The 71,223-nt window shown below is 47.0% G+C and overlaps 2 protein-coding genes and 3 long non-coding RNA genes across 14 annotated transcripts; 2 read left to right on the plus strand and 3 right to left on the minus strand.

Moving 5' to 3' along the window:
* The first annotated feature begins 1,379 nt into the window (after nucleotides 1-1,379).
* Nucleotides 1,380-4,383, plus strand: LOC124646621. Of its 3 annotated transcripts, XR_006986399.1 has the most exons (5): nucleotides 1,380-1,499; nucleotides 1,562-1,710; nucleotides 2,332-2,586; nucleotides 3,515-3,692; nucleotides 4,118-4,383. It is a non-coding gene; the product is annotated as an uncharacterized LOC124646621 (long non-coding RNA). The 3 variants fall into 3 exon arrangements; XR_006986398.1 differs by having other exon boundaries at nucleotides 1,562-2,586; nucleotides 4,113-4,383; XR_006986397.1 differs by having other exon boundaries at nucleotides 1,562-2,586.
* Nucleotides 4,384-7,550: 3,167 nt separating this feature from the next.
* On the minus strand, nucleotides 7,551-8,782 carry LOC124647244. The gene is made up of 5 exons (XM_047187211.1): nucleotides 8,695-8,782; nucleotides 8,367-8,604; nucleotides 7,982-8,142; nucleotides 7,677-7,752; nucleotides 7,551-7,590 (listed from the first exon to the last, which is right to left on the minus strand). The coding sequence occupies exons 1-5, from the start codon at nucleotides 8,780-8,782 to the stop codon at nucleotides 7,551-7,553; spliced, it is 603 nt and encodes a 200-aa protein (XP_047043167.1).
* Nucleotides 8,783-17,054: 8,272 nt separating this feature from the next.
* LOC124646622 lies at nucleotides 17,055-22,112 on the minus strand. Of its 7 annotated transcripts, none has more exons than XR_006986401.1 (10): nucleotides 21,856-22,112; nucleotides 21,538-21,684; nucleotides 20,937-20,995; nucleotides 20,473-20,707; nucleotides 20,319-20,370; nucleotides 20,155-20,232; nucleotides 18,051-18,580; nucleotides 17,796-17,852; nucleotides 17,613-17,703; nucleotides 17,055-17,185 (listed from the first exon to the last, which is right to left on the minus strand). XR_006986401.1 is itself a non-coding variant. In XM_047186717.1 (4 exons), the coding sequence occupies exons 1-4, from the start codon at nucleotides 18,246-18,248 to the stop codon at nucleotides 17,179-17,181; spliced, it is 348 nt and encodes a 115-aa protein (XP_047042673.1). In that variant the 5' UTR covers nucleotides 18,249-20,148; the 3' UTR covers nucleotides 17,055-17,178. The 7 variants fall into 7 exon arrangements, 1 of the variants encoding a protein (XP_047042673.1); XR_006986404.1 differs by having other exon boundaries at nucleotides 20,473-20,614; nucleotides 21,538-21,689; XR_006986403.1 differs by having other exon boundaries at nucleotides 18,055-18,580; nucleotides 21,538-21,689.
* A 12,146-nt stretch (nucleotides 22,113-34,258) lies between these two features.
* LOC124646624 lies at nucleotides 34,259-36,716 on the minus strand. The gene is made up of 3 exons (XR_006986408.1): nucleotides 36,631-36,716; nucleotides 35,455-36,416; nucleotides 34,259-34,762 (listed from the first exon to the last, which is right to left on the minus strand). It is a non-coding gene; the product is annotated as an uncharacterized LOC124646624 (long non-coding RNA).
* A 16,005-nt stretch (nucleotides 36,717-52,721) lies between these two features.
* On the plus strand, nucleotides 52,722-54,685 carry LOC124646623. Of its 2 annotated transcripts, none has more exons than XR_006986407.1 (3): nucleotides 52,722-53,098; nucleotides 54,027-54,204; nucleotides 54,630-54,685. It is a non-coding gene; the product is annotated as an uncharacterized LOC124646623 (long non-coding RNA). The 2 variants fall into 2 exon arrangements; XR_006986406.1 differs by having other exon boundaries at nucleotides 54,625-54,676.
* The last annotated feature ends 16,538 nt before the right edge of the window (nucleotides 54,686-71,223 follow it).

Consider the following 71,223-nt stretch of genomic DNA (forward strand, 5'->3'; position numbering starts at 1 on the left):
CCGGATGGACGAAAACGGCCCAGTCGCGCCCCGGATCCTCGTTTTCGCCCGGATTTGGGCTTTCATCCATCCGGTGAGCCCAGGTCATCCCCGCTCCTCGGGGAGCGCTCGGGGAGTCCGGAGGAAATGAAAGCGCGGGAAACATTGAGAAAACTTCCCGCGCGGCTGGTGGCCCTGACTTGTCAGCGAGAAAGGCCGATCGTTGTCCTCATCGCATCGTCTTCCGCGCGCTACCAAAGCTTCGACGCGGCAAGTAATGTCGTCGCCTCGAATTCGCGCTTTTTGAGATCCAAACCCATGACGCGTCCTTTCATGTTATTTTATGTCTGCGCGCAGCGGTTGCTTCGTCCAGGACGGGTCTCGAGGCGTGATATTCGTGGTCCGCAGTTCCGCATCAAAAAAATAACCGCATCCTCCCACCTGAGCAAGATCAGCCGAATTAGTAGTAGGATGGAAAATCGAACATGTTTTTTTAAATGCATGCGTGAAGAATGTACTTGACCGGCCACACAACTTAGCAACGGGAATACCACAACAATTTTTTGTACCCATGTACACCTTTAGCAAACAGTAAGTTGGACTTTGAGGGGACCAAAATAGTCCACATATACAAGTTTCTTTAGATCTTATGCTTTACATCATCTTTAAGTTTTGTTTCTAAAATGTATTAAGTTCATTAAGTGCATCATTTCACATTAGTGTTTCGTGAATTAATTACCACCGGTTTCAATGCAGCTTGGTCGATCTTGGATCAACTTTAGGCTTGGAATAACTGAATGGTTTTAATTTTGCACAGTGTTGTTTGCTTACATATCATAGTAAGATGTCTTTTGTTGCGTGTTTGCTTTTCATGGAGAATTCAGACTACAAAGACAAAGTCGACAGAGAAAAGGAAATGAGAAGCAAGGTTTCTTTTCGGAATCTATCCTTGCGGGGTGCGGTCTTACTCTCGATAGACGGATCCGGCGTGAAACTTATGAAAATTTAGAATGAGCGGGAGCATAACGAAAAATTTCCAAATTGCGAGGCGAAAATTTGGAAAGAGCGGGAGCTTTGGCGCAAAAGTTTGGAATGAAACGAAACGCGTGACCAAAAAGAAATCCCTACCCAAAATTCCCCGCATCCTCTCCTTTCCCAAATTCCCAGCCACGAATCCTCGGGTCTGTCCCCGCGCCGCCGCCTCCTTCCCGCCGGCCACCTCGCCGTCCTTGCCGCCCCAGGCCCTAGCCTCCTACCACACCACCTTCCCCTTCTTCCCCAGTCCCCGCGCCTCCCTTGCCTCTCCGCGCCACCGCGAAACCCTAGAGGAGCGGCTGCTGGTTCGGCGTCGAGGAACTCCGCCCGGTGCTGGCACTCGCCGACGCCGCCGACCGGAGCAAGGAGAGGCCCTCGTCCAGACGGAGCTGTACCTGCCTTGGGCGGCCATGACGACGTCAGGGCCCAAGCAGAAGCAGCAGCAGGACTCCTCCACGGCTTTCGCGTCGAGCTCGCCAGCCATTGTAAGCTCACGATCTCCTCCACTCTCCCCGATTCCATCTTGCTGAAGCTCGTTCCCGTGCAGAAATGGAAGTGATGGCCGGCCTACAAAGATCCTGCTAGTGTGTGGTCGCCGGCACGGCAAGGACAGGCCACGCGCTTCAGCTGCTGCAGCTGGGCGTCTGCGGCTCGCCAAGATCGATCCCGACCACCACGACACCCACCAACCTGAAGGTCCTCTCTTTCCCCCCCTCTTCCTGCCGTGCTATAGCCTAGGTTGTTTCCCCAGGATTGATTTACTCGTAGGCTCAGTAGCTTGCCTGGATCTATCTATCTAGCATGCCGTTACTTCTACTTCTGTGTTATGCTACCCCATTACTGAATCTCGATGAAGATGGCAACATGTTTGTGTGCATGACCATATGACACACGAGGATATAGCTGTACATTTTCAGTTGAAATTGTACTGAAAAATCGTGTAGCCATGTTTCAGGCTGTAAAGGGCATGCAATACTTTATCAGTTGACGGCTTTACAATCTTGCTAAGGCGGCTTTATGCTAATTGTTGTTGCTGTAGCAGCAGCTAGGTTGATATCCTCGTGTCGTGGATAAAATATGCACTCTTTTGTCTTTGTTTGTTTATTACATGAATTGTATAAACAAATAATCCAGGAGTACCTGGATGTTTTTAGGTTGATGACATGCTATTTAAATCTGTGCTATTTCCTAGTGTAGCTTCTCTCTCTCTCTCTCTTGCCTTCCATTGTTAATTTGCCTACAATTATGCTTGTTATACAACTCATCATAGATATATTGTCGTTGTAAATACTAGCACACTTTGCTTTTCATTTGCAGATGCTTGCCCACCGCGTCCACCTAGGCCCAAAATCCAGGACCTCGCCGTTACGCCGCGCCGGCCTCCCTGAGTTCCTGTTGCTCGGAAATGTGCTGCCGGTGCCTTCCCTGACCTGCTGTTGCTGGCCACCATGACGCCGCACCATCCGTCCAATGAGTTCACCAGCTGCCGATGTCGCCATAGGGGAGGACCTGCAGCTTGACCTGGGGCTGCCTCAAGCACCAGGAGGGACACTCAACTATCGTCGCATTGAGGTAATCTCGCTTTTATTCTCCAGCCCTACCAAGGGGTTCAATATGCATGTATGGTTGTTGCACATGCTCGATATCTGCTCAATGGTGTTGTTTATTGCTAAAGAGAGGAGTATTTAAGCTGCTGCAAGTTAGTGATATCTCAGCTAATTGATATCTGTTTACTTTTCATACTAATCTCTCTGTACGTTACATGAAAAATTATTTTGAGCTAGCAGAGGATTTTTTGGTGCTTGCCGATTGTGCAGCTGTGCGTGTTTCTGTTGACTTACATAGCCTTGTGGCTGGGCTGGTTGTGCAAATTCGAGTTTTGTACCATTTTGGGCATCATACAGGTTTAGTTAGATTCCAACTTGAAAACTAAACCTGAAAGGTTCTCTTGTTGTAATCTGGAGTTTAGTTTTAATTTTCACGGGTCAATGCCTGCTTACTTGCTGTATTGGGTTCGGTTCACTTCTGCACTTCAGTTCACACATGTGCTTCGGTTCAGTTATGCACACAGCTTTCCTATTCTGAATATGAATATGGTTCGTCTCTCTTTGTAATGATGAAAATAGCCACACATGGCTTGGCTAGAACCTGTTTCCTTTTTGTCTTTCCTTTATAGGCTGGGGGTAAATGAGCCTTAAATCCTTGCTACTTTTGTACCAAATTTGCAATCATGTGAATTATACCGTTGTATATTTGTTTTGCTGCTGTCTAAATCCTTGCTATGTGTAAGATGCTTGCGTACCATGTTTGTGAGATCAATTTAATTTAATTTCGCAAAGCACCTAATGGATAATTTGTTATGTCGTGATGGATCATTGTATGTGTTGTGCATACTGATCATTGTGCATTCCGTTGATCTGGTTACTGTTTTATGCCAGTTTTTGATCTATCCATATTTGTTAAATCTTCACTAAAGCTGAACGTCATGTTTCTTTTGAAGAGGATGACTAGATGACACAACCAGGGGAAGCTAGTTGGAGGGGATGCGGCTCACCACGACGACGATCATGGCGTAGCAGGGTGAGCTCTCCTCCTCTGGTTTGCAAGTCCCCGCCCTCTCCTGGGCGTGTTGGCCTCACTGCTCCACCGACCACAAGCTCCTCCCCTTTCCAAAAAAGGTAGCAGTTTTCTTTCTATTTCCTCCTCTTAAACCTGGATTAAGTAACGTATACGCCAACAGGTTCTCCCCTACGGCGACATCAGCAGCTAGTAAACTCATTGGATGGATTTTGGTTCTCTAGATGTAGGCATGTGTTGTTCTATGATGTGTCCAGTAATGTATACGCCAACAGGCCCTCCCCTACGGCGACATCAACAGCCAGTGAACTCATTGAACTGTCCAGTATTTATTCTGTGAACTATGATATGATGTCCATGTACTTTGGCTTGACACTCATTGTGCACTCTCACTGTTTTGTTTCTCGAATTGTGGTCGGGATGTGTGTCGGTTCATTAGCTGCAGCAAATGCTTTCGTTTCTTAAATAAATCTACTGATCTAGAGCTGACCAACACCATGTGTTTGTTCTTGTTGTTGAAGGATAGCCAGGAAGAGGACATCCAGGTTAGCAGAGAAGCTGGTACACATGTAGCAGCAGCAGCCTGCTGCATCATTGTCACCTCTTGGAAGCTGGAAGAAGAAAACCCATCTGTATGCATGATGCAGCCTTGGTCGCGCCTGCCGGCTGAGATATCAGATCCGGCGGAATTTTTGTAATTCATGTTGTGTTGTTATTGGTTAACCATCAGAGTTTGTCCCAGAACTGAAACTTATTTGATGCCGTCCATGGATCTGCTGGATTTGCCTTTGATGTGCTGGTTATGCTGATCTAGTTTAGTCTTAAAATGCTTAGATATGAAAAGTTGTTTCTCAATTTTTGTTATGTGCTGTGGATGTCCTCGAAACAGGGGAGGTCTGGCCAATTTTTTCTGATGCTTGGCTTGACTGTCTTGTCTACCTTTTGTATTTTCTTAGCAGATAAAATTCTCAGTTTTTCCAAGAGAAACTTATCCTGGTCAACCTTAATTGGCAAAGTGATCTAAGCTTGCTTTACTTTTTTGATCTAGCGAGAATCATCTCGTGATGTACATTGTCATGCCAAGCATTTTTACTTGTTGAATGAAAATCTTAAACGTCCTTTTCTTTCCTTGATATGATCATTCATGATCTGGCTTGAATCCCTGTTTTTCTAGCTATCTAGATTGGGACTTGAGCCAGCCTTTGGTATGGAATAATGCGCTAGTTTTGTGATGAGATTGAGAATGGATCACGTTTGAGGCGTGTACATGGGTTGTAGTTTGCCTATTCGAACTGCTCACTGAGTTTGTTTTTGGTGGCGTCGGAGGCTGTAGTCGATGAAGACTATACTAGGGTGTCACCACCACCGGCAGCCTCCCCCTGGGATGCTAGAGGCCCACATGACTGGAGAATTCGATAGAAAAGGTTGGCAACAGAACTGAACATGGATGTGCTAGGCAAGACATGAGGTAGAGGGTGAAAGCGGATGTGCTCGAACAAGACATGAGATAGAGGTGAGAGTTGGCACTTAACGGAAAAGGCTAACAAGGAGAAATTAAGTCCACAAAAACCGAGGGGAAAAAGAAATATCAGCCCACTTGTGAGAGAGAGATGAGACTTTCATCTTCCTCAAACCGAGGGGAAAAAGAAATATCAACCCACTTGTGTGAGAGAGATGAGAATTTCATCTTCCTGGAAACATAATGGCGCCACTAGACCTGCTTGAGAGAGGAGACCTCCCTGAGAGAGAAAGATAGAGAGGGAGAGAGAGACCCAAACCCACCCCACGCCAAAGTCCAAAGTCACAAGTCACACGCGAAATTCGCACGCGGCTCTAGTGAGAAGAGACTCATATATATGAGAAAGTGGGAGGGTGGAGGAAACTTGGTTCTGATGAGTGGCAATGGGGCAATTAGTGGGCTGTTGGATGTGAAAGGAATGGACGGTTCAGATCAGTGGTGATGGGGTAATCCGTGGGTGCTCGACTTCTGTGATCTGATTGGCGTGGGCAGCCCCTTCATTGGTTTCTGAAAAGACTATGTGACATAGCCAAAAAGATACAGCTACCAGAGCCTGCATGACTGCAACCTGAGCTTCAATGCAGCACTTTGTTTTCACCAAATAACCAAGTGATGTGTCCTTGAAATCTTCTAGCGTTTTGAACCTGCGGAATCCCCATGTGGGATTATTCTTTGAGAATTCGCATTGACCTATAGTTCCCAAAAAAAAAGTGTCAACAAGTGTGATGATAATAATTTAGCATCTGAACACTGGTTCATTGGGTGCCGAGTGCAAGCTCTTGATAAAGGCATACAAGGCACAGTTGCTTCAGGCACTGAAATCCGATGATGAGCTAAACAAAATTGTGCAGGATATCTCAGCGAACTGCTGCAGGATGTCCGACGGCGGCACCACCCCGGGAGAAGGCCGGCGGCCCAGCACTGCGTCCGCGTCCAGGACTAGGACTCGCCGGTGCCGAAGGTGGTGCCCTATATACTTGGGGTCTTGGAACTGGCGACGGAGGCGGCCGCTGTCCGCACCGGCGAAGGCCAGGATGGAGGAGCGCGACGGCTTGCAGACTTGGCGAACGACGCGAGAAGGCCCGCCTGCGGCCGACGGCATGATGGACTGGATCGGATCAAAGCGGCCAACAACGAGTGCTCAGTAAAACTGCACGCGTTTGTGGCGAGAGGAACGCGTCGGTTCCCCGGCCTCGACAAGACCTGAAACTGAAACCGCTTCGGCTCGCGGTTACTGGGAAAATATCGCTTCGGCTTTGGAGGCTGATCGAGATTTTTACCTGTTATATTTGTTTAACTTAGGATCATGCCATGAACTTAGGTCTAAAACTTTATGCACTACATTCAAAAAGGCGCATTAGATTGTGTCGTCTGCTGATCAAACTGAAAGACAACCCTGTCCCCTGGAATTTGGTACATCTCAGATTCCCCTCTGTCGGCACTAGACGAGCAAGAAAGCTCGCCCAGAACCTTATCCCCCGAAGATACGCCATCTGTCATGTGAACAATCACCATCGGAGGGGCACCTTCTTGGGGGGGCTCCTCGGTGCTGATGATGACGCAGGTCACCCGGCACATTACAAACAAACCGAAATAGATATGGTACAATCCATGCGTGTTCTCATCTGCTAATTTTGCGTATCCATTCATTCATCATTGCACTACACCAAAAAGACATGACCAGCAACCTGAGAAAACACACATTTCCGAATGTTCCTTTGGGATTAATTTGCAGTTTTATAGACTTGTAACGACACGAGAAGATACGGAGCCAGCATAACAATTCAAGCTAAGTGCATAAGCACACATTAGCACAAGCATCCGCCTAGGCTACGAGTAATCTAGCTACTTCGTCTTGGAGGAACCAATGACTGCAACCTCAACTTCGATGCAGCACTTTGTTTTCACCAGATAACCATTTGCTGGGTCCTTGAAATCTTCTAGAGATATGAACTTTTCCCATCCCCAACAGTTACATTTGTTTGAGTACTCGATCCGGCCTGAAGAGAAAACTAGGTGTCAGTTAGGAAATGTGATGATAACAGTCTAATTACAACCTGAACTCGTGGGCATTGCTTGGAAGAGCCAACCTTTTCTTGCCAACCCCTTGCCAGTTTCCTGGGTTTTGATGGGATATGGTTTGCTCTATCAGGTATGCCAAGTTCTCGTCCAGTGTATCCGGCCCGTTCCTGACCACGTACAAGGAGAGGTAGTTCCCATTCGTATCATCATCTCCAGATGGATAGATTTGGATGCACCTGAAAATTCAGTAAATTCTGTATAAAACCAATAACTAATAGTTAAAATTATGGGTCATCTTAAGCACTAAATTCAAGACAGTAAGTATCACCATTTGTGTCCACAGAGCTCAAACTCAGGAGAGCAGCTCGGATTCTTCAACACAAAGAAGTCCTCAATGTGCCAGGTGTAGACTTGGGGTTCACTGCAGACATTGTTCGTCTTCTGAACAAACAGCGCCTCTAACGTATCGTTAGCTTTAGCAACGACAACTGTGATGAACTCGACCGCGAAAACACAGCTATTGTTGACAAGGAATCCGGAGGACCTTGCATTGAATGCCGCGAGAGGAATCATGCATGAGGTTCCAGAGCATGTGCTTCCTGTCTCGAAATTGTGGCTAACTGCAAACAAAATATTCAAAACGTAAGGCAGAAACAAATAACTGATATGCTCTTGTGAGGAGAACTGTTGTTTTTTGTCTTCTGAAGCAGTTAGTTTACACTTTCAGTCTAGCGGCTGACTAGATTGTTTTCAATGAAGGGCATCGCATAAAAGCATTAAGATGATACATACACCAAATACTAGGTTGAAGAACCTGTACTATTTTTCAAGAATAATTTCCTAAGGTACCTTGCTGTTCATGATGTTTTCCGAATAACTGGTCATATATCAAAAACTTCAAAGTTGTCTCCACGATCGTGTCCGGCCTCACAGTTGCCAACTCAAGCTGAAGAGAAACATACTCATTCTGGTCGCCACTCTTTGTGTCCCTTAGGTTCACTACCAAGTGCCTGCGAATCAAATAAAGAGAAAGGTCACCTCAGAATAAAAAAAAATCAAGAGAAAGGAATAGCAAAAAGAAGCAAGTGAGAAGAATTTCTTTCTTTTACTGAACTGCCGGACATTAATAACTAATTAATCAGATAAAAACAAGTGCATAACATTGTATGCATAAAGCTCTCTGTTATAATAGCTGATGAAAAGAAACATCATGGTAATAGACTAATAGTTGTACCAGTTGAGCCCCTTCTTCATCTGAAACACATTGGAGTAGGTCGGTCCTTTTCCCTTCTCAACAAGCGAGGAGAAACCATCGATCCTCCACTTGTAGGTATTCTGCACCGCGGTTGAAGGTGCCTCGTCGGATACCTGGTTTGCTCCGTCTCCCTCGGGAGGAGGTGGCACGTCGGATCCCTGGTTTAATCCTCCTTTCGCGGAAGAAGGTGCCAGGTCGGATCCCTTCTTTGCTCCTCCTGCAACAACATTTCTCTTCCATTGAGTCGAAATATCACAACATATAGCAGCTCGGATTATTATTGCCTAATAATAAAAAAAATCCTTACTGCAGGCGCCAGTAGCACATGAGTTTCCCATAGGTAGCTCTTGCACTTCCTCTCCACAGTAATCTCTGCAATCGAAATCAATCACCATGCCTTTTAACAACTAATTTATAGTTAAAACATACAGAGCCGTGCACATTAGAAACAAAAAATAACACTTCATAAGCCGGTGCAGAACTGCAGATCTCAAACAGATAATAATTACTGCCAAGAAAGAAGGAAGATTAAGAGCTAATCAGAATCGAGTTCGAGCGTAGTATGTGTTGCTAGCAGAGCTGGGGTAGGGAGTGGGGGTGGTGGCGGAGCATACCTCGCCGGCGCGGTGTCTTGCTATCCGAGGTCGTTGGTGTGGTGCTTGAACCCTGAGACGCCACAAAGAGGGTTTTATGGAGGGGAAGGGGAGATGTGATATGGCAAGTTTCGACCCTTGCCCGGTTCGGTTGGTTGCGCAAGGCGAGTCCAATTCCCTGTTTCCATAAATAAGACCACCTTTCCTGTGTGCAGAATCCACTCCACTCCACCCTTTCCTGGGTGCGATTGATTGCGTAAGCAGCAACCCGATGCCGTCCGTATACACGTTTTATAGTACGTAGTACGTACGCACGCACGCGACGAAGGCAATCCCCGCGAGCGAGCGAATCCTCCTTCCGCGCGCGAATGCATGATCCTGCTCGTGCAGCTGCAATATGGACTCCCTTTGCCTCGCCCTCGAGCGGAATTAATTTAATCAAGACGCGCGCGGACGCCGACTGAAACTGCTCATCTCCTTTTCTTTTCTCCTCACCTAAAAATCAAATACTAACGGTGCGTGTGCAGCTCGATTGCAACTTTTGCTTTTGCGTCAAGTAGATCGTTCCATCCATTTTTGTTACTATCTATCCTCTTTTCTTTTCTCACCCAAATAGCACGCTGCTTCCATCGGTCGCTCTACGGCCCAAACAATTAAACGAGCACCACCTCCCATCCATTGCCGCATGTACAGGCTTTTAACCCCAAAGCTAATTAAGCTGCTACAACAACTGTGCCCGAATGGAGGCACACCCAACACTTGAGCTGCCAGCTCGTGTTGTGGCGGTGACATGTGCGGCATGCACATTTAGCAGTATAAACATGGAGATAAGGGCATGTCCAATGCATAGCCCTAGGGTGTTGCCTCACAGCTTTATCTTGGTTCGGGTGGTCCAAATTAGGTTCGGATAAGGAGGCAGCCTCTTCATCAGGAGGCAACCTCTTCAGCCATAAAGTGGAAAATGTGAGAGAGAAAGAGAAAAACCAAATCAGCTTTTGAGAGAAAGACATATTAATGGGACCATAACATGGCATGCATATGTCAAAAGTTTTATCCAAGCCTAGTTGGACAGCTGCCTCCATTGCTCATGCCCTTAAGCTGCTACAACAACAACGCTGACCTCTTCATCTCCAAATTTATCTACAGCCTCACCTCCTTTCGACCTTTGGGTTTATATATGGTCACACGCACACAACAATCAGATAACATGATGATGATGATGCTAATAAAACCCAAATGGAGATCTATAGTGCCCAAAAATCTACAGAACATGGATATCTCTTCATTCCTACCTAACTAGATCAGCTCTGGTAGTATTGTTCACGGAAAAAAACAAAGACAGTGTAGAGTAGCCAACACACACTTCAGCTAATGGATCAACTACATCAGGTCCAGCATGGCATCCCCTAAATTCTCGGACATCCACATTGATTGGCAAATACAGCGAGCAATTCACAAGACCAACTCATCTGGCATCCAGATATACAACAGCAAATGAATCTCATCTTGCTGGCTGCTGTTCTACTCCTTGCATTGCAAAATAAAAGAAAATCATGTGTCACCAACACATGAATTAGATTGCAGTAACAACCACAATAGCACTTGAAACAGACCAAGGAGAGAGGGGTTCATACCTCACAATTGCAGAAATGATCCGCAGCCACCGGATGGCCTCAGCGGAAGACGCCGATGATGTTCACCACCATGTCTCCACATGTTTGCCCTCAGAGACCACCTCCCTGTACCCCCGATTCGTTGCAACTCCTCGGATGTGCTCTCAACCTGAAAACGTACAGGTTATTAGTACTGTCCCGCCATAAGCAGGAATTCATAGAGTTGTTAGCACTGTCTATGCAATTAAGCAGCAATTAAATCAAACATTATGAGACCCTCAACTTCCTACGCACCCACTGCCTATGCACACACCAATTTCCATTCATGCAAGCAATATTTCCCTACTGCTACACACTCAACAGTTATGAAAGAACGAATTTTCAGCAAAATACTTGCAGTAGAGGACCTCACCAGCAGCTAGAGGTTAGTGAGGTGGATGCAGCAGCATGGCGTGGTCGCAGCGGCGAGGCCAGGGACGTGCCCGGCAGCAGGAGCGGCAGCTCATCGTGGCTAGGCCGGCCACAGGATGCCGGAGAAGGCAACCATCGACGGGTCGACCTGGTGGTGCAAGATACAGGCCGCCGGTGTCGATATCCTGCAGGAGCTCATCCAGGAGGAGGGCCGGCAGGCGCTGGAGCACCCCTTCGTGGAGGGCCTCAGCGGAAGCCGCCGATGATGTTCACCACCACGTCTCCACATGTTTGCCCTCAGAGGCCACCTCCCCGTACCCCCTGCTTCGCTGCAACTCCTGGGATGCGCTCTGAACCTGAAAACGGACATGTTATTAGTACTGTCTAGCACCGTCTATGCACATAAGCAGCAATTAAATCAAACAATATGAGACCATAAATGGTTTCTGAACACCTACTCCCTATGCACACACCGCTTTCCATCCACGCAAGCAATATTTCCCTACTGCTACACACTCAACATGTATGAAAAAAAGAATTTTCAGCAAAATACTTGGGAGGAGAGGACCTCACCAGCAGCTAAACTGATAGAGGTTAGTGAGGTGGATGCAGCGGCGAGGCCAGGGAAGTGCCCGGCGGCAGGAGCGGCAGCTCGTCGTGGCTAGGCCGACCACAGGATGCCGGCGAGGGCAACCATCGGCGGGTCGACCTGGTTGCCGGCGCCCCTGCAGTCCCCGAGGTCGCCGGCGTTGGTGAAGGCCGGGGTTTGCTGGCCGGCAGCATCTGCCCGCGCGGTGAAGCCAAATGCCGTGTCGCCTGGCCACCATCCACTGTCACGCCGCAGCCCGCCATGGAGGAAAGATCGAAGCTTTCTACAGCCGGGATTCCAGGCTAGGGTTTGTGTTTGGGTTCGATTTGGTGGTTCCAGTCGGTGGATTGGAGAGAGGAAGGAGGGGGTAATGAGGCGGTTGTCGGCGGGGAAGGGAGTGGCCGGAGATGGCCGGGATCTAGGCCGGCGGCGGAGGTTGAGGAAAGGGTCTGGACTCTGGATGGAGGAGAATGCAGCTGTGGGTGGGGGAAGGTGGATTTGGCATGATGCGACTTTGGTCGCTTTGTTTTTGTTTGGTTCTTCGCGCCTGCTGGACTCAAAATAATTCGCGCTTGTTGTACTCGCATTTCGTCTCCCGCCTATCGGTCTCAAAATAATTAGCTCGCATTTTGTCTCCCGCCTGGCCATCTTTCCGGGCCACGTCATCGATCCGTGGCAACTGCCCCGGATCAGCCAATTCGTTTTAGATCCAACGGCTCACCTCTCACTTGTCTTTCCTTCCTACCACTAGTATTGATGGATGAATTTTCGTTTTCCGGCTCAGCCCAAAATGAGCACTTTGACATCCAAAACCAAATAAACATGGCACAAACCAACTTTTCATATGTTCTGACCAATGATCATGGTATATAAATCTACCAATCACTTGACGCGTATGAATGCATGTAGTCAGTGGCGGAGCTAGATCACACTACTCATAGTGGGGACTAACATAAGGTGGTGTCATGCATAAGTTAATAGTCAATGTTACTACCTTCATAGTGGAAAATAACTTAGAGGTGATATCATGCAAAATCTCAGTTATTAATTTGTACACTTATTTTGTCGTGGTGTGTGAAGTTATGGTAAAAGCAAGAACAATAGTGTAGCCGGAAGCCGTCTACAACAATTTGCCACATCATCTATAGTTAACTTATAGCTAGCATGTATAATAGTAAGCTATAAAAGTATAGTACTTTTACAATATATGGCCCACCTTTTAGTTTCACATAGTGGAGCAAGTGCTAGAGCTGGCTATTAGATAAGAGCCCACTTCCCTTCTCTCTCCTAATCTCTCTCCTCCAACTAAGCAAACTTATAATATTTTATCTCTTATAGCCACCTAACTATAGCTTATTATACTTGCTCTAACATAGCTAGTTACCACCTCCCTCTCTTCCTTAATTTATTGTTGTGTCATACTATCACCAAAATACCTTGGAGTGTGTGATGTTAGTAGCTAAGTTACTCCCACTATGAGCAGTCTCACTCTTGGAGCCTAGGCAAGACCTAGGAGTTGTGGCATTAGTGAGTGATACCCAGGAAACAGACAACGAAATAGTGGTGGAGTAGTTAAACTAGTGAAGGTTTCACCAACGAAGCCCGGGAAACTGCCTAGGTTCGGCAGGCCTTGGATCCGCCACTGCATGTGTAGCATCTCCATATGTGTTACGCGGTGTCACAAACTTGCATCCATGTCATATATATGCACACGCCATCGGACTTGTCAAGTAGAGGTATACATTCTCAGACACTGTTTCCGAAATAGAGTCCGTCGAAAAATTCCATCAAGGCACGACATGTCTGGGGATAACACTGTAGGCGCAAAAATCTTAACGTGAGTAACCGTGGCATGCAGATGTGGAAGACATGCGGAGTCGAGATTGCGCAACATCTATTTGCGTGATTTCCATGTCTCTAGTAGAAAGGCAATATCTAGCCTTCCGTAATAAAAGGGGCCAAGAATCGAAATGATTCCTTGAGAAACCGTCGACCTAAAATGCTAGACTCTAAGAGCTCCATTAAGGACATAAAAAATGTCGAAGGCTCACCGGAGGAGGGTAGGTTTGGAGCTTGTTGGTGGTGAATTGGTGATCAGTAGGAGGGAGGAAGATGTGAGGTGACGGGAGGCCACATCGACAACGGGAGTGTTGTGGGCATACTTTATGGGTATATCAACGACGTGGTCTAGATCCGGCAAGCCCGGATGGCCCACAGATGGTGATGGTGGCATATGGCCCATCGGGCAGCCCAGTTGCTGTTGATAAAACATGGATGAAGTCCAGCCCAGGAACAGGAGCCGAATCTCAACCGACCTATGCAGGTAGTCGGATCCGTGAAGGCCCATGAAGTATCCGGATCCAATACGGCGTATAAGAAAAGGTGGATCCTTGACGTGCACAGCAATGTAATATTCCGTAGTTAGGCATCTTTTATTCCGACTAGAACTCTCTGTGTAAACCCTAGATCATGGCGCCTTTATTAGCCGGATCCAGTGAGCCCTAGAGGCACAACCACAACTCATTGTAACAACGCGAAATCGCCCAGATAATTCCAGACAAGCAGCAGTAGGCCCTGTCATCGTGCAGGTGTTCCGAAGCTGGGTAAATCGCGTACCACCGTCCCGAGGACTCTCCGCCCGATGGCTCTTACTTCTTCTCCCCCTCGCGAGGATCCCTCCTCCGAGGTACCGTCGAATAGGCAACGACAGGGATACTTTCAAAAGAGATGGTAGAGACTAGTGGAAGGTTATGTAGGAGAGAGACGTGTCAAATATGGTAAAATTTGTGGAAAAGGAAGAAGATACAAGTGAGCGGGCCGCATTAGTGGTGACTAAGAGGGAGTATATGACATCAATATATTATTATGACGGTCAATGCACATGAAATAATAGTCATCCACATTGGCACGCCATAGGTTTATCATTGTGAGAATAAAGCTTATCAATTGAAAATTACATAAAATAATAGATCTATCTGTTTATGCATAGCGTAATAACAGATTTAATGAAATATCATGCATAACTTATAAAATAAATACCATGTAGGTGCCCCTCTATCCACCCAACCTCTCCTCCCCTCCCTAACCCTAGCCACCGCCCTCCCCATCTCTCCTCCTGTCGCCACCGGATCTCAGCGGGGCAAAGCCTGTGCGGGGGAATGATGGTGGTGGCGGGATGTCCCTCCGTTGTGGCTCGGAAGCGCGGCTTCGACAAAGGATCTTGAGTGAGCACCTCGGGACGGTGTGTGTGTGGCCATGGCGCCGGTCACGCAGCGGTGTGGCCTCCTCCACCTTCTAGGTTGAGGGGGAGACGATGGTGACACTGCTAAAGTGAATGACGATGCCACGATCGACGGTGGCGCCCGTGGGTGTCGCATTACTCGGTGGACGTGTCTCTTGCTCCATTGTTTACGGGGGAAACCTCAGATCTGGGGAAGGCCACCATTGACGGTGACGCCCGTGAGATTCGTAGCCCTCGTTGGAGGCGTTGTGGGGGCCTCCTGGATCGGATGGTGGCGATGTATGCGTCATCACCCCCAGTGGGGGCATCATCTTTGGAGACATTCATCAGCTGAATGGACATGTGTACGGCTTGGTGGCTCGGCGTCAGTCTCCTCGTGTTTCTCACATGGAGACCAAGGTGGAGCGCGGCGTGCCATCTACCATCTACGACGACGAGTCTCGATGGAATGGTGCAGCGGGGGCTCGGCGACGGTCGTGCGATGATGGACGCGCAAAGGATGGTGGCGCCATCTGGTGCCATGGCGGCATCGATGAAAGGTCTAGCAAGGTCAATGCATATTTATCCCTCTTAGAGATGGGTTCACGGAAGACGGAGGTAGTGACCTCTACGACGTGTATGCTGGTGCGTGCTAAGGGTCTGCTAGACCGTTTGTACGTGCCCCTTTCTCGCCAATTGGAGGTTTGGTGATGCTTTAATTTTTTAGATGATGTGTGTTGGTGTGATGTCAGGGCACTAGCCCTGTTCAGGATCACCCCTTCATGAGTAGGTGTAGAGATGTTGCTAGGATATGGTGGCTTCGAGTTGATCTTTGTATCTCTGTTGTAAGGCTTTATTGAGTAACCTAATATAAAAAAGTTATATGCATCATTTGGCTGTAGAGGCTGCGGTAAAACCACCATTTCGGAAAAAACGTGCCCCTCTATCCCTCCGTCTAGTAGTCCCCTCGGCGTATACCCCACATATTATTTTATGTTATAATAGGTCATATGAACAAGACCAAACCAAAAAGAGTCCGAGTTTTTACAAAAGTTGGGTCATTTTTCTCGAAGTGGTAGTTTTGCTCAATAAATCTAGAATCTTGTTCGGGATAGCCTGTTTTGTGAAGCGAATGACTTTTACTATTTAACCCACCTTAACATACCCATATTATGAGACACTAGTGGTTGGGGCGCCCCATGGGGCGCCTCCTCGCCGGTCAGGGGCAACCCAATCTGAATATTGTGATGGTCAACTAACACAAACTTATAGTGAAATATGGTACTATCGTGTTGGTCACTTGGATAAATGAAACATGGGGACATAAAAAAAAGTAGTTGCAATTGCATTTAGCAGGCCTTGAATATTACAACCGGGACCCTGAAGAAAATTGCAAAAACGCGATCGAGTCCTCAGTCGCCGCCGCCGGAGCGAGACCTCCATCTTCAGGCACCATTGTCGCCGCCGGGGACTTTGCCACTTGGGGAGTCGATGGCGTTGCTTCCTGGAGCGGGGTCAAGATAAATCCTCACGCAGAGGAAAGATAGCCGACGAAGAAGCCGGCTTGGAGTGGCTCAGAACGCCGAAGATAGCGCCGGCTAGCCAAGGCCGACGCTGGTGAACTCCAGAAAGAAGATCTGGAGCAAGAGCTCCAGAGACGCGGAGCGGCCCCCTCGGCCAAAGATAGCGGCGGCGCAGCTCGCCGACGCTTGGTAGCTTCCGCCGCAGCAGCCTTCCCTTCTCCCTGCTGCCACCAAGGTTTCCCAACTGACACAGCACCTCCACGCCCTCTCCCCTCGCCACCATGGCCGGCCGGAGAAGAGGGAGATGCTGCACAGCTCGGAAACAAGGTGCAGCACAGGGCTTTATTAACTCTTGTGGAGGGAGGGGCAGCACCACTGCTCGCCATCAGCTCCTTCCTCTGGAGCTTGACGAGCTGAGGTAGAAACTCCTCCGGCCGCCATGAGCTGCCCAGAAACCATGGCCACCGAATCTCCACCGGCAAGACGCCAAACCGGGACAAAGCCCGCACACAACTACTCCTAGACCTAGATCTACTATATACAGACCGGCCTCCTCCCTCCCGCCGCCTCCAGCCGGCGGCGCCGCCGGAGAAGAGGGAGGGAGGAGCCGGGAGGAGGCAAGAGACTCTCAAAGTGGAGCAGACGGAAGGAGAGAGGAAAGGGGGGAAAATGGCCGGCCGGCCACAGAGCACGGATACATGCATCTCGCATACTTGTAAGAAGGTAGTCCCACCGATGTGGAATATAATACTCCTTACATTATTACAAATGGTAGATCCACACAATCATACAATCTGAACAAATATTAGGGAATTTGACCAATACATGGTTCGATCCTTAGCTCAATATCTGTAAACCAAAAAAACAGTGGGCAAACTAACCTCAGTGAGAACTTCGAAAATACATACCTAACTTGTTTTTACATGCCCTAGAAAAATAATAGATTTTGTAGCAAAAAAGAATATACAGTATGTTGTCCATAAAGGAAATCCAATTGACTCACAGGAAAGGTTATCTTCTTGTTATATACAATATTCTGATTAGCAAGAGTTACATATATCTTCACAGATCCTTGATATATACATTAACCTGATTAGCAGGAGCTACATATATATTCTGAGAATGATGGCAGTGAGAGAATATATATCACATCACATATTTGAATTAGTTAATTGCAAGGGAAACTGTCAAGTTAATCTCCTTTATATCAAAACGTTCTGCCAACTATAAGAGAATATATATATCACCTAAAGTAGGATGTTTAACTTGACTTTACCTGATGGGAGTCATCAAGTGACCTTGGTGCTTTGCTTCAAATGTGATTTTTGAATTGATTGAAGATTTCAGGAAGCAAGTACAGCTTAACCCTGCACAGCAAAGGAACCAATATAACAGTAAATTTTAAAATGGATATCAAAAGAAGTGGCATGCTTCAAATTATTCAGGCACTGTTCCTTACATGGACTTTGAGTTCTTATAGAGCTCATGTCACCAAATCTCATCAACTTGGCAAAACCTGTAAAACGACCAACATGAAAGATGTAAAGCTTATAAATTAACCAACAGAAGCAACATTTTCCTCTCTCCAAAGAAGTGCATTAACAATCTACAGTTCAGAGATCAGGTGAAAATAATACACCCATTCAAGACTATAATAAGCGGAAATATCAGTGAGCACTCAAGCATGACAAGATGGGGAAGATAAGGTACTTACTCACATGGCACATTTTCCACAAGCAAGTAACGGCGAGCTGGTCAGAAGGACTGGGCAGAGAAGAGCAAATCTAGCACCTCTAAGCTCCCTATACCCCTTGTACATCCGGAGGGCGACCTTACTAATGTATGGCACCCCATCAATCCTCACCTTCAGAAATAGCTTCTCAGCCTTCTTGGTTGCTACTGCTGCATGCATGGAAGGTGTTCCTCCTGTATGCTCTCACCAATGGCCACCCTATGCGCTGAAACCAATTAACCATTTGTTAGCTTAAATATCTCATGCTTCGCAGGCAATTGCAGTGTACTGCAGAGATGCTTCAGCGTGTGTCAGTGGCTGCTTGGCGGCAGTGCTGTCCTGATTGTGGTCCATGGCAGTTGGCCTAGTCCTCGTGGCCTTGCTCCGGCTGTTTTCCAGTATGCAGTTTGCCTCGCTCCGATTGTCGTCCAGCATGTATGCCAACCATCATCCATAACCAAGGTGTGAGTGATACCATCCAATCACACTTTCCAACCTTCCAGCCTATCCAACTGAAGAATGAATGCAAGTTTGTTATATCGATTACTTAGCATTAACAACAAAACCACAAGTAAATATCTAGTCACATATCTCAGTGGAAGCATTCTAAAAATGATCAATCGCCAATGTAACCTTTATATAGATCCATGATTTCCAATAATATATTAAATAGGTAAAACTGCACAATCATGTATGTGTACTGTATCTATAGAGTCAACAATATAGGCAAACAGAGATTGAATTCAGAGAAAGATATACATAAATTTGATGGAGACAGGAAATACGAAGTATGGAACCAGTGGGCATTGTGAGGAACTCACCCTGCTTGTGAGAAACTCATATTCATGAACAATATGAAAAAATGCTACACAAAATGCTAATTTATGTAGAACATGAACCATTGTACCTATAATCCTACACAAAATGCTACGACACCAGTAGTTAATTCACACTGCTTGTGAGAAACTCATATTCATGAAGAACCACTATATTGCTGATCTGCAGAATAACCACTTCTATGTTCAACTATATCTGTATCATGAGAAGAGAAAACGCTAGCGATATTTAGTACATAATCTTAGCACTCAACAAACTAATAATCCAAAATAAATAAAACACATGTACAACTTCTAGGACCCAGACTATAGCGACTGGTAAGATCTCAGCTTACACTGTCAAGTGCATATATCTGCCGGGTATAAGCTTGTGAGTCATTCAAGATACAAGAAGACCAAAATGGAGCTACAATTTGGTGCACAAACAAAATGGTAACCAGGCTAAGCGTCCAACTTGAGCCATACAACACGATGGAGCAAAATTGTAGCTACAAGTAAGCCATGAGAAACCCCGCAGCCTGGAACAACTCAAGCTGCCGAAAAAGATATTTGCCCAAGAAGTCTACTGGATTTTTTTGAAAGCCATCTTTCGATAATAAGACCCTTCAGCTATTGTAGCCATGGTCAACACTATTGCAGACTGGCTGAACCACAGGGAACCGAAGAAACTACCCCAACCAAAGGATCAACATAATCTCGTAAAAAGGATCACCATATAGGATAAAATGAAGTATCATTTCCGAAACACCAATTTTGACCAACAACACGATATTTACCTAACCATTCGAACCATTCTGTATGTACAGATCACTTCTAACCATCAGTAGCGCTCAGGAGTAGGACTACCAAACAAGCCAATTATCTCAAAAAGAGGAAAAGATGGTGCTTAATTGACACGGAATGCATCAACCTTGAATTTCTTTCTATGAGAAATGGCAAGTGGTAATAGAGGAAAATCCCGCACGAAGGAAACTATGTGTTATGGGCAAACACGAACATACCAGTACCACACCAGAACATGATGGTTCAAGAAATCAAGAGCAATTATAGGAACAATGATAACTACATGAAGCATATTTCAATAAGCCAGAGACATGATGGTGATGCATAATGCCATCGACTGATTGTTACAACCAATTAAAACCAAATAAATGATGAGCACCTCACCCATCAAGCATAACCATGGCCAGAAGTAATAGCATACTAATGGTAATCATAGCAAATGCTTATTTTGAGGGGAAGAAACTCACTTTGGAATCACTGGATAATTTTGGTTTTAGCTTCTGTGAATAAGCCAACATCTTCATGGACAACCAATACACTAATATCTAAATAGAGTGCGCCATGGATATAATATCGTAAGTTGGTGACATATACATACGGAATTTAACATCATCTGGAAATGAGACCTAACCTGTCAAAGTTTTGTCGTAAACTTGTGAAGCCATTCTTTCTCTAGCACATACCTATAAATGGGAGTTTAAGTTACCACGTTATTCATTATTCAACTAACAAAGGGAATAGTTGTAGAAGTATTAGTGAATACATGCCTGATGGAAGTTGCTTACAGGTCATGACCAAGCATTTCAAAATACACAAATGCTCTTGCCGTGAAAAAACATCTATACAATGGGGTGTTATTGAGCAGGATCCAATTTGTCATCATGCTAAATAGGCTTGTACCGTGCCCAATAAGAGCTCCATGATAGCCTGTTGAATGAAGGCACACTGTTTATTATAACAATAACCTGTAGCTTGGGCAAAATAAATGCTAGATCTGCTGATTGTTCCTCCTTGCTCCACCTGCAGTAACTAAAGATCAGTGACAGAAGGAAAAGGAAAAAGATAAAACATACATCTGTTTATCAATTTAGTAGCTTTATTATTATATACGATGTTATGCGCAAGCAAACACCATACCACATGTTAAAAATTCAGATAGTATTATGTAATTTGACCTTGCTGAATAGTCGACTCAGACAAGAAAAAATATCTCTGAAAAGAAGAAAATAAACACATGACATAATTTTACCTGCAATGATGCCTCCTTCTCTGATTTTTCTTTCTACTTATTCTTTGACTTCGCCGTAACTGCATAATAGTTCACTGTAATTGTTAGAAATTATACCTTGTGTTCAAAATAATGTCTAATAAGTTTCTGAATTCTAAATTATGTGCATATTGCATAGATTAATGTGAGCATTAAGATCTGACGTTGGTGAGCAAGGGTGAATTTGTATTGCTTATAATGTCAAAAACATTTTTCTTCGCTAGTAAATTCCATGAACCGTAATACGTTTAAAATTTGATGCACCTTCAGAAGCCAACCAGCGCCAAGTTCATGGGCTCTGAAGAAGCTTTATTCCCTTCAGCAAGAAGTACTTTTTTTAAGTAAGAAATAATAACGTTAACCTATATATGTAGAAGAGTCACTATTACTTTGGTCTGAACCAAATTAAACTGGAACTAAAACAGTGAGAGAAGACAAAAAAAAAAGTGCATAACATAAGTTGAACTGGCAGGCCTGTCATGTAGATCATCTCAACCTTTTCTAGAAACTAACTCTAGTTAGCTGTATTCCATAGCTAATGAGAAAAAAACAACAAAGAACGGAAAGGAGGGCAGAAATCTACCTTGTTTTCATGGGTTGGAGCTGCAGCGGCCCGGTCAAGTAGATGAACCAGCAGCTGCTGCCGAAGCAGTGGCTGGAGCAGCGGCGCGGGTCATGGGATGGAGCATGTTCTCTCCGCCGGTCGTTCTCTAAGTTCGGTCGCGTCCTTCTTCACTGTTCAAGAGAAAGCTATGAGGGGAGAAGGAGCAGCGAGGGGTCACCAGTGGAAGGAGACGGACGGTGTTGACCGATTTAGGGTCACCGGCGCCGGAGGAGACGACCAAGAGGGGCGACGGTAGGGTTTGAGTAGCTGGAGAGAGGGAGAGGAGAGAGTGCCTACCTGTCCGGCCGCCGTCGCCGTCGATGTCGAGCTACCGCTGCCTCTAGAGCTCCGTCCGCCAATGACCATGGCGGGCGTAGCACCTCCCGCATCAGACCGCCGCCACATCTAGGGTTTCTTCGCGGGGAGAGACGCCATGTATTGGAGAGACTCCGATCCGCTGGTGGCCTGGAGAGGCTTGGTGAGAATGCGGGGAAGAGGAGCGCGTGGGGAGCCGCCGCCGCCGCCGCCAAAAAATGTGACGCGAGGGGGTAGGGTTTCGGAGGATGCGAGGGCTGTGTGAGAGAAACAAGAGCGACGCGTTTTCCGCCATACGGGGCCCACCTTTCGCCAGACGGTGGAGACCAAGCGAGGCCCACTCGACGCGCGCTAGGTGACTATCGTGGAGCGCCCAGGCATAGGGCAAACACCCACGCACTTGCTTGTTCTCAATTCCAAAGGGGGGACGATTTTCGATATGTCCTCCCGTGATTTCATGCGCCCCCCTATTCGGAGGCCCCCGCGAATCTACCCTAGCTTTCCATTGAAAATTGGTGATTCAATGTGACTATGAAAACGAGAAAGGGTTGTCGACCCTTCCTCGCGTGATTTCATGCGCCAGTAGTCCTCTTCATGAAGTGTCGTTCAGATTTGTGTATTGGCTTTGAATCAATCGCATTGAAAATTGTTATTTTGGACATAAAAAACCCACGCTATTAGGAAACTGCTTATAAGGGTTACCATGTCGGTGGAATGGCAAGTCCTCTCCGTTCCACATGTAATATCGGCGGTGTTTCCACATTCAGTGTGCCACCGGCATTGACCTACCAATGGCATGTATGAACTGGAGCCATGACAACGATGTGTGGGCCCTACTTGGCCACTCGATGTGAAAAAATTACTAGAGTGGATTTTTTCACGCCACTAAAATTTTCTAACCCATGGCGTGTCTTTTTTTTACGCGCCACAAAGAAAATTTTAAAAAAAATTAAAAAATGAAAAATGGACCGTGGCCTAGCGTTGGTGGCGTAACAGTTGGGGCACGCCACCAGGTGCACGATACCGGCCTAAGCAGCACCCGGGCCCACCGACCCTTACGCCATCCGCTCTAAGCAAGCCCCCGCACGTCTCCTCCATGCAGTCACTCTCTCTCCCAACCATACACTATAGTCCATGCATCGCCGCCTCCTGGCGCACTCCACATGCACCCCCTCGGTCCTCTCCCCGGCCCGCGACCATCTCTTCATCTCCACGACCCTCTCTCTGTGCCTCCGCCTCCCACGGTTCGTGTAGTCGTCCCGCCACCCGTGCCGCTGCCCCTGGAGCCTCATGTTGATTCATCGACGCCGCTTCAGTAATAGCACCATTATTTTATGTCCAAAAATTATTTGTTTGCGTGTCACCTTATGAACACAACACCGGAATATTTGATACCGGTGGTCTTTGGCACGCCACCATTATTCCAAATACCACTAACGAGAAACCGATGGCGTGTCTAATCCATGCCACTAAGGGTGGTTTTGCTACAACATTGGTAGCATTTTCTATACTGGTGTAGAAAGTACACGTGTCCCAATAACCACTCCCAAAACCGGGCGGGAACAATGTCATAACAAAGTTCGTCTCTTCAAACGTGACAACCTTTGCATGCTCACTCAGTTTTTGACGAGCTAGGGATGCTTAGAAAGGTAACACCAAGATCTATTTAAGAAAAACTTCCACCACTGGATATAAGAAAAATGATCTATATATACCACATAGATCACTCAATCCAAGGGTAGGTGACGTGGGAAATGCGACATCCCTATTATTTGGTGTCATCTTCCTTTGGCAGTCCTTGTTCTTGATCGTACCCGAGGGCTAGAGTGTGGTGTGTGTTCCCATCATTACATGTGCAATGAGATCATCATTGCGCCACCCGAACATATGTTTCATGCATGTAGTGGAACTTGGTATTTTATGCTTACAATTTGACATAAAAAATAGGCTTGGTTAGCTCATTTGTACTGAAAACAAAGCAAGTAGCAAGAGAATAAAATTAGTCTCATTTTTTTTCAAACATATGTGAATGTTTCCACTACTATAAAGCGGGAGTTTCGTTGTGATAACTGTATTTTTGGGTTATTAACTTATAACTGTTTGAATTTGGCCAATTTGTTTCTTAAATTAAATGGTAAATGTATATTATTATATCGGTGGTATTGGTATCATGACGACAACCGTATTATAACAGTCACAATTCGGGCATAGGACTGTTAGGTTCTCCACTGGGGACGAACTCTGTTTAGGAATGTGTCGTCGATGGGCTCGTAGATGCGACCGACATCAATAGGTCGGGGTGTATGGATCTTGGCGGGCTAAGAGCATGTCCAGCCATGTCCCCGGGAAGGCCCCAGGATCCCTTTTTTTTTCATCCGAATGGACGAAAACGGCCCAGTCGCGCCCCCGTATCCTCGTTTTGGCCCGGATTTGGGCTTTCATCCATCCGGTGAGCCCAGGTCATCCCCGCCCCCCGGGGAGCGCTCGGGGAGTCCGGAGGAAATGAAAGCGCGGGAAACATTGAGAAAACTTCCCGCGCGGCTGGTGGCCCCGACTTGTCAGCGAGAAAGGCCGATCGTTGTCCTCATCGCATCGTCTTCCGCGCGCTACCAAAGCTTCGACGCGGCAAGTAATGTCATCGCCTCGAATTCGCGCGCGGTTCCCTCTATTTATCGCGGAACTACCGCGTCTGGTTGCATTCACCACCCCCCGTCTTCCTATTCACCACCAAACTTCTCTCCCCAATCTCCTCGACCGAGCAATGGCGGACTTTAGCGACGGCATCGGCCGGTGTTCTCTCCACCAATGGGAGGGGAGGTTGCTGCACGTGGCGGGCTACCCGGCGCCGCCGGACTTCCGCGCGCCCGGAGGTAGGCGCCTGAGCACGGGGGGGGGGGGTATCGATCTCGCCGCCGCCAATAGGACGCGCCGCCCTCGAGGCAGAGATCGACGCGGTGCTCGTCACCCTCAGCTACGAGCAGCGCACCGAGCCGCGCTTCTACCCTGACAACTACGAGGCTTGGACGGACTTCTTTCGGCAAAGGTACGAGCGCAAACTCGCTACCTACGACGGCCCTCCCCCTCCTCCCGCGCGCAACAACACCGTCGGCCGCCGCCACCGGTGGTGCGGGCCGGGGCGCACCCTTGAGAACATGCTCGCGCACATCGATGGCGGCAACTACCCCGTACTGGGGATGCCGCCGCCGGTGGCGCCTTCCTTGTCGCGCCGACACGGGAGCTCGTGGACGCCGCGTCATCCGCGAGGGGGGGCTCCGGTCGTCATCTCCATCTCGCAGCCGCAAAGAGGAAGACGTCCAAGAAGGAGGCCGCATCGACCGCTGCTGCGTCCCAGCTCGCCGAAGAGGATGCCAAACGGGCCGAGGACGCGACGATCTGAGAGGCCATCACGAGGTCGCTGACCGACCTCGTCCCCGCCAACAACGCCCTCCCGATGGACGCGGCGCTCGCCTGGTCCAGGCAGGACTGGGAGAGGCAGGAAGCGGAGCAGCAGAGGCGTCTGCTGGACCTGGCGGCCGCGCGGCGCCGCTCCGCCCGCGCCACACCCACCGCACCCGTGCCGCTGATCAAGCTAGAGGAGAGCAGCGATGATGAGTGGTATCGGCCGCCGCCGCCACACGGCGACTCTGGCAAGGGTTCAAGCCGTTGGTACGGAGACACCGGCTAGAGCAGCCAGCAGGCGCCGCCGCCCGAGGACGCTGGCCACTCCAGCGACGACGACGTCGGCGACTACACGGCGTTCTACCGCTATTTCGGCATGTAGAACGACTGCCTTTTAATTAGTTTATATTCCCTCTCGCAGAATTCAAATGTATTACAAATTCGGTCTATATATGTACGAACTCGTCTATATATGTTAAATATCTCTAAATTTCACCTATGTTTGAATGTATTTCGTCTGGTTTTGTTTGAATTCACACATATTTATTCATTCCCCTAGGCTCGCCGCTGGGAATATGGACCTCCCCTGGCTAAATTTTACATCCATCCGACGCTAGCGCCGGATTTCGGCCTGGAGAGCCCCAACGGCTGGAGATGCTCTAACAATCACTGTTTTTTATTCCAATCATTCCCACTCTTGGAGCCGACGTTGGAGTACACCTAATGTAAAAGTGTGGAATTTTAACATTCTGACTTCTGGGTTTGGAAGCTTGCTGTCATGTGTGATGCCAATCATTCTTGTGTCCTTTTATGTTATATTAGTTTAATTTGTTATTGTATTCATTTTCGTGAATGCAGTTCCAATTAAATCCGCCCGTTTGATTCCAAATAATCCGTTGATTGTTTATATTTTGTTGCATATACTTGAAGAGTATGGTCTATCATACTCACTCTTGCTCCCTCATGTTATTTTAATGTAGTCCTAAGTATGTGGAGAAAAGATGTCGTCATTGTTCGAGGAGTAGGTTGGACAAGTGGGCAGGAAGCAAGTTAGACAGTTTAGTAATAATTCTGATGTAAATGTAAAGAAATCATGTTAAAATGAACAAACGATCGAGCTTTTTGAGATCCAAACCCATGACGCGTCCTTTCATGTTATTTTATGTCTGCGCGCAGCGGTTGCTTCGTCCAGGACGGGTCTCGAGGCGTGATATTCGTGGTCCGCAGTTCCGCATCAAAAAAATAACCGCATCCTCCCACCTGAGCAAGATCAGCCGAATTAGTAGTAGGATGGAAAATCCAACATGTTTTTTTAAATGCATGCGTGAAGAATGTACTTGACCGGCCACACAACTTAGCAACGGGGATACCACAACAATATTTTGTACCCATGAACACCTTTAGCAAACAATAAGTTGGACTTTGAGGGGACCAAAATAGTCCACATATACAAGTTTCTTTAGATCTTATGCTTTACATCATCTTTAAGTTTTTTTCTTCTAAAATGTATTAAGTTCATTAAGTGCATCATTTCACATTAGTGTTTCGTGAATTAATTACCACCGGTTTCAATGCAGTTGGTCGATCTTGGATCAACTTTAGGCTTGGAATAACTGAATGGTTTTAATTTTGCACAGTGTTATTTGCTTACATATCATAGTAAGATGTCTTTTGTTGCGTGTTTGCTTTTCATGGATAATTCGGACTAGAAAGACAAAGTCGACAGAGAAAAGGAAATGAGAAGCAAGGTTTTTTTTCGGAATCTATCCTTGCGGGGTACGGTCCTACTCTCGATAGACGAATCCGGCGGGAAACTAATGAAAATTTAGAATGAGCGGGAGCTGAACGAAAAATTTCCAAATTGGGAGGCGAAAATTTGGAAAGAGCGGGAGCTTTGGCGCAAAAGTTTGGAATGAAACGAAACGCGTGACCAAAAAGAAATCCCTACCCAAATTCCCCGCATCCTCTCCTTTCCCAAATTCCCATCCACGAATCCTCGGGTCTGTCCCCGCGCCGCCGCCTCCTTCCCGCCGGCCACCTCGCCGTCCTTGCCGCCCCAGGCCCTAGCCTCCTACCACACCACCTTCCCCTTCCCCCCCAGTCCCCGCGCCACCGCGAAACCCTTGAGGAGCGGCTGCTGGTCCGGCGTCGAGGAACTGCGCCCGGTGCTGGCACTCGCCGACGTCGCCGACCGGAGCAAGGAGAGGCCCTCGTCCCGTGGGCGTCCATGACGACGTCAGGGCCCAAGCAGAAGCAGACGCAGGACTCCTCCACGGCGTCCACGTCGAGCTCGCCAGCCATTGTAAGCTCATGATCTCCTCCACTCCCCGCCTCCATACCTCGATTCCATCTTGCTGAAGCTCGTTCCCGTGCAGAAAAGGAGGTGATGGCTGGTCTACCCAACTCCTGATTGTGTGTGGTCGCCGGCACGGCAAGGACAGCGCGCTTGAGCTGCTACAACTGGGCGTCCGCGGCTCTCCAAGATCGATCCCGACCAGCACGACACCCACCAACCTGAAGGTCCTCCCTTTTCCCCCCTCTTCCTGCCGTGCTATAGCCTAGGTTGTTTCCCCAGGATTGATTTACTCGTAGGCTCAGTAGCTCGCCCCGATCTATCTATCTAGCTTGCTGTTACTTTTACTTTTGTACCGTGCTACCCCATTATTGAATCTTGATGAAGATGGCAACATTTTCAGTTGAAATTGTACTGAAAAATCATGTAGCCATGTTTCAGGCTGTAAAGGGCATGCAATACTTTATCAATTGACGGTTTTACAATCTTCCTAAGGCTTTGTGCTAATTGTTGTTGCTGTAGCAGCAGCTAGGTTGATATCCTTGCGTCGTCGATAAAATCTGCACACACTTGTCTTTGTTTGTTTATTACATGAATTGCATAAACAAATAATCCAGGACTACCCTGGATGTTTTTAGGTTGATGACATGCTATTTAAATTTGTGCTATTTACTACTGTAGCATCTCTCTCTCTCTCTCTCTCTCTCTCTCTCTCGTTCCTTCCATTGTTAATTTGCCTTCAATTTTGTTTCTAGTATACTTGTAAAGGATGCTTCTAATTTTTGTGTTTCTAAAGAGGTAATTTTTGCGTTTCTAGTTATGCAGTGCCGGCCTCCCTGAGTTCATGCTGCTCGCAGATGTGCTGCCGGTGCCTTCCCCGGCCTGCTGCCTCTGGCGACATGATGCCGCAACATCCGTCCGATGAGTTCACCAGCTACTGATGTCGCCGTAGGGTAGGACCTGCAGCTCGCCCTGGGGCTGCCTCAAGCACGAGGAGGGACACTCAACTACCGTCGCACTGAGGTAATCTTGCTTTTATTCTCCAACCCATACCTAGTGGTTCAATATGCATGTATGGTTGTTGCACATGCTCGATATGTGCTCAATGGTGTGGTTTATTGCTAAAGATAGGAGGATTTAAGCTGCTGCAAGTTAGTGATATCTCAGCTAATTGGCATTCTGTTTACTTTTCATACTAATCTCTGTACGTTACATGGAAAAATATTTTGAGCTAGCAGAGGATTTTTGGGTGCTTGCCGATTATGCAGCTGTGCGTGTTCCTGTTGATTTACATAGCCTTGTGGCTGATCTGGTTGTGCAAATTCGAGTTCTGTAACATTTTGCGCATCATACAGGCTTAGTTGGATTCCAACATGAAAACTAAACCTGAAAGGTTGTCTTATTGTAATCTCGAGTTTAGTTTTAATTTTCAGGGGTCAATGCCTGCTTACTTGTTGTATTGGGTTTGGTTCACTTCTGCACTTCACTTCACACATGTGCTTCGGTTCAGTTATGCACACAGTTTTCCTATTCTGAATATGAATATGGTTCTTCTCTCTTTGTAATAATGAAAATAGCCACAGATGGCTTGGCTAGAACCTGATTCCCTTTTGTCTTTCCTGTATAGGCTGGGGGTAAATGAGCCTTAAATCCTTGCTACTTTTGCACCAAATTTGCAATCATGTGAATTATACCGTTGTATATTTGTTTTGCTGCTGTCTAAATCCTTGCTATGTGTAAGATGCTTGCGTACCATGTTAGTGAGATCAATTTAATTTTATTTCGCAAAGCACGTAATGGATAATTTGTTATGTCGTGATGGATCATTGTATGTGTTGTGCATACTGATCATTGTGCATTCCGTTGATCTGGTTACTGTTTTATGCCAGTTTTTGATCTATCCATATTTGTTAAATCTTCACTAAAGCTGAACATCATGTTTCTTTTGAATAGGATGACTAGATGACACAACCCGGGGAAGCTAGTTGGAGGGGATGCGGCTCACCACGACGACGATCATGGCGTAGCAGGGTGAGCTCTCCTCCTCTGTTTGCAAGTCCCCGCCCTCTCCTGGGTGTGTTGGCCTCACTGCTCCACCGACCACATGCTCCTCCTGTTCCTCTCCAAAAAAGGTAGCAGTTTTCTTTCTATTTCCTCCTCTTAAACCTCGATTAAGTAATGTATACGCCACCCCTACGGCGACATCAGCAGCTAGTAAACTCATTGGATGGATTTTGGTTCCCTAGATGTAGGCATGTGTTGTTCTATGATGTGTCCAGTAATGTATACGCCAACAGGTCCTCCCCTACGGCGACATCAACAGCTAGTGAACTCATTGAACTGTCCAGTATTTATTCTGTGAACTATGATATGATGTCCATGTACTTTGGCTTGACATTCATTGTGCACTCTCACTGTTTTGTTTCTTGAATTGTGGTCGGGATGTGCGTCGGTTAATTAGCTGCAGCAAATGCTTTCATTTCTTAAATAAATCTACTGATCTAGAGCTGACCAACACCATGTGTTTGTTCTTGTTGTTGAAGGATAGCCAGGAAGAGGACATCCAGGTTAGCAGAGGAGCTTGCACACATGTAGCAGCAGGAGCCTGCTGCATCATCGTCACCTCTTGGAAGCTGGAAGAAGAAAACCCATCTGTGTGCATGATGCAGCCTTGGTTGCGCCTGCTGGCTGAGATATCAGATCGGGCGGAATTTTTGTAATTCATGTTGTGTTGTTATTGGTTAACCATCAGTGTTTGTCCCAGAACTGGAACTTACTTGATGCCGTCCATGGATCTGCTGGATTTGTCTTTGACGTGCTGGTTATGCGCTGATCTAGTTTGAGTCTTAAAATGCTTAGATATGCAAATTTGTTTCTCACCTTTTGTTATGTGCTGGATGTCCTCTAAACAGGGGAGGTCTGGCCAATTTTTTCTGATGCTTGGCTTGACTGTCTTGTCTACGTTTTGTATTTTCTTAGCAGATAAAATTCTCAGTTTTTCCAAGAGAAACTTATCCTGGTCAACCTTAATTGGCAAAGTATCTAAGCTAGCTTTACTTTTTCGATCTAGGGAGAATCATCTCGTGATGTACATTGTCATGCCAAGCATTTTTACTTGTTGAATGAAAATCGTGATGTACATTGTCATGCGAGCATTTTTACTTGTTGAATGAAAATCTTAAACGTCCTTTTCTTTCCTTGATATGATCATTCATGATCTGGCTTGAATCCCTGTTTTTCTAGCTATCTAGATTGGGACTCGAGCCAGCCTTTGGTACGGAATAATGCGCTAGTTTTGCGATGAGAATGGATCACGGTTGAGGCGTGTACATGGGTTGTAGTTTGCCTATTCGAACTGCTCTCCGAGTTTGTTTTTGGTGGCGTCGGCGGCTGTAGTCGATGAAGACTATACTAGGGTGTCACCACCACCGGCAGCCTCCCCCTGGGATGCTAGAGGCCCACATGACTGGAGAATTCGATAGAAAAGGTTGGCAACAGAACTGAACATGGATGTGCTAGGCAAGACATGAGGTAGAGGGTGAAAGCGGATGTGCTCGAACAAGACATGAGATAGAGGTGAGAGTTGGCACTTAACAGAAAAGGCTAACAAGGAGAAATTAAGTCCACAAAAACCGAGGGGAAAAAGAAATATCAGCCCACTTGTGAGAGAGAGATGAGACTTTCATCTTCCTCAAACCGAGGGGAAAAAGAAATATCAACCCACTTGTGTGAGAGAGATGAGAATTTCATCTTCCTGGAAACATAATGGCGCCACTAGACCTGCTTGAGAGAGGAGACCTCCCTGAGTGAGAAAGATAGAGAGGGAGAGAGAGACCCAAACCCACCCCACGCCAAAGTCCAAAGTCACAAGTCACACGCGAAATTCGCACGCGGCTCTAGTGAGAAGAGACTCATATATATAGAGAAAGTGGGAGGGTGGAGGAAACTTGGTTCTGATGAGTGGCAATGGGGCAATTAGTGGGCTGTTGGATGTGAAAGGAATGGACGGTTCAGATCAGTGGTGATGGGGTAATCCGTGGGTGCTCGACTTCTGTGATCTGATTGGCGTGGGCAGCCCTTTCATTGGTTTCTGAAAAGACTATGTGACATAGCCAAAAAGATACAGCTACCAGAGCCTGCATGACATTGAAGGAACTGAACGGAACTAAAACGGATCGCCAACTTGTTGTAGTTTTGAGGTTGGTGTATACTGCATTGTTATGTGATTACACCATTAATTGAATGTACATACTTGCTGATTGTGTGCAGATGTGTAGAGCACAAATCTGAGAAAGTTAAGGTTCTTCTCCATACTGGGCCAGAAACTAGCTGTGTTGTATATTTCTAACTTTGTACAGGTGGTATTGCCGCTGTTTGTGTTGCTTACTTCCTCAGTACATCTCTGACAGATAATAACCATGGTCCTATCTTTTCCCCCCTCTTCCTGCCGTGCTATAGCCTAGGTTGTTTCCCCAGGATTGATTTACTCGTAGGCTCAGTAGCTCGCCCCGATCTATCTATCTAGCATGCTGTTACTTTTACTTTTGTACCGTGCTACCCCATTATTGAATCTTGATGAAGATGGTAACATTTTCAGTTGAAATTGTACTGAAAAATGGACCTAGCAAGACACTGAATAATAGGTAAGCTGTTTTATCTAACCAAGTTTCCAAAGTATCTAAAAACATACGGAGTAGGCTTGATGGGTTATGTATAATGTTGCTTTCTCCAAGATATACCTAGAATAGATCTTGGATATGAGCCTTCTTCCTGAAGTCGTCCCTGGGTCTTAAAATAACATATCTAGGATCTGCTGAAGTTGTCCCTGGATTAGTTCAGAGCTGACAACTTAGATGGTATATGTTCCCAACTGATACACTGACTACTAGTTTGATCATGAAATAAGGTTTTATCTTGAAGTTTTGGAACATCATCCTTATACCTTTTCTTGCGAATAAAATAAAAGATTATTTGTGGGCATGATTAAGAATATGCATCACATCCATTTTTTGCAGGGTAAAAGACTTAAGGCTATTATGTTGGCCGCGGCAGAGTTAGCAGCTCTGCGCCTTCGTGACCTCCCAGCCAGTGATCACCAGGGAGGCGAGTGCAAAAACCAGGTTTTCTGCCTTCTAGACAAAAATGGGGACGGAAGGATCAGTATCGAGGAGCTCACAGAGGTGATGGAAGATCTCGGTGCAGAGGGTGAGGATGCATCTCCTTGATGCAAACAGTGACGGTTCCCTCAGCTTTGATGAATTCGAGTCATTCCAGAGACAGGTATGTGCAAGTTTTACATCTGCGGCAAATTATCCTTCCACCGTTGTATTCTCGAAACTTTCCTTAAGGGCACACAGATTTCTGATAGATCATGTGTTTCTGGCTTATCAGGTTGAATTAATGAGAAGCTTGGAGGACAGGGATGACCACTACACAAAGATACTGAAGGATAAGCTGCAGACGATTGACAGCGCAGGTCTCATCCACGAGTAATCTTCTTCTGGGCGAGAACTTGCTCATGTGATTCCTGGTTATGAACAGGTGTTTCTGCAAAATCGTCATACCAGGACCAGTCCACCGTGGCCTCAAACGGACTGAATGGACCAAAATGTTTCGGACGAACAAGTTCTTGTACCACTGTACCACACTTTGCAACTTTGTGTATGAATTTGCACATAGAAGACGAGTTTGTGTACCCTGGGTGTATATAGCTCTTTTAATTGACTTGGATTTGGTATAACTTTTTTCAGTACTAAATTCGAGTCAATTAAAAAGAACCAAATGAAGTACAATAATTGTACATCAGAACAAGACAAATATTACTTGCCAATTGAGAGGGCGAAATAGCGCAGCTTCCTCTCACATGGATTCATCAGTCAGCTCTACGGCCCAAACAATTTAAACAAGCACCGCCTCCCATCCATTGCCGCATGTACAGGCTTTTAACCCCAAAGCTAATTAAGCTGCTACAACAACAACGCTCACCTCCTCTTCATCTCCAAATTTATCTACAGCCTCACCTCCTTTCGACCTTTGGGTTTATATATGGTCACACGCACACAACAATCAGATAACATGATGATGATGATGATGCTAATAAAACCCAAATGGAGATCTAGTCCCCAAAAATTACAGCCAGCAACATATAATACACAGACTCCAGCTCCAGGTTTAACACTCCAAACACCGCACACTCAACACGCGGGAAGAATACACAAACAGGTGATGCATACAGCTGCAATCCAGCTAAAAACCATGGCTGCAATCATCTCCTCCTCCTCCTCCTCCTCCTCCTCCTCCTCCTACTACTACTACTACTTGGTACCCTTGCACAAGACCAAAACATGTCCGTTATCTCTACAGCAGATTTAGCAAAAATGAATACGACACCATCTTGAACAAGTAGATACTACATGAATGATCATAGCGATTTGACAGCAAAGCATTCATGCAACCAACAAACTAGATAAGCCTGAGAATTAAAAGCAAATGGACATAGCAAATCTATTCTAGGAATCAAACTAAAAACTGGACCGACGTGACATGATTTTCTCATCACATTCTTAATTTGTTTCATTACCAGTACATATCCATTTGTGCAAACTGGGGGTTAATTTTGATGTTCCCTGAAAGTTTCACATACCACCACAATCCAGTTAGTAAACCATAGGCATCAAATCTACAAAACATGGATATCTCTTCATTCCTACCTAACTAGATCAGCTCTGGTAGTATTGTTTACGGAAAAAACAAAGACACTGTAGTAGCCAACACACACTTCAGCTAATGGATCAACTACATCAGGTCCAGCATGGCATCCCCTAAATTCTCGGACATCCACATTGATTGGCAAATACAGCGAGCAATTCACAAGACCAACTCATCTGGCATCCAGATATACAACAGCAAATGAATCTCATCTTACTGGCTGCCGTTCTACTCCTTGCATTGCAAAAGAAAAGAAAATCATGTGTCACCAACACATGAATTAGGTTGCAGTAACAACCACAATAGCACTTGAAACAGACCAAGGAGAGAGGGGTTCATACCTCACAATTGCAGAAGTGATCCGCAGCCACCGGATGGCCTCAGCGGAAGCCGCCGATGATGTTCACCACCATGTCTCCACATGTTTGCCCTCAGAGGCCACCTCCCTGTACCCCCGATTCACTGCAACTCCTCGGATGTGCTCTCAACCTGAAAACGTACAGGTTATTAGTACTGTCCCGCCATAAGCAGCAATTCATAGAGTTGTTAGCACTGTCTATGCAACTTCCTATGCACCCACTGCCTATGCACACACCAATTTCCATTCATGCAAGCAATATTTCCCTACTGCTACACACTCAACAGTTATGAAAGAACGAATTTTCAGCAAAATACTTGCAGTAGAGGACCTCACCAGCAGCTAGAGGTTAGTGAGGTGGATGCAGCAGCATGGCGTGGTCGTAGACGGCAGCGGCGAGGCCAGGGACGTACCCGGCGGCAGGAGCGGCAGCTCGTCGTGGCTAGGCCGGCCACAGGATGGCGGCGAGGGCAACCACCAGCGGGGCTGCACGCTGGTTCGTTTCTCCACTCGCTCGCTAAACTAGTACTCCCCTCAAGTCCCTTTTAATTGACCCGAATTTAATACAGTTTTATAGTACTAAATTTGAATCGATTAAATAGAACCGGATGGAAGTACTAATCATGATAAACGGCTACATACACGCACACAACAATCAGATACATCATGATAAACGGCTACACACATAAATGGAGATCTAGTCCCCAAAAATTACAACCACCAACATTATACACAATATTTCAAATACTAACTACTCCAGCTCCAGTTTTAACATTCCAAACATCAGAGTCCACGCAAAGCTAGGGAAGAAGCACAGCCTCACCTTAAACATGTACACAAACAAGCAATGCATCCAGCTACATTCCAGCTACCATGGCTGCAATCTTCTCCTCCTCGATACCCTTGCACAAGAGGAAAACATGCCCGTTATCTCTACAACAGATTTAGCGAAACTGAATACCACAGGATTTTGAACAAGTAAATACTACATGAATGATCATAGCAATTTCAGAGCAAACTATTCATACATCCAACGAGGAGGAGAAGGCTGCGAATTAAAAGCAAGTGGACATAGTGAAACTAGGAATCAAACTAAAAACTGAACTCATGTGACATGATTTTCTCATCAAGTTTTTCATTTGTTCATTAGCAGTACAGATCAATTTGTGCAAACTGGAGGTTAATTTTGATGTTCCCTGAAAGTTTCACATACTACCACAATCCAGTGAGTAAACCGTAGGCATCATAGCTACAGAACATGTACATCTCTTGATTCCTACCTAACTAGATCACCTCTGGTAGTAGTGTTTAAGAAAAAACAAACACACAATAGCCAACACACACTTCAGCTAATAGATCAACTGCATCAGGTCAAGAAAAAATCCGGCATGGCCTCCGATAAATTCTCGGGCATCCACATTGACAACACAACGGCAAATACAGCGAGAAATTCACACAAGACCAACTCATCTGGCATCCAGATATACAACAGCAAATGGATCTCATCTTACTGGCTGCTGTTCTACTCCTTGCTTTGCAAAAGAAAAGAAAAGCATGTGCCAACAACACATGAATTAAGTAGCAGTAACAACCACAATAGCACTTGAAACAGACCGAGCAGAGAGGGGTTCATACCTCACAATTGCAGAAATGATCCGCAGCCACCGGAGGGCCTCAGCGGAAGTCGTCGATGATGTTCACCACCATGTCTCCACATGTTACCCCATCAGAGGTCACCTCCCCGTACCCCCTGCTTCGCTGCAACTCCTCGGATGCGCTCTGAACCTGAAAACGGACATGTTATTAGTACTGTCTAGCACCGTCTATGCACATAAGCAGCAATTAAATCAAACAATACGAGACCATCAACGGTTTCTGAACACCTACTGCCTATGCACACACCCCTTTCCATCCATTCAAGCAATATTTCACTACTGCTACACACAACAGGTATGAAAGAAAGATTTTTCAGCAAAATACTTGGAGCAGAGGACCTCACCATCAGCTAGGCTGCTAGAGGTCAGTGAGGTGGATGCAGCAGCATGGCGTGGTCGTAGACGGCAGCGGCGAGGCCAGGGACGTGCCCGGCGGCAGGAGCGGCACCTCGTCGTGGCTAGGCCGGCCACAAGATGCCGGCGAGGGCAACCATCGGCGGGTCGACCTGGTGGTGCAAGATAGAGGCCGCCGGCGTCGATATCCTGCAGGTGCTCATCCTGGAGGATGGCCGGCAGGCGCTGGAGCAACGCTACGTGGTTGCCGACGCCCGTGCAGTCCCCGAGGTCGCCAGCGTTGGTGAAGGCCGGGGTTTGCTGGCCGGCAGCATCTGCCCGCGCGGTGAAGCCAGATGCCGTGTCGCCTGGCCACCATCCACTGTCGCGCCGCAGCCCGCCATGGAGGAAAGATCGAAGCTTTCTACAGCCGGGATTCTAGGCTAGGGTTTGTGTTTGGGTTCGATTTGGTGGTTCCAGTCGGTGGATTGGAGAGAGGAAGGAGGTGGTAATGAGGCGGTTGTCGGCGGGGAAGGGAGTGGCCGGAGATGGCCGGGATCTAGGCCGGCGGCGGAGGTTGAGGAAAGGGTCTGGACTCTGGATGGAGGAGAATGCAGCTGTGGGTGGGGGAAGGTGGATTTGGCGTGATGCGACTTTGGTCGCTTTGTTTTTGTTTGGTTTGCTGGACTCAAATTTCGTCTCGCGCCAATCAGGCTCAAAATAATTCGCGCCTGTCGTGCTCGCATTTCGTCTCCCGCCTATCGGCCACAAAATAATTTGCGCTTTCTGTACTCCCATTTTGTCTCCCGCCTGGCCATCTTTCCAGGCCACGTCATCGATCCGTGGCATATGCCCCGGATCAACCAATTCGTTTAGATCCAACGACTCACTTCTCACGTGTCTTTTCTTCCTAACACTAGTATTGATGGATGAATTTTCGTTTCCCGCTCGGCCCAAAATGAGCATTGTGCCATCTAAAACCAAATAAACATGGCATAAACCTACTTTTCATATGTTTTGACCATGGTACATAAACCTACCAGTCATGTGACGCGTGTGAATGCATGTAGTCAATGGCGGAGCTAGTTCACTCTTGGAGCCTGGGCAAGATCCAGGAGTTGTGGCATTAGCAAGTGATTACCAGGAAAACAAGACAATGAAAACTGTGGTGATGTAGTTAAATTAGTGAATCTTTCACCGGCAAAGTCCAGGCAACTTCCTAGGCTCGCCGGGCCTTGGATCCGTCACTGCATGTAGTAGCATCTCCATATGTGTTACGCGGTGTCACAGACTTGCACCCGTGTCATATATATGCACACACCATCGCACTTGTCAAGTAGGTATAAATTCTCAGGCACTGTTTCCGAAATAGAGTCCGTTGAAAAATTCCATCAAGGCATGACATGTCTGGGGATAACACGGATAGGCGCAGAAATCTTAACGGGAGCAACCGAGGCATGAGGATGTGGAGGACATGCGGAGTCGAGACTGCGCAACATTTATCGACATTATTTCCATGTCACTAGTAGAAAGGCAATATCTAGTCTTCCGTAATAAAAGGGACCACGAATCGAGATGATGCCTTGAGAAACCCTCGACCTAAAATGCTAGACTCTAAGAGCTCCATTAAGGACATAAAATTGTCGAAGGCTCACCGGAGGAGGGGTAGGTTTGGAGTTTGTCGGTGGTGAATTGGTGATCAGTGGGAGGGAGGAAGATTTTGTGAGGTGACGGGAGGCCACATCGACAATGGGAGACTTTCGGAAGAGATAGTACAGACTAGTGGAAGGTTCTATAGGAGCACTTCTGCTCCGGTGCTCCTCCCCTGGAAGAATTCTAGGCGCGTCAAATATAACTACGATGGAGATCTTCACATACCTATTCGTAAGCCAAGGCACGGTCATAATTTCAATGTAGGCCCACCATCCGTAAACCCCTGTACAGGCCCGTATGGCCCGCGTTGTGTTGTACCTCGTTTTTTACGTATCTACGGTCACGCGCGTGTATCGAAATAGAAAGGTCCTATAAAGATCTTGCTCACGTGACATCTATATTTTTTTTCGCCATGTACACATACCGTATCAATATAGACAGGTATACATGTGTTGAATATGGGTTTCAGCGGACATAACATAGGAAAAAAACCAACTATAACCTTTTAACTACGTTTAGGGGGGAGCACCGGAGCAACACTCCTGTAGGAGAGAGACGGGTCAAATATGGTAAAATTGGTGGAAAGGGAAGAAGATACAGGTGAGCGGGCCGCATTAGTGGTGACTAAGAGGGAGTACATGACATCAATATATTATTATGACGGTCCATGTACATGAAATAATAGTCATCCACATTGGCACATCATGGGTTTATCATTGTGATAATAAAGCTTATCAATTGAAAATTACATAAAATAATAGATATAACTATTCATGCATGGCGTAATAATAGATTTAATGAAGTATCATGCATAACTTATAAAATAAATACCATGTAAGTGCCCCTCTATCCACCCAACCTCTCCTCCCTTCCCCTCCCTAACCCTATCCACTGCCCTCCCCATCTCCCCTCCCGCCGTCACCGGATCCCAACGGGGTAAAGCTCGTGTGGGGGAATGATGGTGGCGGTGGGATGTCCCTCCGATGTGGCTCGGAGGCGCAAATTCGATGAAGGATCTTGAGCGAGCACCTCGGGACAGCGTGTGTGTGGCCATGGCATCGTTCACGTAGCGGTGTGGCCTCCTCCACCTTCAATGTTGAGGGGGAGACGATGGTAAAACTGCTAAAGTGGATGAGGATGCCACGATCGACGATGGCGCCCGTGGGTGAGACCTTCCTCGGTGGATGCGTCTCTCGCTCCATTGCTTATGGGGGAAACCTTACATCTGGGGAAGGCCACCATTGCGTTGTGGCCCTCGCTGGAGGCATGGTGGGGGCTCCTGGATCGGATGGTGGCGACGTATGCGTCGTAACCCCCAGTGGGGGCATCATATTTGGAGACATTCATCAGCTGAACGGACATGTGTATGGCTTGGTGGCTCGACATCAGTCTCCTCCTGTTTCTCGTGTGGGGGCCAAGGTGGAGCGCGGCGTGTCATATACCATCTACGACGACGAGTCTCGATGGCATTGTGCAGCGGGGTCTCGGTGACGGTCGTGGGATGATGGAATTGCAAAGGACGGTGGCGTCATTTGGCACCATGGAGGTGTTGACGAAAGGCCTAGAAAGGTCAATGCATATATATTTATCTCTCTTAGAGATGGGTTCACGGAAGACGGAGGTAGCAACCTCTACGGCGTGTACACTAGTGCGTGCTGAGGGTATGCTAGACCGTTTGTACGTGCTCCTTACTCGCCAATTCGAGGTTTGTGATGCTTTCATTTTTTTAGATGATGTGTGTTGGTGTGATGTCAGGGCACTAGCCCTATTCAGGATCACCCCCTTCATCAATAGGTGTAGAGATGTTGCTAAGATGGTGGCTTCGAGTTGATCTTTGTATCTCTCTTGAAAGGCTTCATTTTTCGAAATGGGAGCATCGCCCCAACCTCTGCATCCAAAGGATGCACACATCTTTTGTTTATTAAATTATTCGCAAAGCCTTACGAGGGAGATACAAAGATCAACTCGAAGCCACATGTCCAGCGACAACTCGCTATGCCTACAAGAGAGATGAAGGGGGTGACCATGAACAGGGTCATTACCCTTACAATAGACCAACACACATCATCTAAAACTGAATGCCTTCCCGAGCCGCCCATTGGCGGGTGAGAAGCACAACCAGTCAAGCGGACCCTGAGCGCACGTCAGTACACACGCCGCAGAAATCGCTATCGCCGTCTTCCTCGCACCCATCTTCAAGATGGATCACCGCATTGACCTTGCCAGACCTGCCGTCGATGTCACCATGACGCCAGATAGCTCCACCATCCTGCACGCGTCCAATAGTCCGTGCCCGTCTTCGATAACCTGCAACTCCACGCCGCCGAGAATCATCGACGTCAACGTGGTAGATGAACACCACTCCACCAAGATCCACCTCCATCCAGCCGCTGCTCCAAAAATTATGCCCCAAGAGGTAGAACGACACATGAAGCGACGTCATCATCCGATCTGGGAGACCTGGATCTAGGGTTTCCCCCGGAGCACCACGAGTGAGTAGCCGCAGACTGCGACGACGATGCCTTTAAGAAGGAAGCGACGCTTAACGCCGCCATCGCCCGCCAATCGTGGCATGGTTTTCACCGACAGCCGCTAGTCCCCAACTCGGCAAGAGCCATCATAGAGGCCAGCAAAGATGATGCCTTCGCAAGGGAACGACGCCAATAGCCGCCGCCAACATCCACTAAGAACAAAGTCAAGGCGCGGTTTTCACCAGTGGCCCCTTCACCGCTAGCTCGTCGTCGACTAGATCTTCATCGTCGGAGCAGACGGATCTCATGATCCGCCACCCCATCAACCAGCCGACCACCTCCAGCGAAGGAGGAGGCCGCCACCACCATGCCAAGGACAGCCGCCCATGGCATCCTCGTGCCTCGGAACGAACCCAGAAACATGCACGAAGCCGACATCGTTGTGACCGTAGCAGTACGATCGCAGCCCACCCGAGCCCGTCAAGACCAAGATCGGACCCGAACCACCGGCACCGCCACCGCCACCGCCCGCCAAACGATGGAGATCCTCTCCCTCCTCTGCTCGCCGCCGCTCCTTGGCACCGCTGCCGACAGCCCGATGCGGATCGCCGCCGCCGGAGACGCGAACCCGCGCCCCCACGGATGTCGTGGCTGAGGAAGTCCACCGCCGCCGCCACGCCTCCAGGGCTTTTCCCGGCGGCGCCTCCGGCAGCGGCGACGGGAGGAGGGGAGTCGCTGGAGGGGCCGCCCGGCGCGGCGCCGCCGCGCGGGTGCGGGAGGAGATGGGGTGCCACTTGTGGTTCAAATGTAGACGACACCTCTTGAAAGGCTTTATTGACTAATCTAATAAAAAAAAGTTATGTGCATCCTTTGGATGCAGAGGCTGGGGTAAAACCTCCATTTCGCAAAAAAAAAGCGCCCCTCTATCCCTCTATCTAGTAGTCCCCTCAACGTCTACCCCACATATTTTCCTTAAAAGTGGTGATTCCATGTGATTTTACTCTTTTTATGTTATAATAGGTCATATGAACAAGACCAAACCAAAAAGAGTCCGAGTTTTTACAAGACTTGGGTCATTTTTGTCGAAGTGGTAGTTTTGCTAAACAAATCTATAATCTTCTTCGGGATAGCCTGTTTTGTGAAGCGAGTGACTTTTACTATTTAGCCCACCTTTACATACCTATATTATGAGACATTCCCAGGGGGGAACTATTTTCGACCCGTCGACGCGTGATTTCATGTACCCCCTATTTGGAGGGCCCCGCGACCCTAGCTTTTCATCGAAAAGTGGTGATTCAAAGTGACTATGAAAACGAGAAAGGGTTGTCGACCCTTCCTCGTGTGATTTCATGTCCCAGTACTCTTCATGAAGTGTCATTCACATTTGTGTATTGGCTTTCAATCAATCGCATAAAGAATTGTTATTTTGGACGGAAAAATCCCACGCTAGTAGGAAATTGCTTATAAGGGTCAGCATGTCGGTGGCATGGCAAGTCCTCTCCGGTCCACATGTAATATCAGTGGTGTTGCCTCGTTCGGTGCGCCACCGGTATTGACCTACCAATGGCATGTATGAACTAGAACCATGACAACCATGTGTGGGCCCCACTTGGCCACCCGGTGTGAGGAAATTACTAGAGTGGATTCTTTCACGCCGTTAAAATTTTCTAACCCATGGCGTGACTTTTTTACGCGCCACCGAGAAAATTTAAACAAATTTTAAAAAATAAAAATGGATCGCGGCCTAGCCCTGGTGACGTAGCAGTTGGGCCACGCCACCAGGTGCACTATACCGGCCTGAGCAACACCCTAGCCCACCGGCATGCACGCCATCCGCTCTAAGCACGCCCCCGCACCTCTCCTCCATGCAGTCTCTCTCTCTCTCCCAACCATCCACTCTAGTCCATGCACCGCTGCCTCGTGGCCCACTCCACATGCACCCCCTTGGTCCTCTCCCCAGCTCGCGACCACCTCCTCCTCTTCACGGACCTCTCTCCGTGCCTCCGCCTCCCGCGGCCTGTGTAGTCGCCCCGTCTGTGTCGCTTCCCCCGGAGCCTCATGTTGATTCATCACCGCCACTTCAGTAATAACACCATTATTTTATGTCCAGAAATTATTTGTTCGCGTGTCACCTTATGAACACTTCACCGAAATATTTGATACCGGTGGTCTTTGGCATGCCACCGGTATTTCAAATACCACTAACGAGACACCGGTGGCGTGTCTAATCCACGCCACTTAGGGTGGGTTTGCTACAACATCGGTAGCATTTTCTATACTGATGGATTTCACTTTGTTTAGTAACGCATAAGTACTGACTTCTTGAACAGATATCGGTACCGGTCATGTCATAGTCCTCGCGAGTGCCTACTACAATCTCAGCATGGCCAGGCAGTTTCTACTTTCTTCTGAGCTCCGCTGGGGACGAACTATGTTCATAGTTCGGGCATAGGACTGTTTGGTTCTCCACTGGGGACGAACTATGTTCAGGAATGTGTCGTCGATGGGTTTGTAGGGGCGACCAACATCAATAGGTCATGGTGTATGGATCTTGGCGGGCTAACAATCACTTCTTTTTATTCCAATTCACTCTTGGAGCCGACGTTGGAGTACACCTAGTGTAAAAGTGTGGAATTTCAACACTCTGACTCCTAAGTTTGGAAGCTTGTTGTCACGTGTGATGCCAATCATTCCCATGTCTGTTTATATTATATTAGTTATTGTATTCATTTTCGTGAATGCAGTTCCAATTAAATCCGTTGATATCCGTTTGATTCCAACTAATCCGTTGATTGTTCATTATTTTGTTGTATATACTTGATGAGTATGGTCTATCATACTCACTCTTGCACCCTCGTGTTTTTCTTAATGTGGATAAAAGATATCGTTGTTCGAGGAGTAGGTTGGACAAGTGGGAAGGAAGCAAGTTAGAGAATTTAGTAATAATTGTGATGTAAATGTAAAAGAAATCATGTTAAAATGAGCAACCGAGCTTCTTGAGATCCAGTGTTATTTTATGAAAGGAGATTCTAAGCCTTGCGCGCAACGGTTGCTTCGCCCAGGACGGGTCTCGAGGCGTGACATTCGTGAGTTCCGCACCAAAAAATAACCGCATCCTCACACCTGAGCGAGATCAGCCGAATTTTACATAAGAGTAGTAGGATGGAAAATCCATTTTTTTTTAGATCAAGTGATGGAAAATCCATTAATAACGGGATGTTTTTTAAAAATGCATGGGTAAAGAATGTACTTGACCGGCCACACAACTTAGCAACGGGGATACCACAACAATGTTTTGTACCCATATACACCTTTAGGAAATAATAAGTTGGACTTTGAGGAGACCAACATAGTCCACATATACAAGTTTCTTTAGATCTTATGCTTTACACCATCTATAAGTTTTGTTTCTAAAATGTATTAAGTTCATTAAGTGCATCATTTCGCATTAGTGTTTCGTGAATTAATTATCACCGGTTTCAATACAGTTGGTCGATCTTGGATCAACTTTAGAGCATCTCCACCGGCAGCCCCAAATAGGTGCCGGCAGGGGCACTGACACCTTCGTTTGGGGGACACCAGCACATCATCCTCTATTTGGGGACGCTGCTCCAACACCGGTGCCCCCAAAACGGCGGCCCCGATAGAAGTTTTTTACACAAACTACATATTATGCTTAGAGTTTCATTTTAATGTCATTCAAGATCGAGGAATGAATAATATTTTCGGTCAAATCCGAGTAAAACATTATTCACTCCTCAATCTTGGATGACATTTGAAATCAGCTTATCTCTAGCCTACTACCTAGTGGCCACCCGGCTCTGTGGAGGTGGACGATCGACCGGAGCTCTCTCCGGTGCTCTCTACCCTGTTCCTCCGTCGTTGATCCCCCGCAGCTCTCTCCGCCACGAACGTCAAGTAGGCGGCTCTATCTGCGGCCACCGCCTCCTGACGCAGCTGCTGCTCCAGCTTCTCCCACCGCCGATGGTGATCCAACTCCTGCCTCTGTAGCCGGAGCTGCATCTCCGCCAAACGACGCGCCTCGTAGTCTTCATCCTGACGTTGCGTCTCCTCCCGCTGCAACCGCCGCAGCGCAAGCTCCTCCCACCCCATCTGCCGCCGTGCCTCCCGCCGCCGCCGCGCCTCCAGGAACTCCAGCCGCTCCGCGTCCTCGAGCGCCACCCGATTCTCCTCCTCATGGCACCGTCACTCCGCCTCCCGCCGCGCCTCCCTGCGCTCCCTCCGCTCCCGTCGCTCCGCCTCCTGGAGCTGCCGCTCGCCCGCGTTGTAGGCATCTACTGTCGTCGCTAGCGCCGCCTCCTCCCACGCCTCGTACTCTGCGAGCTGCGGGTCCGCCTCCAACACTTCTACGGCCGCCTCTAGCACCGCCTCGTCCCACGAATCCCACATTGTGCTTTTTTCTAGGGTTTTTGCAGCAATGGAGGGGGAGGAGGGATAATATAGATCGCCGGCGAGGCGGGAAACATCCCGCGTGGGGTCGTGGCGGGAGACTTTCCCGCGCGGCACCGTGGCGGGAGAGTTTCCGGCCAGGCGTCATGGCGGTAAAATATCCCGCGCGGCGCCCTGGCGTCACTGACAGGCGGCACCCACGCCCAAAAAATTCATCCTCGCAAGGCGCCGGCGCGCCCGATTCACGCCCTTCGCGAAGGGGCCGGCACGGGGCTGTCGGCGATTCTATTGGGCTCGAAAATTGGCCGGCGCCGTTTGGGGCGCGCCGGTGCGAGCCCATTTTCGCTCCCGGCCCCCAAAAAGCTATCGGGGGCGCCGGTGGAGATGCTCTTAGGCTTGTAATAACTGAATGGTGTCAATTTTGCACAGTGTTGTTTGCCTACATATCATAGTAAGATGTCTTTTGTTCCGTGTTTGCTTTTCATGGGCAATTCAGAGTAGAAATACAAAGTCGACAGAGAAAAGGAAAGGAGTTCTTTTCGGAATCTATGCTTGCGGGAAAGGGGCACCAACGAGCAGTCCTACTCTCGATAGACGGATCCGGCGGGAAACTACTGAAAATTTAGAATGAGCGGGACAATTTCCAAATTGCGGGGCGAAAATTTGGAAAGAGCGGGAGCTTTGGCGCAAAAGTTTGGAATGAAACGAAACGCGTGACCAAAAAGAAATCCCTACCCAAATTCCTCTCCTTTCCCAAATTCCCAGCCACGAATCCCCTTTCTCCCCGCGCCGCCGCCTCCTTCCCGCCGGCCACCTCGCCGTCCTTCCCCAAGCCCTAGCCTCCTACCGCACCACCTTCCCCTTCTCCCCCAGTCCCCGCGCCTCCCTTGCCTCCCCGCGCCACCGCGAAACCCTAGATGAGCGGCTGCTGGTCCGGCGTCGAGGAACTCCGCCCGGTGCTGGCACTCGCCGACGCCGCCGACCGGAGCAAGGAGAGGCCCTCGTCCAGTCGGAGCTGCACCTGCCTTGGGCGTCCATGACGACGTCAGGGCCCAAGCAGAAGCAGCAGCAGGACTCCTCCACGGCGTCCACGTCAAGCTCGCCAGCCATTGTAAGCTCATGTTCTCCTCCACTCCCCTCCTCCACACCTCGATTCCATCTTGCTGAAGCTAGTTCTCGTGCAGAAAAGGAGGTGATGGCTGGTCTACCCAACTCCTGATTGTGTGTGGTCGCCGGCACTGCAAGGACAGCGCGCTTGAGCTGCTGCAGCTGGGCGTCTCCGGCTCGCCAAGATCGATCCCGACCACCACGACACCCACCAACCTGAAGGTCCTCTCTTTTCCCCCCTCTTCCTGCCGTGCTATAGCCTAGGTTGTTTCCCCAGGATTGATTTACTCGTAGGCTGGCTCAGTAGCTCGCCCCGATCTATCTATCTAGCTTGCTGTTACTTTTACTTTTGTAACGTGCTACCCCATTATTGAATCTTGATGAAGATGGTAACATTTTCAGTTGAAATTGTACTGAAAAATCATGTAGCCATGTTTCAGGCTGTAAAGGGCATGCAATACTTTATCAATTGACGGTTTTACAATCTTCCTAAGGCTTTGTGCTAATTGTTGTTGCTGTAGCAGCAGCTAGGTTGATATCCTTGTGTCGTGGATAAAATCTGCACACTCTTGTCTTTGTTTGTTTATTACATGAATTGCATAAACAAATAATCCAGGAGTACCCTGGATGTTTTTAGGTTGATGACATGCTATTTAAATTTGTGCTATTTCCTACTGTAGCATCTCTCTCTCTCTCTCTCTCTCTCTCTCTCTCTCTCTCTCTCTCTCGTGCCTTCCATTGTTAATTTGCCTTCAATTGTGCTTGTTATACAACTCATCATATATATATACTGTCTTTGTATATACTAGCACACTTTGATTTTCTAGTATACTTGTAAAGGATGCTTCTAATTCTTGTGTTTCTTATCTGCAGATGCTTGCCCACTGTGTCCACCTTGGCCGAAAATCTGGGACCTCGCCGTTATGCAGTGCCGGCCTCCCTGAGTTCATGCTGCTCGGAGACGTGCTGCCGGTGCCTTCCCCGACCTGCTGCCTCTGGCCACGTGACGCCGCAACATCTGTCCGATGAGTTCACCAACTACTGATGTCGCCGTAGGGGAGGACCTGCAGCTCGCCCGCAAGCACGAGGAGGGACACTCAACTACCGTCGCACTGAGGTAATCTTGCTTTTATTCTTCAACCCATACCTAGTGGTTCAATATGCATGTATGGTTGTTGCACATGCTTGATATGTGCTCAATGGTGTGGTTTATTGCTAAAGATAGGAGGATTTAAGCTGCTGCAAGTTAGTGATATCTCAGCTAATTGGCATTCTGTTTACTTTTCATACTAATCTCTGTACGTTACATGGAAAAATATTTTGAGCTAGCAGAGGATTTTTTGGTGCTTGCTGAATGTGCAGCTGTGCGTGTTCCTGTTGATTTACATAGCATTGTGGCTGATCTGGTTGTGCAAATTCGAGTTCTGTAACATTTTGCACATCATACAGGCTTAGTTGGATTCCAACATGAAAACTAAACCTGAAAGGTTGTCTTATTGTAATCTGGAGTTTAGTTTTAATTTTCAGGGTTCAATGCCTGCTTACTTGTTGTATTGGGTTCGGTTCACTTCTGCACTTCATTTCACACATGTGCTTCGGTTCTTTTATGCACACAGTTTTCCTATGCTGAATATGAATGTGGTTCTTCTCTCTTTGTAATAATGAAAATAGCCACAGATGGCTTGGCTACAACCTGATTCCTTTTTATCTTTCATGTATAGGCTGGGGGTAAATGAGCCTTAAATCCTTGATATTTTTGTACCAAATTTGCAGTCATGTGAAATATACCGTTGTATATTTGTTTTGCTGCTGTCTAAATCCTTGCTATGTGTAAGATGCTTGTATACCATGTTGGTGAGATCAATTTAATTTAATTTCGCAAAGCATATAATGGATAATTTGTTATGTCGTGATGGATCATTGTATGTGCATCATTGTGCATTCTGTTGATCTGGTTACTGTTTTATGCCAGTTTCTTGATCTATCCATATTTGTTAAATCTTCACTAAAGCTGGCCATCATGTTTCTTTTGAAGAGGATGACTAGATGACACAGCCAGGGAAAGCTGGTTGGAGGGGATGTGGCTCACCACGATGGCGATCATGGCGTAATAGGGTGAGCCCTCCTCCTCCTCCGGTTTGCAAGTCCCCGACCTCTCCTGGGCATCGGCCTCGCTGCCAGTCTAGATGTCCCATCAGTCTAGATGTCACCTGGTTTCTTGATCTGACTACAAGCTCCTCTTCTTCCTCTCTTAAACCTTGATTCAGTAATGTATACGCCAAGAGGTCCTCCCCTACGGCGACATCAGTAGCTAGTGTACTCTAGATGTAGGCATGTGTTGTTTGTTATAAATGTTCAGTATTTATTCTGTGAACTATGATATGCTGTGCATCTACTTTGGCTTGACATTCATTGTGCACTCTCACTGTTTTGTTTCCCTAATTTTGGTCGGGATGTGCTAGTAAAGTAACAATGTCATGGTGAAAAATTGTACACCATTGCTTGATTTAAAGTTGCATTGGTTAATTAGCTGAAGCAGATGCTTTCGTTTCTCAAATAAATCTACTGATCTATAGCTGACCAACACCATGTGTTTGTTTTTGTTGAAGGATATCCAGGTTAGCAGAGAAGCTGGCACACATCTAGCAGCAATAACCTGCTGCATCATTGTCACTTGTCGGAAGCTGGAAGAAGAAAACAGATCTGCATGCTGCAGCCTTGGTCGTGCCTGCCAGCTCCGAGAGAATTTTTGTAATTCATGTTGTGTTGTAATGGTTAACCATCAGTGTTTGTCCCAGAACTGGAACTGATTTGATGCCACGTGTTGATCTGCTGGCTTTGCCTATGACGTGCTGGTTATGCTGGTTGAGTTTGAGTCTTAAAATACTTAGATATGCAAATTTGTTTCTTGCCTTTTGCTGTGTGCTGTGGGTGTCTCAGAAACAGGGTAGGTCATACCAATTTTTCTGATGCCTTTGCTGATTAGTTGGCTTGACTAGTGACTATGTATTTTCTTAGCATCACACAGATCTGTCTCTCACAATGTCCGAATGTCCTCTTGGCAGAGAAAATTCTCAGATTTTCCAAGAGAAACTTATGGTTGTGGTGAACCTTAATTGTCAAAGTGATTAAGCTTGCTTTATTTCTTGATCTGGCGAGAATCATCTCGTGGTGTACATTGTCATGCCAAGCTTTTTTACCTTTTTTTTGAACAAAGCAAGGCACTGAGGGCGCCAACCAAGCTTTTTTACTTGTTGAATGAAAATCTTAAACATCCTTGTATTTCCTTGATATCAACCATGATCTGGCGAGAATCCACGTTTGTCTAGCTATTGAGATTGGGATGTGAGCTAGCCTTTAGTAGGCTAGTAGCTAGTTTGCCTATTCGAACTTGCCCCCACTCACCCAAAGTTTGTTTGTGTTGGCGCCGGAAGCCGGGGTTGGGTTGACGAAGACTACAGTAGAACGTAACCGGAGGCAGCCTCCTTCGTGGCGTACATCCATCGGAGGCTAGCCACACGCTTGACTAGAGAATTCGGTAGAAAAGGTTGGCAACAGAGTCAAACAGGTTGTGCTAGGCGAGGCATGAGACAGAGGCCGAACGCGGTTGTGCTCGGAAAGACGTGAGATAGAGGAGAGAGTCAACATTGAATACAAAAGTCTAACAAGGAGCAAGTCCGGGAAAAAAAAAATCTCACACTTGTGAGAGATAGAAATAGAGAGAGAGGAGACTTCCATCTCCCTAGAAATGCAATGACGCCACTAGACCTACCCAAGAGAGAGGAGACTTGGTATTTTATGCTTACAATTTGACATAAACAATAGGCTTGGTTAGCTCATTTGTACTGAAAACAAAGCAAGTAGCAAGAGAATAAAATTGGTCTCATTTTTTTTCAAACATATGTGAATGTTTCCACTACTATAAAGCGGGAGTTTCGTTGTGATAACTGTATTTTTGGGTTATTAACTTATAACTGTTTGAATTTGGCCAATTTGTTTCTTAAATTAAATGGTAAATGTATATTATTATATCGGTGGTATTGGTATCATGACGACAACCGTATTATAACAGTCACAGTTCGGGCATAGGACTGTTAGGTTCTCCACTGGGGACGAACTCTGTTTAGGAATGTGTCGTCGATGGGCTCGTAGGTGCGACCGACATCAATAGGTCGGGGTGTATGGATCTTGGCGGGCTAATAGCATGTCCAGCCATGTCCCCGGGAAGGCCCCAGGATCACTTTTTTTTCATCCGGATGGACGAAAACGGCCCAGTCGCGCCCCCGGATCCTCGTTTTCGCCCGGATTTGGGCTTTCATCCATCCGGTGAGCCCAGGTCATCCCCGCTCCCCGGGGAGCGCTCGGGGAGTCCGGAGGAAATGAAAGCGCGGGAAACATTGAGAAAACTTCCCGCGCGGCTGGTGGCCCTGACTTGTCAGCGAGAAAGGCCGATCGTTGTCCTCATCGCATCGTCTTTCGCGCGCTACCAAAGCTTCGACGCGGCAAGTAATGTCGTCGCCTCGAATTCGCGCTTTTTGAGATCCAAACCCATGACGCGTCCTTTCATGTTATTTTATGTCACGCGCGCGACGGTTGCTTCGTCCGGGACGGGTCTCGAGGCGTGATATTCGTGGTCCGCAGTTCCGCATCAAAAAAATAACCGCATCCTCCCACCTGAGCAAGATCAGCCGAATTACTAGTAGGATGGAAAATCCAACATGTTTTTTTAAATGCATGCGTGAAGAATGTACTTGACCGACCACACAACTTAGCAACGGGGATACCACAACAATATTTTGTACCCATGAACACCTTTAGCAAACAATAAGTTGGACTTTGAGGGGACCAAAATAGTCCACATATACAAGTTTCTTTAGATCTTATGCTTTACATCATCTTTAAGTTTTGTTTCTAAAATGTATTAAGTTCATTAAGTGCATCATTTCACATTAGTGTTTCGTGAATTAATTACCACCGGTTTCAATGCAGTTGGTCGATCTTGGATCAACTTTAGGCTTGGAATAACTGAATGGTTTTAATTTTGCACAGTGTTGTTTGCTTACATATCATAGTAAGATGTCTTTTGTTGCGTGTTTGCTTTTCATGGAGAATTCAGACTACAAAGACAAAGTCGAGAGAAAAGGAAATGAGAAGCAAGGTTTCTTTTCGGAATCTATCCTTGCGGGGTGCGGTCTTACTCTCGACAGACGGATCCGGCGGGAAACTTATGAAAATTTAGAATGAGCGGGAGCATAACGAAAAATTTCCAAATTGCGAGGCGAAAATTTGGAAAGAGCGGGAGCTTTGGCGCAAAAGTTTGGAATGAAACGAAACGCGTGACGAAAACGAAATCCCTACCCAAATTCCTCTCCTTTCCCAAATTCCCAGCCACGAATCCCCTTTCTCCTCGGGTCTGTCCCCGCGCCGCCGCCTCCTTCCCGCCGGCCACCTCGCCGTCCTTGCCGCCCCAGGCCCTAGCCTCCTACCACACCACCTTCCCCTTCTCCCCCAGTCCCCGCGCCACCGCGAAACCCTAGAGGAGCGGCTGCTGGTCCGGCGTCGAGGAGCTCCGCCCGGTGTTGGCACTCGCCGACGCCGCCGACCGGAGCAAGGAGAGGCCCTCGTCCAGACGGAGCTGCACCTGCCTTGGGCGGCCATGACGACGTCAGGGCCCAAGCAGAAGCAGCAGCAGGACTCCTCCACGGCTTTCGCGTCGAGCTCGCCAGCCATTGTAAGCTCACGATCTCCTCCACTCTCCCCGATTCCATCTTGCTGAAGCTCGTTCCCGTGCAGAAATGGAAGTGATGGCCGGCCTACAAAGATCCTGCTAGTGTGTGGTCGCCGGCACGGCAAGGACAGGCCACGCGCTTCAGCTGCTGCAGCTGGGCGTCTGCAGCTCGCTAAGATCGATCCCGACCACCACGACACTCACCAACCTGAAGGTCCTCTCTTTTCCCCCCTCTTCCTGCCGTGCTATAGCCTAGGTTGTTTCCCCAGGATTGATTTACTCGTAGGCTCAGTAGCTTGCCTGGATCTATCTATCTAGCATGCCGTTACTTCTACTTCTGTGTTATGCTACCCCATTACTGAATCTCGATGAAGATGGCAACATGTTTGTGTGCATGACCATATGACACACGAGGATATAGCTGTACATTTTCAGTTGAAATCGTACTGAAAAATCGTGTAGCCATGTTTCAGGCTGTAAAGGGCATGCAATACTTTATCAGTTGACGGCTTTACAATCTTGCTAAGGCGGCTTTATGCTAATTGTTGTTGCTGTAGCAGCAGCTAGGTTGATATCCTCGTGTCGTGGATAAAATATGCACTCTTTTGTCTTTGTTTGTTTATTACATGAATTGTATAAACAAATAATCCAGGAGTACCTGGATGTTTTTAGGTTGATGACATGCTATTTAAATCTGTGCTATTTCCTAGTGTAGCTTCTCTCTCTCTCTCTCTCTCTCTCTCTCTCTCTCTCTTGCCTTCCATTGTTAATTTGCCTACAATTATGCTTGTTATACAACTCATCATAGATATATTGTCGTTGTAAATACTAGCACACTTTGCTTTTCATTTGCAGATGCTTGCCCACCGCGTCCACCTAGGCCCAAAATCCGGGACCTCGCCGTTACGCCGCGCCGGCCTCCCTGAGTTCCTGTTGCTCGGAAATGTGCTGCCGGTGCCTTCCCTGACCTGCTGTTGCTGGCCACCATGACGCCGCACCATCCGTCCAATGAGTTCACCAGCTGCCGATGTCGCCATAGGGGAGGACCTGCAGCTTGACCTGGGGCTGCCTCAAGCACCAGGAGGGACACTCAACTATCGTCGCATTGAGGTAATCTCGCTTTTATTCTCCAGCCCTACCAAGGGGTTCAATATGCATGTATGGTTGTTGCACATGCTCGATATCTGCTCAATGGTGTTGTTTATTGCTAAAGAGAGGAGTATTTAAGCTGCTGCAAGTTAGTGATATCTCAGCTAATTGATATCTGTTAACTTTTCATACTAATCTCTCTGTACGTTACATGAAAAATTATTTTGAGCTAGCAGAGGATTTTTTGGTGCTTGCCGATTGTGCAGCTGTGCGTGTTTCTGTTGACTTACATAGCCTTGTGGCTGGGCTGGTTGTGCAAATTCGAGTTTTGTACCATTTTGGGCATCATACAGGTTTAGTTAGATTCCAACTTGAAAACTAAACCTGAAAGGTTCTCTTGTTGTAATCTGGAGTTTAGTTTTAATTTTCACGGGTCAATGCCTGCTTACTTGCTGTATTGGGTTCGGTTCACTTCTGCACTTCAGTTCACACATGTGCTTCGGTTCAGTTATGCACACAGCTTTCCTATTCTGAATATGAATATGGTTCGTCTCTCTTTGTAATGATGAAAATAGCCACACATGGCTTGGCTAGAACCTGTTTCCTTTTTGTCTTTCCTTTATAGGCTGGGGGTAAATGAGCCTTAAATCCTTGCTACTTTTGTACCAAATTTGCAATCATGTGAATTATACCGTTGTATATTTGTTTTGCTGCTGTCTAAATCCTTGCTATGTGTAAGATGCTTGCGTACCATGTTTGTGAGATCAATTTAATTTAATTTCGCAAAGCACCTAATGGATAATTTGTTATGTCGTGATGGATCATTGTATGTGTTGTGCATACTGATCATTGTGCATTCCGTTGATCTGGTTACTGTTTTATGCCAGTTTTTGATCTATCCATATTTGTTAAATCTTCACTAAAGCTGAACATCATGTTTCTTTTGAAGAGGATGACTAGATGACACAACCAGGGGAAGCTAGTTGGAGGGGATGCGGCTCACCACGACGACGATCATGGCGTAGCAGGGTGAGCTCTCCTCCTCTGGTTTGCAAGTCCCCGCCCTCTCCTGGGCGTGTTGGCCTCACTGCTCCACCGACCACAAGCTCCTCCCCTTTCCAAAAAAGGTAGCAGTTTTCTTTCTATTTCCTCCTCTTAAACCTGGATTAAGTAACGTATACGCCAACAGGTTCTCCCCTACGGCGACATCAGCAGCTAGTAAACTCATTGGATGGATTTTGGTTCTCTAGATGTAGGCATGTGTTGTTCTATGATGTGTCCAGTAATGTATACGCCAACAGGCCCTCCCCTACGGCGACATCAACAGCCAGTGAACTCATTGAACTGTCCAGTATTTATTCTGTGAACTATGATATGATGTCCATGTACTTTGGCTTGACACTCATTGTGCACTCTCACTGTTTTGTTTCTCGAATTGTGGTCGGGATGTGTGTCGGTTCATTAGCTGCAGCAAATGCTTTCGTTTCTTAAATAAATGTACTGATCTAGAGCTGACCAACACCATGTGTTTGTTCTTGTTGTTGAAGGATAGCCAGGAAGAGGACATCCAGGTTAGCAGAGAAGCTGGTACACATGTAGCAGCAGCAGCAGCCTGCTGCATCATTGTCACCTCTTGGAAGCTGGAAGAAGAAAACCCATCTGTATGCATGATGCAGCCTTGGTCGCGCCTGCCGGCTGAGATATCAGATCCGGCGGAATTTTTGTAATTCATGTTGTGTTGTTATTGGTTAACCATCAGAGTTTGTCCCAGAACTGAAACTTATTTGATGCCGTCCATGGATCTGCTGGATTTGCCTTTGATGTGCTGGTTATGCTGATCTAGTTTAGTCTTAAAATGCTTAGATATGAAAAGTTGTTTCTCAATTTTTGTTATGTGCTGTGGATGTCCTCGAAACAGGGGAGGTCTGGCCAATTTTTTCTGATGCTTGGCTTGACTGTCTTGTTTACCTTTTGTATTTTCTTAGCAGATAAAATTCTCAGTTTTTCCAAGAGAAACTTATCCTGGTCAACCTTAATTGGCAAAGTGATCTAAGCTTGCTTTACTTTTTTGATCTAGCGAGAATCATCTCGTGATGTACATTGTCATGCCAAGCATTTTTACTTGTTGAATGAAAATCTTAAACGTCCTTTTCTTTCCTTGATATGATCATTCATGATCTGGCTTGAATCCCTGTTTTTCTAGCTATCTAGATTGGGACTTGAGCCAGCCTTTGGTATGGAATAATGCGCTAGTTTTGTGATGAGATTGAGAATGGATCACGTTTGAGGCGTGTACATGGGTTGTAGTTTGCCTATTCGAACTGCTCTCTGAGTTTGTTTTTGGTGGCGTCGGAGGCTGTAGTCGATGAAGACTATACTAGGGTGTCACCACCACCGGCAGCCTCCCCTGGGATGCTAGAGGCCCACATGACTGGAGAATTCGATAGAAAAGGTTGGCAACAGAACTGAACATGGATGTGCTAGGCAAGACATGAGGTAGAGGGTGAAAGCGGATGTGCTCGAACAAGACATGAGATAGAGGTGAGAGTTGGCACTTAACAGAAAAGGCTAACAAGGAGAAATTAAGTCCACAAAAACCGAGGGGAAAAAGAAATATCAGCCCACTTGTGAGAGAGAGATGAGACTTTCATCTTCCTCAAACCGAGGGGAAAAGAAATATCAACCCACTTGTGTGAGAGAGATGAGAATTTCATCTTCCTGGAAACATAATGGCGCCACTAGACCTGCTTGAGAGAGGAGACCTCCCTGAGAGAGAAAGATAGAGAGGGAGAGAGAGACCCAAACCCACCCCACGCCAAAGTCCAAAGTCACGAGTCGCAGCGAAATTCGCACGCGGCTCTAGTGAGAAGAGACTCATATATATAGAGAAAGTGGGAGGGTGGAGGAAACTTGGTTCTGATGAGTGCCAATGGGGCAATTAGTGGGCTGTTGGATGTGAAAGGAATGGACGGTTCAGATCAGTGGTGATGGGGTAATCCGTGGGTGCTCGACTTCTGTGATCTGATTGGCGTGGGCAGCCCCTTCATTGGTTTCTGAAAAGACTATGTGCCAATCGATGTAAGTGAACCTGGGAAGACGAGGCCGCTTATGGAGATACAAATACGCACCAAGGAGATGCACAGGATTGCTATTGGTGGAGAAGCGTCCCACTCTCTCTACAAGGGTGGTCTTACTGATCCTGGAGATGGGTTATACCCATCTGCCTAATTCTCAATCTGTTACTTCTTTCTTTTACTGAACTGCCGGATATTAATTACTAATTAATCAGATAAAAACAAGTGCATAACATTGTATGCATCAAGCTCTCTGTTATAATAGCTGATGAAAAGAAACATCATGCTAATAGTTCTACCAGTTGAGCCCCTTCTTCATCTGAAACACATTGGAGTAGGTCGGTCCTTTTCCCTTCTCAACAAGCGAGGAGAAACCATCGATCCTCCACTTGTAGGTATTCTGCACCGCGGTTGAAGGTGCCTCGTCGGATACCTGGTTTGCTCCGTCTCCCTCGGGAGGAGGTGGCACGTCGGATCCCTGGTTTAATCCTCCTTTTGCGGAAGAAGGTGCCAGGTCGGATCCCTTCTTTGCTCCTCCTGCAACAACATTTTTCTTCCATTGAGTCGAAATATCACAACATATAGCAGCTCGGATTATTATTGCCTAATAATAAAAAAAATCTTTACTGCAGGCACCAGTAGCACATGAGTTTCCCATAGCTAGCTCTTGCACTTCCTCTCCACAGTAATCTCTGCAATCGAAATCAATCACCATGCTTTTTAACAACTAACTTATAGTTAAAACATACAGAGTCGTGCACATTAGAAACAAAAATAACACTTCATAAGCCGGTGCAGAACTGCAGTTCTCAAACAGATAATAATTACTGCCAAGAAAGAAGGAAGATTAAGAGCTCCACAAACAAAGCAGATTGATAATTGACAAACGCGTCGCTCTTGATGAACCCATCATATGCAAAAAGCCAAGGTATTGCATTACGAAACCTTAAACTCAACTCATGAAGTAGCTAATCGATCAGAATCGAGTTCGAGCGTAGTATGTGTTGCTAGCAGAGCTGGGGTAGGGAGTGGGGGTGGTGGCGGAGCATACCTCGCCGGCGCGGTGTCTTGCTATCCGAGGTCGTTGGTGTGGTGCTTGAACCCTGAGACGCCACCACTGGTAGAAAAACAGGCTTCCGGGAAGCCCCATAAGTCGCGAAGGTAAAGGAACCGCGACTAATGGGGTCTTTAGTCGCGGTTCGTGTGGCGAACCGCGACCAAAGGCCTGGGCCCAGGGCGCACGGTGGCCAGGCTGGTGCACGTGGGGGCTTTAGTCGCGGTTGGCCAGCCCAACCGCGACTAAGAGTGCCCGAAGGCCTTTAGTCGCGGTTGGCTGGGCCAACCGGGACTAAAGCCCCTCCCTATATATACCCATCCAGCAGCCAACACTTAGCCATTTGGAGCCATTCTCTTCACAAACTTCACAAGTGAGTGTTAGGTTTGCTTTTGGTTCCTCTTATGCACATAAGGTGTTTGATGAAATGCCCCAAGAGCATGAAACAAACATGATATGAAGTGTTGGAGTCACACTTGAGCTTTCTCATTTATTTTTTCCTCCTCGATCGCGGTTAGCAACTTGAACCTTTGACGTGTCATTGATAAAATATGCATGTGTGTGTAGTTCATTGTTTAATTTATATTGTTTGTAGCTAGTTAGTTTAACAAATGCATGATGGTTAATTATATATTTTATATTATAATAATGCGGATGAATCGGCAATGGATGTACGGTAACCGACTCTCCGGCGAGTTCGATGACGGGTTTGAAAGATTTCCTCGTAGTGGCTAATGCGAACAAGCGAGGGGGTTTTGTTATCTGTCCATGTGTTAAGTGTAAGAATCGGAAGGGTTACTCTTCCTCAAGAGATGTTCACATGCACACGCTTCGGCACGGTTTCATGCCAAGCTATAATTGTTGGACCAAGCATGGAGAAAGAGGGGTTATAATGGAAGAAGATGAAGAAGGGGATGATTTCAATGATGAAAGCTATCTTTCTCATTTCGGTGATACTTTCATGGAGGATGTCTGAAGGTGAAGGGGAAGGTGAAGAAGAGGCACGTGATGATCCCGTTGATGATCTTGGTGGGACCATTGCTCGATGCACGGAGACGCTGCGAAACTGAAAAGAGAGGGAGAATTTGGATCGCATGTTAGAGGATCACAGGAAGGCACTGTACCCCGGATGCGATGATGGTACGAAAAAGCTGGGCTGCACACTTGGATTTCGCTGAGATGGAAGGCACGGGCAGGTGTAGCTGACTCGGCATTTGAAAACTTGCTGAAAATGTTGAAGAATATGTTTCCAAAGAATAACGAGTTGCCCGCCACTACGTACGAAGCAAAGAAGGTTGTCTGCCCTCTAGGTTTAGAGGTTACGAAGATACATGCATGCATCAACGATCGCATCCTCTACCGCGGTGAATACGAGAATTTGAATGAATGCCCGGTATGCACTTGCATTGCGTTATAAGATCGAGGCGATGACCCTGGTGACGATGTTGAGGGCCGAAACCCGGGAAGAGGGTTCCCGCCAAGGTGATGTGGTATGCTCCTATAATACCACGGTTGAAACGTCTGTTCGGGAACAAAGAGCATGCCAAGTTGTTGCGATGGCACAAAGAGGACCGTAAGTCGGACGGGGAGTTGAGACACCCCGCGAGATGGAACGCAATGGAGAAAGATCGACGAGAGAGTTCAAAGATTTTGCGAGCTGACGCAAGGAACATAAGATTTGGTCTAAGTACGGATGGCATGAATCCTTTTGGCGAGCGAGCTCCGGCCATAGCACACGGCCCGTGACTCTATGCATCTACAACCTTCCTCCTTGGTTGTGCATGAAGCGGAAGTTCATTATGATGCCGGTGCTCATCCAAGGTCCGAAGCAACCCGGCAACGACATCGATGTGTACCTAAGGCCATTAGTTGATGAACTTTTACAGCTGTGGGGCAGACACAGGTGTCCGTGTGTGGGATGAGCACAAAGAAGAGGAATTTGACCTACGAGCGTTGCTTTTCGTAACCATCAACGATTGGCCTGCTCTTAGTAACCTTTCGGGACTTGTCAAATAAGGGATACAATGCATGCACGCACTGCTTACATGAGACTGAAAGTGTACATTTGCCAAATTGTAAGAAGAACGTGTACCTTGGGCATCGTCGATTTCTTCCGAAAGGTCATCCGAGTAAGAAAGAAAGGCAAGCATTACAACGGCAAAGGCGGATCACCGGCCGAAGCTGCCGGAACACTGCTGGTCGTTGAGGTATTTGATATGGTCAAGGGTTTGAAAGTCATCTTTGGAAAGGGTCCTGGCGGACAATCGGTTCCGAAGGAGGCCGACGGGCACGTAGCCATGTGGAAGAAGAAATCTATATTCGGGAGCTAGAATATTGGAAAGTCCTAGAAGTCCGCTCTGCAATCGACGTGATGCACGTTACGAAGAATATTTGCGTGAACATCCTAAGATTCTTGGGCGTGTATGGGAAGTCAAATGATACAAAGGAAGCACGGCGAGGACCGGCAAAGTTTGAAAGACCACGATGACTCGCATCCGGAACGGTTTCAAGGTCGTGCCGGCTACGCTCGACCAAAGAAGAGAAGGTCATCTTTTTTGAATGCTCGAGCGGTATGAAGGTCCCGTCGGGATTCTCGTCCAATATAAAGGGAATAATAAACATGGCGGAGAAAAAGTTCCAAAACCCGAAGTCTCACGATCGCCACGTGATTATGACGCAATTGCTTCCGATTGCTTTGAGGGGCTCTGCCGGAAAATGTTCGAGTAGCCATTGTGAAGCTATGTGCATTCCTCAATGCAATCTCTCGGAAGGTAATCAATCCAGAAGTTCTACCACGGTTACGGAACGATGTGATCCAATGTCTTGTCGAGTTTCGAGTTGGTGTTCCCGCCATCCTTCTTCAATATTATGACGCACCTCCTGGTTCACCTAGTCGATGAGATTTCCATTCTCGGTCCTGTATTTCTACACAATATGTTCCCCTTCGAGAGGTTCATGGGAGTATTAAAGAAATATGTTCGTAACCGTGCTAGGCCAGAAGGAAGCATCGCCAAGGGCTATGGAAATGAGGAGGTAATTGAGTTTTGTGTTGACTTTGTTCCCGACCTTAAGCCGATTGGTCTTCCTCAATCGCGGCACGAGGGGAGACTAAGTGGAAAAGGCACGATCGGAAGGAAATCAATGATATGTATGGACGGCCATTCTGCGGTCGAAGCACACCACACGGTTCGACCAATTCCAGCTTGGTGGCTCCGTACTTTGAGAAACACAAGAATATTTTACGCTCGGACAACCACAGGAAGCCTGAATCCCGGATTAGGAAGGCCCACATGGAGACTTTCGGCGGTTGGTTGAGAAAACATTTAATGAGTGACAATAAGGTTGTAGATCAGTTGTACATGTTGGCCAAGACACCATCTTCGACTATAACGACTTTCCAAGGGTACGAGATAAATGGGAATACATTTTACACGATCGCCCAAGATAAAAAGAGCACCAACCAAAACAGTGGTGTCCGCTTTGATGCGAGCAACCGAGAATGGGCAAAAGGTCACATATTATGGTTACATAGAGGAGATATGGGAACTTGACTATGGACCCTCCTTTAGGGTCCCTTTGTTCCGGTGCAAATGGTTCAAGCTAACAGGAGGTGGGGTAAAGGTGGACCAGCAATACGGAATGACAATGGTGGATTTCAACAATCTTGGTTACCTTGACGAACCATTCGTCCTAGCGAAAGATGTCGCTCGGGTTTTCTATGTGAAGGACATGAGTAGCAAACCGAGGAAACGGAAAGATAAGAAAACGATCAGTACATCATGCGATGATCCAAAGCGCCACATTGTTCTTTCGGGGAAAAGAAACATCGTGGGAGTGGAGGACAAGACGGACATGTCGGAAGATTATAATATGTTTGCTGAAATTCCGCCCTTCAAAGTGAACACCGACCCAAGCATTAAGTTAAATGATGAGGATGCTCCATGGATACGGCACAATCGTAAGCAAGCAGGGACACAAGGGAAGAAATGATGTGTAATAATTTATTGTACCAAACTTTGTTGAATGAATCATGTGAATTATATTACCCGTGATGTGTTTGGTGTCCATTTTCGAATGATTCAATTGACTTGAGATAGCACTGATGATACATGAAATTTGGAGTGACTAAGTCATACTCCTGCATACATGAAATTTGGAGTGACTAAGTCATACTCCTGCATATAGGAAATTTGGAGTGACTAAGTCATACTCCTACATACATGAAATTTGGAGTGATTTAGTCATACTCCTGCCTAGGCGTATAATATGCATACTCGTAGTCTTCATAGCCGCCGCCATTGTACCGGTAGTCGTCGCCTTCTAAGTTGCCGGCGTCATCGTCGCTGCTTGTCGTCGCTGTCGTCGGGCGGCGCTCGTGGCTCGGAGCGAGGGTAGCGCGGGCGGGGGATATCGCCGGCCGTGATGTAGTCCATGACGCTCGCGGAGTCCGGCCGTACCACCATAGCCGACGGCCGGCCTCGTGGAAGTTTCCGGGAGGCGGACCAGTCCTCCTCATACCCGGCGAGCGCCCTCTCACGCCGATTGATGAAGAAGGCGTCCCAAGTATGCTGGTTATCGGGATGCCGGCGGGGATTCATCCGCTGCTCCGGCGTGAGGTCGAGGTAGTAGTGGTTCGTGATGGCCGCCGGCGCGCGGTACCACGAGGGACGGGAGGGACCGGCACGCCGCCGGCGCTTAGGCTCCGGCCGGCAGGGACGCGGTAGCCCGGAGGGCAAGGGTAGTTCGAGGCGCAAAGCTCCTCCACCTGGCTGGTAGGTTAGAGTGGGTGCGGTGGAAGCCATGAGAGAGTGATGAGAGATTGTAGAGATGTGATGTCTGGCCAAGGCGGGCTACCTATATGTAGTGACAAATGGCGGGAAAAATGGGAGCGGGAAGACGGGAGGCGGGGAAGAAAGAGGCGGGGAGAAAGTGGCGGGAAGAAATTGGCGGGAAAAAATTGGCGGGAAGAAAGAGGCCGGAAGAAATTGGCGGGAAACAATTGGCGGGAAGAAAGAGGCGGGAAGACGGGGAAGAAATGGCGGGAAGACGAGGAGGGAAGAGGGGGTCGGCGGAAAGAGGCGGGAAGAGGGGGCCAACGAACTTTTGAATTGAATTAGTTTTATTTTTATGAATTTTTGATAATTTGTATTTTTAAATTTTTGAATTGAATTAGTTTTATTTTTCTGATTTTTTTGATATATTATTTGTATTTTTAAGATTTTGAATTGAATTAGTTTTATTTTTATGAATTTTTTGATATATTATTTGTATTTTTAAGATTTTGAATTGAATTAGTTTTATTTTTATGAATTTTTTGATATATTATTTGTATTTTTAAGATTTTGAATTGAATTAGTTTTATTTTTATGAATTTTTTGATATATTATATGTATTTTAAACATTTTGAATTGAATTAGTTTTATTTTTCTTAGTTTTTTGATATATTATTTGTATTTTTAAGATTTTGAATTGAATTAGTTTTTTTTCTGATTTTTTTGATATATTATTTGTATTTTTAAAATTTTGAATTGAATTAGTTTTATTTTTCTGATTTTTTTGATATATTATATGTATTATATGATTTTCAAAAAAGAAAAGTATTTTCAAAAAGAGCTTTAGTCGCGGTTGGCACGGCCAACCGCGACTAAAGGTCCTTGCGCGCGGGAAAATAAAAGCCGGGCGAAAATACCTTTAGTCGCGGTTGGGGTCCCCAACCGCGACTAGAGTACCTTCTAGTCGCGGTTGGCGACCCCAACCGCGACTAAAGGGGGGGTCCCTATATATTCGCGCACGGCGAACCGCCGCGCCACAGTTCTTCTTCCTCTGATCGATCTGAGACGCCGCGCCGCCCTCGTCGTCTCCGCGCCGCCCTCGTCGTCTCCGCGCCGCCCTCTCGTCGTCTCCGCGCCGCCCTCGTCGTCTCCGCGCCGCCCTCGTCGTCTCCGCCCCGGCCCGTAAGGATCTCCAATCCAACGCGCGCCGCCGTGTCGCCGCAGCCGCCGCGCCACTGAGAGGAAGGTGCGGCGCCGCACGAGAGGAAGGGGCGGCGCCGCACGAGAAGGAAGGGAGCGCGCCGCCGGCCGGAGAGGCGCGCGCCGGCCGGTACGGGCGCGCGCGCGCGCGGCGCACCCTTGGCCAAATTTTTTTTCTTTTTTTTTTAGTTTTAGTTCTTGTTAATTTCGAAATTAAAATTAACTAAAATTGGACTTAAAAAAAACTAAAATTGAATCATCATATCTGAATCTAAAATTGGACTTAAAAAAAACTAAAATTGGACTTAAAAAAAACTAAAATTGAATCATCATATTAGCTTAAAAATTGTTTTGTTTTGTTGGTTAGACACAAAATATAAATCCCAAACAACATAATTTGAATTGGATCTCATTGATCGAACATCTTCCATGATTTAGTACTGCACCACATTGAAGGAGATGAAAGCATGTCATCTGTATTATCCTATCGGGAACATGTCCATGAAGGTAGCCATCGGCAGTGCTTTACCACCTGGAGCACTCCACCACAACAACCCCATTCAAGATGGCTATGCTCGTGTGACGGTGGAGGAGATAGTCCAAGGGTTTGAGGACCTGGACATTGACATTGCTACACCCGAAGGGGTGAAAAGACTTGGAGATGTCAAGCGCCGGTTCATTCTATGGCGGGAAGAAATTTATCAAGTTTCCGGGCGAGGCGCCAACAAGTCCACCCCCGTACGGTGGTGGTGGTGGCGGTGGCGGTGACCGGTGGCGGTGGCGGTGGCGGTGACGGTGGCGGTGGCGGTGACGGTGGCGGTGGTGCTTCACCTAATACACCTCATTCACGTCGGCGGACGCCGCCCCCGATCCTCGTCCGGCGGGTGATCGGACACCGGTACCGCCCCCAATCCCCCATGAGGCGAAGAAGCGGAAGCGGTCCTGGGTTATTAACCCGGACCCTTACGTACCTAAGAAAACAAAGGTACCGGAGGTATCACCGAAGCCTCTCCCGGGAGGTCTTGGGAAAGTAGTGCCGAGGAAGTCGAGGCGGGCGCGGCTGCTGATTTAGAGAAATGGAAGGCAAGCGTCCGGAAGAAAATAGAGGGCGAGCCCAAGCCGAGTATATTCGACAAGGAAAAGCGGTGGGCTAAGTCATTTTTGAACACACCGTCCCAAGCCGCGAAGAATCTGCACGACGACTATTTACGTGAACTTCGTAGGCAAGCACTCGCGTTCAAGAACAGGAAAGAGTTGGCGGAGAAGAAAGCCTTGAAGGACGAGGCCGAGTCAAAATTAGAAAGGGGGAAAGAAGTTGCCCAGCTCGGGGAACAAAGTAAACAATCGATCGCCCCGCTCATAGTGCAAGCCGCCGGTCCGGATGCCCCCGATATCATAGCAGCTGCGGCAGCTTATGGATTGACTGTAGAAAGTGCCGGAAAACAAGCGGCCGACTTAGGTATCACTCTTCGTGCGGTGTTAGGCCTTGATGAGGCGCCAATGAAGGACGTAGTATTTTCATATGTGAAGAATGGCCCTCTCATCGAGCCTGCGCAGGAAGAGGATCTACCTCGACAAATGAAAGGTCCGCTAAATTGGTACAAGGGTTACATAAAACATGAAAACGCCAAAGACTATATCTATGCGGAAGTTAAATATGTGCATCACTTCAAACGTTACTTGGGTACAAATTCCTCTGAGTGAATTGTTCCGGTTGTTCAATCTGCGCGAGCTCGACAAATCTATCATCGGTTGCTACGTTACGTAAGTGATTTATTAATTTCTACCCCATCTCGTTCATTGCCTGCACTATATATATATATATATTGTCCTAACTATCTTGTTGTGTACGCTATATATTATGCAGAATGAAGAAGCGGGAAATGCGAATAAGGAACATCCATGATGTTGGGTTCATTGACCCACACATCGTTAATTCATATGTGTTAGAATACCACCCCGCCGACGTGGAGGAAGACCTGTGGCGGTTTATTAGAAAACAGCAAGAGAAAAGTGATATTCTATTTCCTTACCATTTTGGGTGAGTGTTTCTGTCTTGAGCACATTCTCTTTTGTTTACTCCATGCATGGTATGTGGCTAATCGATGAGTTATGCATGATCTGTGCATGTATCGTGTCCGCAGGTTCCACTGGATTCTTATGGTAATTAAAGTTCAGACCTCCTCGGTTCTCGTCCACGACTCTACGAATATGGATCCGGCGCTTTGGGGCGACATGAGAAAAATGATGCAAAAGTAATTATTTTCATTCATTTGCGCTCTATATCGATCGGCCTATTTCGTTCATCATTTCCTTATATCAAGTAACTAATTAATAACTCTCTTGTTTATTTAATTTTCTTTGCCTCGTAGGGTTTGGAGACGGTTCGTAGATACCAAGGTCGGTGAATTCAAAAAAGAGCTACATTTTAAAATGGCAGTGCCGACGATTTGGGGATACTCGGCCACCGGGGACCAATCTATGTGGATACTATGTTTGTGAGAGGATCCGGAGATACTGCAATGAGCGGGACCCGGACGTGTGAGAACAACATCCTGAGGAATAACCTCCGGAAGACGCTTAGTCCGAAGCTCGCTTCCGACCACTTCAAGAGGAACTAGCTTGGATGGTTGGCGAGGGAAGTCATCGATCCTAGAGGAGAACACTATTACGATGACGTAGATCTTTATACGCACCGGAATTTGTAACTAACTTGTTCAAAATTGTATATGGTCATCCGATATTGAATATATATTGTATATGGTCATCCGATATTGAATATATATTGTATATTACTCTTGAATTCTTTTTGGTTCTAATTTCAAATTTGTTTGAAATTGTACATTCATATGCATGTATGTATACAGTACCGTAGAATATGTGAAACTCCTTCAAAATTAAAACCCAAAAGAAATAAAATAATACAAATTAAAAAGAAACCAGATTTAGGGGAGGGGGGCTAAACCCTAAACCTCGCGGAGGCCTTTAGTCGCGGTTGGCCGGAAGAACCGCGACTAAAGGTCCTCCGCCCTAGCGCTCGCCTGCGGCCCACGTGGATGGGCCTTTAGTCGCGGTTCGTAAGGAACCGCGACTAAAGGGGGGGGCCTTTAGTCGCGCTACTTTGGTCGCGGTTGGGCCACCGCGACTAATGGCAGTTGCCAACCGCGACCAAAGCCCCTTTTTCCACCAGTGCACAAAGAGAGTTTTATGGAGGGGAAAGGGAGATGTGATATGGCAAGTTTCGACCCTTGCCCGGTTCGGTTGGTTGCGCAAGGCGAGTCCAATTCCCTGTTTCCATAAAAAAGGCCACCTTTGCTCCTAAACCTATGGTAATACATTTTCTTTATCTACCGATAATGAAACAGCCCGTCCTATTTCTCCACCCCCGCCCTCTCTCATCTTCCTTATCATCCGTCGTTGCGCTCCAGTCCCCTGCATCGAGCCTATCCGTGCCACCCTCCAATCCTCGGCCTGCCTTGAGACCTCCGGTGCTGGCCTCCAATGCCCTGCATCCCCAACCACGTTCTTATTGGAGTAGCTGCAGTGGCGCGGATGGGGGGAAGCACGGTGGTGGAGGTGGGCGAGGGGAGGAAAGAGCACAAAATGAGGTTCGAGAGGCAGGGCGCCGTTGTGGGAAGCAAGTGGCTAGAGTGGAGGGACGAGTTGTTCAAAAAAAAAAAAAAGTGGAGGGACGAAAAGGATGCCATGGTGGAGCTCCGTGAGATGGAAAATAAAATGAAGAGGGAATAGCGACTACTTTCAAAGATTTTCCTTTTAATAAGATATGGCAGTGGCATTCTATGAAAAAAAATGCATGATTCATAACCTGAATGCCATGAATTGAATTAGCTTCTGCTTTACTGAAATATCACGTAATCAGAGATAATTCTCACTTTGCCGAATTAGCTTCTGCTCTACCTGAATATAATTCGAATGGACTGAATTATATTTCAGTACAAATATTTTAGATAGCGCGTAATCAAAGATAATTCTATCAACTAAAAGATCTAATTTTGAAGCTGTACTTTCGGCCAAATAAAGTAAGGGCGTCTCTAATGTTCAGTCGACTGTTATTTCATTAAATCTCATTGGACTGTGTTGTAGGGTTGATTTCGTTAGTAGTAGCCCCTAAACTAGCGCTGCTTGGTGCATGTAATTGTTTTTCTGCCCCTAAAACAAGTGTCTCCTACTAAGCATTGCTAGGTTCTCCCACATCAAATCCACATCATCATAATTTATATAACATTCAATTAGATACAATCTCCAAGTAATCGTGTCAATTGCATTTATTTTTTCCTCAATCATATCTCCTTTCTGGCAGAGACAAGTTAGCACACCATTTCATACCTTTTCCCTACTAACTTTGATATGAAAATAGTTGCTACGACGAAGGAAAAATACCAAAGGAAATTCTCCATCAATAGTTCACTTTAATTTTGCTAGTGGTTTCAGTGACATAATAGACTTAGTGCTAACTTTGATATTTATGTACGAAAATATGTCGATAATTTGGTCATGTTTTTTCATCTTTATTAAATCTAACTATAGTCAAAGGAAATCTGTTGCTTCGGATACCCGGTCTGATCTCATGGCTATTCTTTTTGCGGGTAAGGGGTTGTATTAATCAAATAACAATGCCATTACAATCTCGCAGGATAAGACTCAAAAAATTCTTCTCAGCCAAATCTAAGTCAAAGTAGATGCATCCATGTATTTTTTTTGTGTTATTTTTTCATGGCCCTTATGGGGTATATAAAGAGGTACACTAGAGGAATAGACTTGGGGTATAAAATGATCTAGAGTCCTAGTTAAATTCGTGTACGCCCCTACGTATTATATTTCTGACACCCCGCGCCCCTCCCTCAGTCGCAACATGAGTGAAGCCGACGATTGCGGCTGGATTTAAAGTCTTGAGTTTCCGTCGTTTTTTCCGCCTAGTTATGATCAACGTCTCTTTCTGGTGAATTATCTTCCCTCCCACGGTCACAACGAGAGTGTCATCATGGGTACAAGTGATGACGCGGACGCAAGTTTTTTTTTTTACGCAAGTTGACTGGACATCCTGCCGATGTCTTGTTGTACACATTGTTCTTGATGTCGGTGTCCAGGTAGCCTTTCATGATGTGCCACGGTGAAGGTAGTTGTGGACGATCTAGTAGTCAATAGAGCCGTAATTGTCGGGGCGCAAATACTCAATTTTTTGGATGGAGCTATAGTTGTGGAAGAGGAACATTGCGAATGTCTGAGGGTGCTTTCCGGGGCCGACGTTTGCACCTTGAGAGGTACCGTTAGGGGAGACGTTTTGCACCATGAGGTTCCATCGTGGGTGTCTTGCAGATGCCATAGGACGTGGTAGTTCTATGTCCATCATGTGAACAGTACAATAGTCGGGGGTGGTGTCTTGAGGAAGATGGTGATGAAGACCATGTGAAACTAGACCTTTGCGACTGACTGTCTGCGATGAAGCATCATGCGTGATGTCGTGTGTCGCTTGAAGGTGCACCTTGATAAAGACGTGCATTGATACCTTCACTACAAAAGGAAGCCTCTCCTCCTTACCTATGGATTTTCTGGACGACACAAGCCGTAGTTGCTTGCAATTTTTTTGTGGGGTGATGGGATTTCCCAACGGCGGACAAGGAAGACACATAGATTTTCTCCGTGTCTGATCGCATGCCGATGGATAAAACGTTGTGGTTGGCGGCAGGATGGACCAGCTCATTTTACTGCCGTGGTAGGTGAACTCGGACATATATATACTATGGCGCCATGGACTGGACTTGTTTATCAGGCAGACACTAGACAATCTCGTCTAGCTAACAGGTATGGTCTACGGCCGCCGACAACGACACTGCATACATAATCCATAAAAAAATGTGTGAATTGCATGGACATATGTCTTCATCTCTCGGCCAATGCGTAGAAGCTCCGCGCAAATATATATGAGCACTATGGTTTTCAATTCCAGTTTTTAGCTCCCAATACTAATTGGCTAAAGAATCAGAGAGATTGAAATACTATCTACCAATACGGTGGCATGTTTTTTGAGAATAATATGCTCGCTTTATTAATCAAAGACCGAAAGAGCTACCGGGCCTATCCTGCGGACATGTTGACTAGTCACCCAAATGTATCACTGAATAGGGAGACCCACCAACACATAGCCGAGTGTCGCCGCGTTGTTGATGATAGTGCCATGACGGGGTGATCATAGCGATGGTTTACCGGAGGTGGTGAGCGGTCTGGTGCTCGGGACGGTTTAAGACGGTGTTTACTCAGTTTCACATCCACGTGGTGGAGACCGCTACGTCCTACTAGAAATTCACTACATTGCACAGAAATAAAAGTTACAGTGAGGTATCTCATGGTCTACCCTAATGCAGTCCTAGGCCGGCTTATACAGGCGCAAGACCTAGGGTTCGATGAAGGTAGAAACCTAACCGACAACAGAAACATATACTAAGTCGGCAAGTATGCCATGTCTTGGGTTAAGTCTTTCATCTTCGTGAACCTTTTTGAATCCGTCTTGGGCCTCTCTTAGTCAGCTGGATTCCTTCTTCTAGCAACTGCCGCTAGGCAATCTTGTAGGTCCGTCACCCTGATACGTCCAAAACGTATCTACTTTCCCGAACACTTTTGTTGTTGTTTGCCCTCTATCGTGTATGTTTTGAATACAACTAATGCGGACTAACGTGGTTTTCAGCAGAATTGCTCTGGTGTCTCGTTTTTTTTTGCAGAAATCCAACTTTCGGGAAAATTCCCGAAAAATGTAGAAAAACCAATATTTCACCTGAAGACTCCCGGAGCCAGAAGATGAGATGGAGGGGGGCCACGAGGGGCCCACACCCACCCTAGGCGCGGGCCAGGCTTGGCCGCACCGAGGGGGGGTCTGGCCGCCTCGACCACCCCTTCGACCTCTCCTTCGCACTATAAGAAGCCCTGGACCTGAAAACCGAGGGGGGTTCGATGTTTTTCCAGAAAGAGTTCCACTGCTCCGCCGCCACCAGAAACCCCAATCCGGGCATCAGAAGCTCCGTTCTGGCACCCTGCCGGGACGGGGATTTGGAGGAGATCATCGCCATCGCCATCACCGACGCCTCTCCATCAACCATCCATGATTCCCTCATCCATGTGTGAGTAATACTCCGCTGTAGGCTGTAGGGTATGGTAGGGATTGGATGATATTGGTCATGTAATAGCTATGAGATTGTTATGGGATAGTGCCTAGTATCCGTTGTTAGTATTTTTTACATTGTTGCAACTTGCTATGCGTAATGCTTGTCACTTTGGACCCGAGTGCCATGACCTCAGATCTGAACATGTTATTGATTCATGAGGATAATTATTGTTTTTGATCATATCTGCAAGTTGTATACACATATTGTTGTCCGGAACCCGAGGCTCCAAAGTGACCATGAATTGGGATAACCGGAGGGGATGACTATGATGTGAGGATCACGTGTGTTCATGGAGTGTTAATGCTTTGCTCCGGTACTCTATTAAAAGGAGTACCTTAATTACCAGTAGTTTCCCTAGAGGCCTCGCTGCAACGGGCTGGTAGGACAAAAGATGTCGTGCAAGTTTCTCACTGCGAGCACGCACGGCTAAATAGGAACACACGCCTATGGATATATTATGCTAGGATGCTTTTATCATTATTACTTGCAATGCCCATGTCTTTCCATTACATGGACTCTCTTATTCATGCAACGCCCGTTCATCCATCCCTGTGCCTACAGTATCTTAATCCTGATGTCTACCGCAATCATCGCTACTGCTGTTTTTTTATTTCACTACCGATGTTACTTCACTACTCCCACTGCCATAAAACTGTTACTACTGATAAACTGTTGCGAGCAAGTATATTTTCAGGTGCAGTTGAATTGACAACTCACTTGTTAAAGCTTATAAATATTCTTTGGCTCCCCTTGTGTCGAATCAGTAAATTTGGGTTTTACTTTCCTCGAAGACTGTTGCGATCCCCCATACTTGTGGGTCATCAAGACTATTTTCTGGCGCTGTTGCCGGGGACTATAGCTTTATTTG

This window comes from Lolium rigidum, chromosome 4 (assembly GCF_022539505.1).
Source record: "Lolium rigidum isolate FL_2022 chromosome 4, APGP_CSIRO_Lrig_0.1, whole genome shotgun sequence".
In the NCBI taxonomy this organism is placed as follows: Eukaryota; Viridiplantae; Streptophyta; class Magnoliopsida; order Poales; family Poaceae; genus Lolium; species Lolium rigidum.

Coding starts and splice junctions, on each gene's coding strand:
- LOC124647244 (XM_047187211.1), bottom strand. CDS start 8,782: ATGGTGATTGATTTCGATTGCAGAGATTACTGTGGAGAGGAAGTGCAA. Junction 7,753..7,981: donor AAAACATCATGAACAGCAAG/GTACCTTAGGAA, acceptor TTTTGTTTGCAG/TTAGCCACAATTTCGAGACA. Junction 7,591..7,676: donor CTCGCGGCATTCAATGCAAG/GTCCTCCGGATT, acceptor ACGATACGTTAG/AGGCGCTGTTTGTTCAGAAG.
- LOC124646622 (XM_047186717.1), bottom strand. CDS start 18,248: ATGCATGCAGCAGTAGCAACCAAGAAGGCTGAGAAGCTATTTCTGAAG. Junction 17,851..18,053: donor CTTGTGGAAAATGTGCCATG/TGAGTAAGTACC, acceptor CGTTTTACAGGT/TTTGCCAAGTTGATGAGATT. Junction 17,704..17,795: donor TATAAGAACTCAAAGTCCAT/GTAAGGAACAGT, acceptor TTTGCTGTGCAG/GGTTAAGCTGTACTTGCTTC.